The 72,089-nt window shown below is 40.5% G+C and overlaps 1 protein-coding gene and 1 long non-coding RNA gene across 5 annotated transcripts; both read right to left on the reverse strand.

The window, feature by feature from the left end:
• Positions 1-13,089: 13,089 nt before the first annotated feature.
• LOC147445062 (uncharacterized) lies at positions 13,090-14,314 on the reverse strand. The gene is made up of 3 exons (XR_015190136.1): positions 14,273-14,314; positions 14,034-14,156; positions 13,090-13,297 (listed from the first exon to the last, which is right to left on the reverse strand). It is a non-coding gene; the product is annotated as an uncharacterized LOC147445062 (long non-coding RNA).
• Positions 14,315-24,786: 10,472 nt separating this feature from the next.
• On the reverse strand, positions 24,787-44,966 carry LOC147445063 (synaptonemal complex protein 2-like). 4 transcript variants are annotated; one of them, XM_086527550.1, is made up of 22 exons: positions 44,375-44,751; positions 44,259-44,308; positions 43,980-44,187; positions 43,784-43,909; positions 43,579-43,677; positions 43,339-43,484; positions 42,960-43,269; positions 42,659-42,876; positions 42,248-42,496; positions 41,684-41,812; positions 41,549-41,617; positions 41,339-41,449; positions 41,178-41,264; positions 40,988-41,098; positions 40,687-40,794; positions 40,491-40,598; positions 40,300-40,392; positions 40,053-40,145; positions 39,918-39,974; positions 27,102-27,188; positions 26,941-27,006; positions 24,787-25,673 (listed from the first exon to the last, which is right to left on the reverse strand). In XM_086527550.1, exons 1-22 carry the CDS (start codon positions 44,526-44,528, stop codon positions 25,578-25,580), a joined length of 2,775 nt encoding a protein of 924 aa, XP_086383676.1. In that variant the 5' UTR covers positions 44,529-44,751; the 3' UTR covers positions 24,787-25,577. The 4 variants fall into 4 exon arrangements, with proteins under 4 accessions (XP_086383676.1, XP_086383677.1, XP_086383678.1 ...); XM_086527551.1 differs by lacking the exon at positions 40,491-40,598 and having other exon boundaries at positions 40,678-40,794; positions 44,375-44,750; XM_086527552.1 differs by lacking the exon at positions 40,491-40,598 and having other exon boundaries at positions 44,375-44,741.
• Positions 44,967-72,089: the final 27,123 nt, after the last annotated feature.

A 72,089-nucleotide genomic window follows, 5' to 3' on the forward strand; every position in this document is an offset into this window, starting at 1 on the left:
GAAGAAAAACAAAACCTTTTATACGTGTATTAACGATAGGGCTCTAAACAAGATCACCATTAAGAATAGGTTTCCTATTCCAAGAGTGGATGCTCTACTCGACAAACTGAAAGGGGAAAACATTTTTAGAAAAATTGACCTTAACTCAGGTACCACCAAGTCAAATGTTTGAGGAAGATGTTTACAAAGGTGCATTCAGAACACAAACATGGCACTATGAATTTATTGTCATGCCCATTGATTTGACAAATGCACTAACTACCTTCACTCATATGATGAACCAAATTGTCATTGACCATCAAGACTTTGGCATTGTATTTTCTGATGATATTCTTGTGTTCAATAAATCCAAGCAAGAACATAAGAAACATTTAATACGTGTCTTTAACCTTCTCTCACAAAACCACCTATACCTGAATCCTAAAAAAAGTTCATTTTTCTAATCTCAAATTGAGTATTTGGGACACTTCGTATTGGGAAAGGAAATACATATAGATCCCAAGAAAATTGAATCTATTCAATCATGGCCTAAACCCACAAACCTATATGAGCTACATTCTTTCATTGGTCTATGTAGTTATTCCAAGAAATTTGCTCGTAATTTGCTTATAAATCTCATTATTTGACTCTCCTATTAAAGAAAAGCACTCCATATATATGGGCTAATTTATAAGAAAGCTCATTCGCTGCACTCAAGAATGCTTTGACTAATGCACTTATGTCACAATTGCCTGATTTTAATCGACCATTCTTTGTTGTAGTCACTGATGCTAGTGAAAAAGGTATTGGTGCAATTCTTATGCAAGCTAACCATCCACTCACATGCATTCCATCTCGAGTCTAATGGTCAAACACAAGTCACTAATCACACTACCATTGATTTATTGAAACCTTACGTGTCTTCTCAATCAAATAAATGGAATGATTACCTACATATTTTATAGTTTGCTTATATCAATATCACTCACTTTGCTATAGGTAAATCTCCATTTGAGATTGTGTATGATCACTCTCTTCCTACTCTTGCTTCACGTCTTTCTAACATTGTTCATGTTGTCGATACTTTCACTACAAATTTTCTTGACATTTTTTAAATTGTTCACTCTGCTATAAGCATTCACAAGAACTTTACACTAAGCATGCTAATAAGCACCACAAAGCACATGAATTTAAGGAAGGAGATTATGTTATGCTTTGATTTGGAAAGAGAAGAATTAAAAGTGTTGATACAAATGTTCTTGTCTCCTCTTTTTTATAGTCCATTCAAGATTTTTGTTGTATAAATTGATTTTTCATTTCGCTTAGAATTACCTTCACACTAGCACATTCACAATGCATTTTCACATTAATCTATTACGACCCTTTCAAGGATCCCTACCTACACATCACATATATGAGGATCCACCCACACTTGTAGATCAATAATAGAAACTCATCCCTGACCAAATAGTTGATCATGAGAACCACTACACGCACTTACACGGTCACCCAGAGCTCAAACACGGCAATGGAAGACACTAGCCCGATGACCACCACCTCCAACATAAAGGCCATAAAACCCCATGGAAGACCCTTTTCCTCTACCATGACCAGAACCTAAACCAACTATAGGTTTATACACAACGTGAAGAAGAGAAAGAAGCAGCAACCTCCAAAGGATCAACGACATCTGAGAATGGAGTGGCGTTCAACAAGGGGGCGTCATTCGCTGACAAGTTCACAAAGACACAAATGTATAGCAAAGCTATAGAAAAATTGTTAAGGGTTGAAGCTGGAAGAAACGAGCTAAAGGGGACAAGGAAAGTCCAAATATGACCACCATTTTTGCACTATTTTTTTCACATAGCACTATGTGGTTTTAGCTAGTCAAGCCCATTTGTTCAAACCCATGTAATTTTGGATATGTAAAATCACAATTTTTGGTGTAGAAAGACTTAAGCATTGATGAGGAAGTTTTCTTGTCATTACTGTGATGCTCACAAAGCTTAAAACTAGGTTCTAGGACTATAATTATAGTTACTTGAGGTACACTCTAGGAACTAAAGATAGATTCAAGTAGTTTCTTAAGTATGTAGTAGTTCTTTGTGCCATAAATAGCTACTTCTAGTAGTTGATTAAGTATCATGTAGTACTTCTATGTGTCTTTAATAGGTACTTCTAAGCCAATTATGTAAGGCACAACCATGCTCAAAGTATGCTTGGGCTATTCATGCCTTTGTTCAAAGCACTCTAGAAGTGCTAAAGTACATTCATATAGCGCTCTCACAAAAGCCCATGACCTTTCTTCACTCCTTTTTTTTGTTGTCCTTAGAACTTGGATGAAAAGGGCATCACCATGATCATTGATCTCCAAGGGCAATGTTGAACGGTTGATTTGTCTCCCTACCAAATCCATTGGCTTTTGTACTTGAAGAAAGGAAACCAAGAGTTAAAGCATAGTTCCTGTAGCCAAGCTTTCCAAAAGATGACATTCAAGAGCACACAACAAAGAAGCACACCTGGAAGGACTTGAGGCACCCTAAAATTTCTCTCCCACTGGAGTTGCACAGGCAACACTTTAATTTTTTCTATTCGAAGAGATTCAACGACCTTGAAGTGCAACTCGCCAATGAAAATACATTGCTCAACACCTAGGATTGAAGGCCTCTTACGTTTGATATGGGGCACACATTATGCTTGGATACCCAACGAGAAGCATATATCATTGTTGTCATGGGAAAAGCAAAGGGAAAAAGAAATCTTACTTGGGAGCGATTCTTGCACCTAACCACATAGTCTACACTACATTAGATGAAGAAGAGAGTCCACCACAAACTCTGGTGCCTTTCTAACAGCCACATATTGCATTGAGGCCAACCACAGGAAGGCCAACGACCACTATCAAATTTTTTAACTTCTAAAGTATCACACTCTGGGAGATCCAAGGTCTCTAAAGACATAGTTTTTGAAGGAGCAAAGAGTGGGACAACAATCAATCAACACAGCCATGAAGACTTGCATCACGAGCTGCCATGAAGGAGTACACAAGAGAAAAGATATTGATTGGATCCGTCTGATGAGGAAAGTGAAGTGATTCTTCCTTTAGTCTTTCTAAGTCCATCCCCAAGATCAAGAGGTGCTGCAAACATAATCTCAAGATGAGCCAATGGAAGCAAAGGCTAAGCCCACAATTGTATTAGGCACTGAAGGCCATATGGAAAAGGAAACTACTGAGGAAAATGTGAAGTCTGACCATCAAATTTTGGATGATGAGTCGTACTTAAGCTTAATTTACTACCTAAATTTTGAAATACTACTCACCAAAAATAAAATCATGACTTCTTACTATATTGGTGGGTAAACCATAAAACTTGTAAAGGTTCTCCATGAGAGCTCTCCTGATTATGGATTTATAACTTAATAGAGCTCACTCTTCCGACGAAGCTATAGATTGCACACCAAATACTAAAAAAGAGGGCAACATATGCGTTCTGGTTAAGGGTCATAGTGAAATTTAGAATTAAACAATAATGGATTTGTAACTTACCTACATTTTGGAGAAAAATATCCAATTCTAGACTCTCATATAGACCTAGTTTTAGGGTTGCAACTTGGACAAGGCATTGTAGAGGGATGTGGGTTCAAAGAACAAAATCCAGTGTGCATCTTTTGGTTATTTTTGCAACTTTAGCTCCTCAATTTAATCTTACACTACTACACATTTAGATTCATTGAGAGTGTGTGTTGAAAACTTTCCAAAAAGCTCATAAACTTTGCATTTTGAGCTCAAGAACACATTACTCCACCATTGCTAAATTCTTTCTATTTTTGGTTATGTGTGTGAGCTCTTGTGTGTGAGCCACTGTAAAGCACTAAATGATTGTATTATACGTTGGGAGTCTTCCCATAACTTAAGCATGCGAGCCACTTGGTCTAAAGCACCATTTGAATGTATTGGGCCCCCCAAGGGGCATGAGTTCAAGGTTCCACACCTTTCACCATCTCTTCCAAAACCCAAGTACACACAGTGGACTAGGACACCATTTGAATGTATTGGGCCCCCCAAGGGGCATGAGTTCAAGGTCCCACACCTCTCACCATCTCTCCCAAAACCCAAGTACACACACTAGACTAGGACACCACACACACACACACACACACACACACACACACACACACAAAATAGACTTGATAGTGAAAGATTGTAAGAAGGAGATGCAAACATGATTTGTGAATACTTAGCATAGCATAAGAGTGGAGAGAGAAGAATCTTTCACATGAATGGCGTAAAGATTGTAGCCCCAAACTCCACGGCACCTCTTGTGGAGTTTGGTATTTAATTTTTATTATTGTTTATTGGTGCCAAAAATGGGAGGCCGCTCTTTACACTCAGTTCCACCTTAGTCTATGAGTGGTGGCTATATCACTTATTTCACGACCCTCTATAGGGTGAGTTCTCACTAACTATTTACAAGGGAGCCATAATGGCTTATTGGCAAATTTAACTATAACACTATGCAAATGAGAATAGCCAAGAGAATTATTTATTGGCGGCGCTTTCTCCTCAACTCCTAGAGTCCCAATGTACACAACATCAACTCACTATTAGCAAACATAAAAAGACAACACAATAATTTACCATTACACACTAGCTATCCCAATTGTGGTTGACCACATACAACAAGAGGGTGCCCAAACTCAAAACATCCCTCCCACTAGGGATAACAACTATCTTTAATTGCTCAATAGAGAATCAACTGGACCGTGAGTGATGGAAAGTATGGAGAAGATCTGGGGGAAGTTTCATTTTTTTTCAGGCATCCATTTGGCATCTTGTTTAGGGTGGCCTTTGAAAGTCAAAAGATAGAGATTGTAAACCATGCCAATGCTGCATGTTGTGGTGGTCTCATGGTCAACTATTTGTGCAGGAATGAGTTGTTCTTCTTGATCTACAAGTGAAGGTAGATCCTCATAAATGTGATGTGTAGGTAAGGGTTGTAAGAGACTAATGTGAAATGCATCATGAATGTGCCGGTGAGAAGAAAAGTTTAACTATTAAAATACATTACAAGGTTAGGTATCATGTTTGGGCATTACACCATGACCCAAAAGATAGTGACTATCCAAGCATGAGCTAAGGTCACGGAGAATGGAAAAAATTTTAACATTCTTCTTGCCCAACATTTTCTTCATTAAAATCTATAGAAGTGGGTAGAGTGGGCGCAAGTCTGAATATCTAAAAAGAGAAACCTCACAAAAAATTGAGTATCTCATAGGGCTAATATGCCCGAGGTAGCGATGTAAACATTTACAAGATAGGCAGTACCATATCCACATGTTAATTGCACTTGCCAATAATTAGATGTTACTATGGAGCAATGGGTGTATTGGATTATACATATATGTTTATATCCTTGAATTACCTTAGTACATGGGTAGTAAATAAATGAACAATGCAAGTTTATCAACAATTCAATAACTTGGCATTTGGATTTTCCACCATTAACCATTGCAAATTGGATACTTATCTTTAGTCAAATTTGAATTGAAAAAAGATTGCCTTTGTGATCCTGTTTAGGTGGGTTAGCCCTTGCCTTGGGTAGCAAAAGTTGGCATGAATTTTTGACATACTCGCTTACAATTGGTATCAAACCTAGAAATATAATAAATGTAATAAAGTTCAAAACATAGATGATAGGAGCTCTTTGTTAAGGTTATTAGTGAAAACTAAATGAAATTTGACAATGCATAAATGGTTTGCTTGATTAAAAGTTAGGAGTCTACATCTAGAAACTATGCTAAATAAACATAGATAACAATTATGAACATTTTAATAGCAATAGAAAATACTTATCGGTTATATGGATTTTTTGGTAGGTCAAGTTGTACTTTGGTAATTTTGAAGCACCTAATTTTGGTTTGAATTTCCATATACAAACTTTTACCTGACCTGTCAACTCGGTGGCCATGTTCAAACGAGAAGAACAAAGTTGCTCGGGGTGAGCTTCAATTGTGAAGGCAGTTGGTGTATGACATTAGATTCCAAATTACATCTGAACATACACTTTTTGCCTTGATTAGGAGCATCAAGACTGGAAACATATCAAATGGAATTTTCAATATTGATAAATCTTTAAACAAGATAAGATATAATTTTCATTAATACAATACAATTGCATTAATAGTACTCAAGCAAGAAGACTACTCATGAGTGACCACAAGTAATGGTGAACCCAAATAATAGGTTAGAATATGATAGCTCAAACTTCTATCTATATGACTGAATGACCACTTTTGGTTGCAAATTTAAACAAGGCAAGCATAATGAGCATTCATTCCATAATATATGTGCCCCTAACCATACTATCCAATGATTGTAATTGTCCTTTTTTAAATGGATCTATTCCTTTATGTGCAAAGAGACCCTTTGAAGAATACTAAAACATAGCTCTGATTTGATTACCATATTGTATTGTGGATTAAAATTATGATATATAATTATATATTAGAATTTTCTTATTTTCATGAGAATAAGTTTGACATTATTTGTTTACTTTATGCAATTCACTAGGGAGGATAAGACAAGTGCATAGGCACTTGGCAATCAACTTCAACAAGTGGATAGTCAAATATTTTTCTTCGTCAATAATTTTGATATTATTTTGGGACGTCTGTTCATACAACAACTCAAGATGGTTCTAGATTGGGGATACAACCACATCTTCCTAAGGAATGACAAAATGACCACCATAGTAAATATTAAAGATTCCTCCTGTAGAGATGCCACAAAGACACCATTTAAGAAATTCGACTCAAGTACCAATTTTTTTTGTATGGATACACTCAAAGAAATCCATTTGGATATGTGGTGCATTTGAGTGTGGAGACCTGCAACAAAGAGAAGACTGTACATTTGGAGAGGATGGTAGAGAAAGTGTATGTTCCAAAATCTTTCTTAAACATCTCTTTGAACCTTTTGGATGGGATCAAATACTTGCCACCCTGGACATGTGTATAAACAAAGTGCCCCCTACCAAGTCTTGCAATGAAGATGGATATGACATAGCATCCCTATGAATGGTTCAACTAGTGTAAGGATATATGAGCAAGCCAACAAAAAATAAAACATTCTATGCATACAAGAGGGATAAAGTCTCCATCAGAGATCTCTTTTGAAATAAAGGAAACCTTATATGATCCCAATGAACATCCACTCTTATAGGAGGATGTGAGATGACAAGTGCATCTAAAATTGAAAACATGCTTTTGGAAACAAGAGAAAGATTCTATGATTTTTCCAACCAGAAATCCAAGTGCCAAGCACAGTACAAAGAAAAAAAAACCAAATGCAAAGAAAGAATCAACCAGAGATCAATGTCGAAAGTAAAAAAGAAAACTCATTCCAGATGCTTGAAGGAGCAATGGATTGTGTGAAGAACAAAATCACCAAGAGCTATGAAAGCTCCTTGGAAAAAGGGAAGAAAACAACGTAAAAAAGGAAACTACATCCAAACAAAAATCACCAAAAGGGAACAAGATCAAAATGAGCAATGCCAAGTGCAAAAAGAAATACCATGAACTGAAACAAACATTAAAGTAAGTTTGGACAATAAAAAAGGAGAGTGATAAAGAAACTCAAACACATCACAATAGTGTTCTATCCCATTACAAAAAGTACAAGACTTATACTAGGTAAATTGTTATCCAACAACCCATGTGAGAGGTGAAAGAACCAAGAAAATCATCCAATGGGCCCTAAAAAGGCATGAGAATCGACCTAGCAAAACGTAGGGAAGAGCTTAAACTAGCATACATTACAACTGACCTAACCACTTGAGCAAGAAGAGATCCTTATTATAATGCTTAAGGAGTACAAAGATGTGTTCGCCTGCTTTTACAAATATTTTAAGGGAGTGGATCTCAACATTTGTCATCCCTCTTAAGAGCAATGCCAAGCCAAACAAAGAACATCTATATGCGTATAACAAAATGTTTATAGGAAAAATCAAGGAAAAAAGAAACAAGTTAAAGGAGGTAGAGTTTATTTGTGAAATTGAGCATATGGACTGGGTGTCATCTATTGTTGTGGTGCCCAAGAAAAACGAAAGCCTCAAAGTGTGTAAAAATATCAAAAAGGTCAATGTTACCAACATTAGAGACACTTATCTTCTTCTTATTAGAGATCATTTATTGGAGAGAATGGCAAGAAAAAAAAGTCTACAATTTTTTAAACGGATTGTTGGGTTATAACCAATTGGCTATTAAACTCAAAGACCGATATAAGATGACCTTTGCCATGGAATGGAGCATATATGCTTATCGAGGTATGCCGATTGGCCTAACTAATGCTTCACCCATCTTTCAATGATTGATGAGTCACACATTCCAAGAGTATCTACAAATATTCTTATATGGATGAATTGTGTGTTCAGTCATTGCTATGTGAGGATCACTTGAGTACTTAGAGAAAGTATCCTAGACATGCAGAAATCTATAGAATTTGCTTAAACTCGGAGAAAGTGTTTTCATGGTACAAAAAGGCAAAATCCTTGGCTATATTGTCTCAAAAAATTAAAAGGTATTCCTAATTCAAAGATTTTTTCAAAAAGCAACAAAGACGATGTGTTAGTCTATAGCACGTTGCAACGGGCAATGACGAAGCACGCAGATTTGCAACAATATTAGCTGGGAAGGATGGATACAACATTGAGAGAGAGAGAGAGAGAGAGAGAGAGAGAGAGAGAGAGAGAGAGAGAGAGAGTGCAAGGACACTTAAAGAGAAGAAAACACTAAAGAAAAAATAAAGGAGAAGAAAAACACCTATTTGTATGGACACAAAAGGTCTTTTGACTTTCCACCTTCATCTGTCTTTTCATTTCCTGAACTCACCCTTCACTTATGCACTTAATATGTTTTAAAAGATTTTTTATTTTTTTGAGATTGGGGAGACCTAATTGTGTCAAAAAATGGTATATCTACAAATCTCAAAAAGATTCATGTGATAGTGAATTTGCCTAGACCAACTATGGTAAGGGAGGTACAAGCCTTTATGAGCCATCGTGGATATTATTGTAGATTTATCTACATGTATGTAATTGTTGCACATTCCCTTTACCAATTGATTACAAACTTTGATTGGATCGATGAGTGTGAAACAACTTTTCAAAAGAAAAAGAACTACCTCATTTTTGCTTCAATCTTAAAAACCTCCAATTGGGAGAATATTTTTTATGTCCATATTGATGCACCAACTTATGCTATAAGATGCATATTGGCTCAACTAGGTGAGGGTAACATGGATTTTCCCATTTGCTATGCCAATAGATGACAACTAAATAGTGCCGAGAAGAACTATACGACCATTGACAAAGAATGATTTTTATAGTAAAGAAGTTTTTACACTATTTTTTGGTTAATCATCTCACATGTTTTGTAGATCACTGGGCTCAAGTATACCTAGTGTATAAACTTTGCAATAAAAAACATACTGTTTAATCCTTTATTATATTGCTAGAGTTTGACTTTATCATTGTAGTAAAAAAGGGTGTTACCCATCAAAGGGCCAACATTTATCAAGGATATTTCATGGTGAAGCACCTGAAGGCATAGATGATGACCTACCTAACTTCTATCTATTCAACATTGAAATGGTGCCAAAATGAAGTAAGTGATTGATTCCTCTTTTAGCTCAAGGCAATGAACTTACGAAGTATGACCCACAAGAGATTGAGAAAAGCAGATCTCTCTTTTGATTAGTAGGGTATCTCTATAAACAAGGCATTGACCAAATCTTGCACTTATGCACTGAACCAGGGGAACAATAAGCTTACCTAACTCAAACACATGTTTAAAAGCATAAAATTTCACAATGAATCTAAACAAAAATACCAATGCTTGATGAAACTAGGAGTGTACTAGCCCTATATGTGTAGAACTATTTATGAATATGTCAAGATCTGTGAAACCTCTTGTACTCCAAAGGCACATGACTTTGTACCCATGTTTTGAGTTATAGCAGCACCTGCATGAAGGAAATACATTGTCCATTACTTGGAAACTCAAACATTCCCCGAAGGAGTTAGTAAATTATACAAAAATACATTGAGACAGAAGCTTGAGAGTTTGAGATCATCTAAAATCATTTCTACATATGCGAGAGAGATGGGTATCTCAAGATGTGCACCACAAAAAGTGAGTTTTACCCCATCCTTGTGCAAGCACATCGACAGTGCAAGCACATTGGACAAGCAAGAGGTCATTTCTTTGTTGAAACCACGACCAAAACAATCATAGCTATAGGGCTTTGGTAGCTTACACTGCACATGGATATCGAAGCCTATGTCAAACGGTGTGATGAATGTCAAAATAAACTAAAATACGAATTAAAAAAGATGAGATGTTACTAGGACCAATGATGGGAGTAAGAGCTTTTGCTAAGTGGGGAATTGATTTTGTAGGACCCATAGCCCCACTAGCATATTGTACACTTCCCAAGTACATCATTGTGGCAATTGATTATCTAACAAAATCGGTAGAAGCCAAGGCTACACAAAAAAATGATACACATAGGACCCATAGACCCGCTAGCATACCGTACACTTCCCGAGTTTATCATTGTGGGTATTGGTTATCTAACAAAATGGGTAGAAGTCAAGACTACACAAAAAAATGATACACAAATGACATCGTAATTCTTGTATAAAAATATATTTACAAGATATGGCTTGCTAATAATAAACATAGTTAGTGATCAAGGGATACACTTTTTGAAATGATCAAATGTCTCTTGAATGAATTTCTAGCAATTCATAAAAAATTGACACCATATGACCCTTGGTAAAATAGATAGAGCATCAACAAAATCTTGTGCACCATACTCACCAAGATTGTCAGTGACACATACAAATTGGAATCAAAAATTACATTTTTCCATATGGGCTATCGAGTGGAAATCAAAACTTCCATAGGGACAACACCGTTTAACATGCTCTTTGGATTGAGTGCTACTATACCTTTGGAGTTTTTAATCCCCACTCAATGAATAGCCAAACAACTTGAGTGGACTCGACATGAGATTTTTAAATGTCTTGATCAACTTGAAACCCTTGATGAGACAAGAGTACAGACAGTTGCAATATATATGCAAAAAAACAATGCATGAAAGAATTTCATGACCAAAATATAAAAAGCAAAGAGTTTTTAGTGGGTGACTACGTCCTCGTAAACACACTGAAACAACATGCTCATAAATTGAAGAAGCGGGACAATGGACCATTTTTGATTCGAGAAATATCATCAAGTGGTGCCATTAAACTTGCTACTACACTAGTCGAGGAAGAAATGTCTAATTGGATTAGTAGATGAAGTACCACTTACCTCTCACCCAAGCAATGTTGACACAAGCACATGGAGCCCGTCAACAAAAGATGGATAGATTGCTACAAATTTGAGAAGCGAAAGAGAAAGCAAGGCTCAAAAACCTCAAAAGGAAGGTTCGGGTACATGACGAAATCACACAAGAGCTACTACCACCACCAATTCAAGTGATTCAATCATCAATAGAATGGCTGGGCGACACCGATGTACAAATGAACGTGCCACTTCTAGATAAAATCATTGAACGCACATTAATTGACACAAGGGCAAGAGCGAACATGATAAATTACACCATCTATCACAAGAGGACCACTCCACCCCCTCGCCGAACAACACCTCATTCTCAAAGCTACAAACAAACGCATAATGTCAAGTATAGGATGCGCCAATGTCAAAATTACTATTGGAGGTCATCAATGCCCACATCAATTCCACATCAAGGTAGACAAAGACATCAATGAAACCATAGTTCTTGTAGTACCTTGCACGAAAACCTACAAAGCTACACCGATGTGGTCCACGTGTTCCCTCCAGTTTATCAGTAATGGTCGAACAAAAGAAGTTATGGCAACCATAGACTAAGAATGGCCAATACTTCAAGACAAAATATCTTACTCAACTCCATGACAACCATAGCCAACAACTTCAAGTATGCAAGGAATTAGACATATTTGGGTTCCCATAAACAAACTACAACCAATCCCTACCACAAAACCTTGTTGTATTCAACATTGTAACAACCCACCTTGCAACTCTTGGCATGATACCACCCTTGTGAGAACAACCATAGGCTCGGAGAGTCAAACAAATATGGAGAGCCAACCTTGATGCCACACTAAATTGCCAAATCATTTCACCATCAAACAACATAATATCCACTGAAGATATTGCTTTTTAAATAGGACCCCAATAAAGAAGCTTGGCCAACAAACACATCTGAGCTCATCACTCAAATTTGACCATCAAACAACACAATATCCGCTGGAGATATTCCTTTTTAAATAGGACCCCAATAAAGAAGCTTGGCCAACAAAAACATCTGAGCTCATTGCTCAAGACGCAGGGCTTCTTGCACTGCATAGTGTTACCTTGTGCATTGACTTCATTCACATAATAGGGCCAAATAAAGCTAAATCTCTATCCCCAAAAAAACATCAAGAGTTAGATTAATTAGGAAGCGAGAGCATAATTTTGGCTAATTTTTGGGCCAATAATAATAAATTTCAAGTTGATTTTCTATTTTTGTGTCTAGTGATAATAAATAATCAACAAATATCACCAAAAATCCCAAAATAAAAAGTGGAAATCAAATGACAAATTTACGAAGCAAGCATTCCAAACATGAACAATATGGAAGTAATTGGAGGATGGCAAAATTTGAGCTCAACCAAATCTGGCACGGAACAGTCAAAATGATGATATGCAATCATCATCGATCACCAAAATTGTGAACTGTCTAAGTCGTAGGTGAGGTAGTAAATGAGGAAAGAAAGCCAACAAACTGGAAAGCACAAATTAAGTTCCGAGTAAGTGGTATAGATATAGGCAAAAAGGGGCCTGACCAAGCTCATTTGCATTCTCATTGGCGAGAGAGAGAGAGAGAGAGAGAGAGAGAGAGAGAGAGAGAGAGAGAGAGAGAGAGAGAGAGAGAGAGAGAGAGAGAGAGAGAGAGAGAGAGAGAGAGAGAGAGAGAGAGAGAGAGAGAGCTTTTGTGCTAGTGTAAGTTGCATTTTTTCTACTACTTTCTACGGAGTACACAGGACATCATCAACCACCAGATTATACATGAATGGTCCTTATATATTACATACACAAGCAGTATGGTCTAGGTCCATCACAAGATGGATACAAACCACAAGGGAAATTCCAGCATGATAGGGTTAGGAACATCCAAGTTTGGCTCATGTAGCATCAGTAGAAAGCCCATGACAATGCCCCTAAACTGCGAAAAACAGATTTCAAAACCTTGTAAGTACATAAATTTTCATCCATGTACCTCAACATAATGAAAATATCAATACACAAACAACAAGAAGAAAGTCTTTTAAAGGTAAATCATTGATGTGACCCAAGGAAAAACCACCTCAAGAGTTCTAAAATTTAAAACACTAAGAAAATAACTGGGAATTTGGGCGCAATCGTAGACTCAACTCCCTAAAACTAGGATCACACTAGTGAGAACTAATCTCCAAGGCCCAAGAATCACATGGTATAAGTCTTTGAAGATTTGGTAAACGAACATGAATTGCGATTCATGTACCTAGACATCACTCAAAGGAAAATTTCTTTTTGGTCCAAGTAGGGTACAACCAGTCAAGAAAGCCACCAAGTCATAAAACAAACCCTTAATAACACTAATAATTGCTAGAATTGCTGGAAAAACCACTAAATTTTTGACATCCTATCAACCCATTGAGGAGCCCAATTGCTGAGCTAAAAACTGGTACAGGTGGAACTCTAACACACCTACATAAGGGTATCAAGGAAACTCAGCTTTGGAAAAAGTAAAGTGGTCCAATCATGGGCAAAAGGAGAGCAACAAATGAAGTTAATGCAAAAAACGTAGAAGTATGGCTTGAAACACAGAAATGGGACTAAGTTTTTTTTTTGGTTCAAAGTTGCACTTGACTTCTCTAATAGGGTTAAGATGATGCTAGAAGCAAGTGCACGAGTCTTACCACTTTGGCCAAAAAATTTGAATCGTGATCCATTTTCCACCCCAAACCAGAAACGGATGATTTGATCTAGAGAATGATTACATGCAAATTCCATCATCTCTCCAAAGTCCAAAAGTCAAAACCCTAGTCAAAGCCAAAATTTCTATCCAAATCACTAAAAATTGCAAAAGAAAGAACTTGAACTCCTAATCGATGATCCAAATCATACACAAAAGTTGAATCGTGATCCATGGGTATACCTTTTTCTCATTTTGACATAATGGATCCTTGCAAGCGTGGACACAGCTGCCAAAACCAATGTGCTCATTGTTAAGTTCCAAGATAAAAATGCAAAGAGGTCAAAGACATTATATTATCTTAAGATTTATGGCAACTACACTGCCAAAAAGAAGTGCTCAAAGCAGCCAAGTCTATTTAGCTCGACTTGTACTTCAAGTTACCACCATATAGGATGGACTTCAAGAGAGCACATGATCTCATGAGCACAATTCAATACAACAAAGAAGCTACCTTGATCGACAAGGATAGAGCCCAAATTTTGGTAATGATTACAACAAAAACATTACAAAGGCACTACACATACTTATAGAAAGATACAACCTACTTACAAATACCATGAAGGGTGATAGTGATAGAGAATTTGTAAGGTTGAAGGGACAAGAATTCATCTACAAAGATTTATTGTTCCTTGAGACAGATGATACTATGGCTCATATCTTAGTATTTCCATATCTCAAAGCCAACTAGGTACATTCTATTGCTCAAACACATTGCTGTGGTTATGGCCATTGGATTCTCTGAACACCGAGTGATTTGTTGCAATTTTGTCAGCTATCTACATGGTCCAATCATAGAAGGTAACTTAAAGGCCAGTAAGAAGTACCAATCCTACATGAATTAGGACCTATGATTACAAGACTAGCTATGAGGAATTGTGAGATCCAAATTTCAAGCATCATGCCAAAAAAATGAAAGGGTTGGACACCACCCCTACCAAGAAAGTCACCTAAGGATCAAGCTCTCAAGCTCCAGTAGATGATGACAAAGAGCCCACCTCTAATGAAGATTCCAAGGAGAGGCCTCTAGATGTTCATAACTGTAGAATCTCTAGAGAGCACAGGTGAGGGCACCAAGTCAATGGAGGAAGAGAAGTTGCTTGAGAAATAATAGTATCACAAACAGAAGCCACGAAACGAATGAAAGCTACACTAAAGAGAGCTGAAAAAAGAAAATTTGTCATGGCATAGAAGAAGTCCAAGAAGAAGCAAACTGATGAAGATGACAACCTTGATTTCGTGGGACTTGTCGCAAGATATAGGAAAGAATAAGAACAAAGAAAAAGGCAATTTCAAGAGGAGATTGATCAAATGAATGCACAAAGAGAGAAAATCAAGAGGGATTTGAAGAGGAGAGTGGAATCAATGGATAAAATTACCAAGCAAAAGGTAGATAAGGAAGGCATCCTTAACAACCCAACCCTTTCATCGATCTATAAAAACATTACTCCCTAGGGCCTACAAGAATCAAGGAAACAACTACATCTCATAATGCAGGACCCTCCACCACCTTTACTCAAGAGAAAATGGATACTACCTTTATTCAAGAGAAAATGGATGATTTAGAGAGAGGACTATTTGAGAAGGAGCTAAAAAAGAGTTCAACCTAGAAGAAACAATGCAACAATTGCAATATCAATTTGTATACCATCACAGTGTAATCAACACAAGTGAAAGGGAACTCAAAGCTTATAGAACAACTTATAAAGGTAAGGTAGTAGAGAAAGACTCCGTGAAAAACCAAGTAATAGAATTAGAGAGAGTGAACACGATGCTTTGCACAAGGAGAAGGATAAACTAGAAAGGACCTCCAAGAGGTATATGAGGACATCAAAAAGCTCAATGAGAAAGACAATGAAAACCAAGTCGAACTTCAAAGACTAGAGGAATTCAAACTAGAACAGTGCAGAGCCTATGAGAAGCTTGTAGCTTCGTATGATACAATAACGATGAATTTTACAACTTCGTTCATGAATTGAGTGGAAGATTCTGCCATGGTGGGCACCTCAAAATCAGAACAGAACGAGGAAGTTGCCGAACTCAAGAGCTAGAATAAGAAAGGATGCACATATAAATGTTTGTTAGTGGTCTCATGGCCATTACTTCTCAGAATGACGCAAGGACTTGAGAAATGAGGGAATAGGTAACAAAGCTAAAGTGGAGATGTCAAGGAACTCTCATAAAGGGCTTGACTTGTATACACTTTGAGTTAGTTTTTCCAGTTGTTTTGCCGAATCAAGTCTAGGTCCTCTTTTGTTTCAAGTCTACCGCATCCATCGTGTATTTCTCTGATTATGAATGCTACTCTCATTACCTTTTCCAATTCTAACAAATTGTGGAATATCTTGAGGAAAAAAATAAAAGCTAAAGTTTCTACTTTGTGCCATCTCTTTTGTGTCTATTGATTATTTCTCTAGTCATCAATATGCAGAACTAAAAAAGTATTGCATGCAAACATAGCTATTTCTTTGGCAATGTATGGCTTTATATCTATTATATTTAAGGTGACATTTTGTGTGAGTATAAGGAATCTAGATACTAACATTAGAATAATTCTTAAGTGTTAAGAATGCTGTAAGATATAATAAGAGAGAAGGGCAAGAGTAGTTCAAGTTCAAGAAGAAATTTTTAAGATTATCTCTTCATTTTGGACATCTTACCTTTTCATTTTGCTAATTTGAGGTGTATTTTAATCCCCCTTATGGTGTACACAAATAGATCTCTTCATGTAGAGGTTGTGGTGGCATCTACAACTAGTTTAACTTATGTACACCATAAGTGAAGCCCAAATTCAAAAGGAGGAATTTTGGGCTATGTATCCATTCTAGAAATATTATCTTTTGCTTTTACGTCCAATAAAATTAGCAAGCATGCCTTGAGTGTAGAAAACTTAAGCTCATTGAAAATTGTTTTGCAACCAAAATCATGGATAATAGTAGTAGTGGTAGCGATAAAACATCAACACAAGAAGAGCAACAAAGACAAAATAGTCGAATGCATAGACATTAGCGCTTTGTATTTCCTATTTTTTTTCTTACAGTCAAGTCATGTTCCAATTAGCCTAAAGTAGCTTGGTCTCAATATTTCTTCCATTGTTTGAGAGGAAGCATTTCTATTCATTTATCTGGTAGATTAGAGATACTTGTCTCTTCAATTAGATATATTCTCAAAAATTAAAATTTTGCAACATTTTTTGTTGGATTGAGGATGCCATCTTTGGTTATGAATAGGTTATATCCAATTATCAAACTTTCCAAGCTTAGAGGACTACTAAAAGCAATAAACTGCTTGAAAAACATATATATGCCTATTAAGTTTTATGTTTTACGCACCCCTCAAGTATTGACAAATAGTATGCAACATATTATTATTGGTGAATATAGCTAGTTCTCTACCACCCAAGTGTGGTAGATTGGTTATGCCATTTTCCTCTTGAATAACAGGTCTTGAGTTCAACTCTCCTCGTCGGCTAGATCTTTAAGGTCTCTTGAGATGGTTTCCTACGACGTTAAAATAATCAGCTTCTTCTTCTTCTACATCCTTGAACATGAATAAGGTCATTTGTAAAGCATGTAGCTAACACACTCAAATGCAAGCATCAAGTAGTGTATCTAAAGGTGCAAGACAAAAAATAATAGCAATGAGTCCAAACAAAGCCTGTTTCTTTTTAATAAGAAGATACATGCTACAAACAAAATCTTTACATGATTCTATGTAGTCGAGTCTTCTTTTAACGAATAGTTCTTTTAGTGTAATCCATAGAGGCCTCTTTTGTGAAAATTTAAATCTTGAAAAAAACGTGATCCAATGGATGATCTAGATTTTGTCTTTTAAAGAACATATATTTATTGGACTGGAGCTTTTTCCTTTGTGGGTCACTTACAATAATCCTATGCTAATTAAGTAAGAGCCATGGTGTCCAAACGGGTCCAAAAGGCCTGTAAAAGGGCCCTCCTACTTCTTGCAATACATGTTCGTGTGCATGGTTGAAAGGGCCTTCTATGGGTCACATATAGCAGATTGGAGGGAGGCGTAGTAGGCATAGGTGGGAACACATGTGGCTCGCACAACAAGGCAAGGGAAAGGGGCTGGGGGGATTTGCTTTGGAGTTTACAAATTTCAAGTTTGGAATCAAAAGGACTAATTGATTGGGTTTTGGAATTCTACACCCAAATAGAGTAGAATGTAGTCGATAAAAGGTAGACGTGCTTGAACTTATCATTAAATCTTGCTTTGTGTTTCAAACCTAATCTAAATTTGAAAAGAGCTATTCAATTTTACAAAAAGGATCTATGAAATTCAATGCTTTTATTGACATCAATGTAGCTAGTAGGTTGGTTCAATTTTTCTTTTGTGGTTGATTATGCCTGAATCTTGCTCTAGATGCTGTGGGGTTGAAAAGGCAAAGGTAGCTCACGCACAATGATAGGAAGCACCTTGCAGGAGGGGACGAGAGCCGAGGAATCGACCCAAGGGACAGACGATGTCAACGTGTGGAGGGGCAGACAACTGCAAAGGTGGGGAGATGCTAGAAGAACATTTTCTTTTATTGCAGGGTTTGATAAGAGAACAAGGATGCCATGTAGATGCGATCGTTAGCATAGATTGATCTTGATATATAGCTCTAGCTAGGCAAGAGTTCAAGATGCAAACCATGAGTGAGAGTTTTTACAATGATACATCAAATGGAGGACTCTACCCATTCCCATGTTTTGGGGATTCTTGTATGTTGTGAATTGAGGGAGATTCTAAAAGTTTTATTTGGGCTATAGATGTGTGCTCAATGCCCTTACGAGGGCGGTTTCCATCAATTAACTATGCCTTTAATGTTTTTCTTTAATGTACTCTACCCATTCCCATGTTTTGGGGATTCCTCTATGTTGTGAATTGAGGGAGACTCTAAAAGTTTTATTTGGGCTATAGTAGATGTGAGCTCAATGCCCTTACGAGGGTGATTTCCATCAATTAACTATGCCTTTAATGTTTTGCTTAGGAAATTTCTAATCATTATGAAAAGGATGGTGGTGGGTCTTTTTGAACAAAAGATACCAACTAAAACCATATTTTATTAAAAGATATAGCTGGTCGCTCTTCTCTTTGTCGTGAGACATCCTTACGGTTAAGAGCTCATGGTTTTAGCTTAAAAATGAAAATATAATTATTAACCTTGAATAAACAAATGGAGAAGCAGAAATGACAAATCAAAGGCTTTTATGTTAAGAATGGTCATCTCTACTTCAACAATCATCTTTGAATCTCTTATAGTGAAGATATCAAGCTTCAAATTCTGCAAGAGTCCCATGGCATCCCTATTGTAGATCATTCAACTTACAATAAAACTTATGCTACTTTGAAGAAGAGTTTCTTTTGGCCAAAGATCAAACATGATGCGTTATGTCACCAAATGCTTAATATCTCAACCCATTAAAGAAAAATGAGGTCGCTAATATAATATGCTTCACCTGATAGTTATGGTTAGAATACAGCCTGTTGTTTTTTGCAATTGGCCAAATTTTTGGGTGATAACCTCATTTGAGAGTTACCATATGTAGGTTACCAGATTTGAGAGTTACCCTACTTAGCCAAATCAATACCTTGATTATACATGCTGATAAATGTATTCAAACCATCGTTCATGATAAGAGTGTGAATTATTAATTAGTTTTGATACAAGATTGCATATATGTATATGTGTGCTACCAAGGAGGGGTGCCATATGGGGTTGTGGATTTGATGTGAAGTTTATGTTAGGGTTGTGGAGTTTGTAGCACCTCACCCCCATAGGAAAATCCTCTAGTCTAGAAGTCATGTGGAACATGTGTGTGCCTTTATAAAGGCAAGGGGTGTGTGTCACCGATAAGCTTCTATGTATGAGAGCATGTATAGAAGGCAAGACCCATGTGGCAAACTTGTATAAAAGCAAATATTTGTGCTCTCACTTTAGTGTGCAATAATCAAGCCTATTTTGCATCTGTTATCGTGTATTGGTGTCCCTTATTAAGCTCTTCCTTAATCTCTCACTAATCATGCTATTAACATGAATAACACACTAATACATCCTCCATAATCACTTGTCCTTATAAGTGTTATCAAAGCTAATCACTAGATTAGCACATCCTTATCTAATTAGGTCCTAGTCATAAACCCTCTATGTTAGATTGCATTGGCACTGTCTCTTAGCCAATTTGCAAAGCAAGCTCTTTGCATTTTTCATTTAGTTCAGTGCCAAATAACCCTTGCTTTTGGGCATGTTTGTGGCTTAATGCCTAGAGTCACTACCCTTGCTTGAGTTATTGTGATAGATTACATGCCTAATTAGTAGTATCATAGCCTAATTTCACTCTAGTACACTCTTTCGTTGCTTGAATTGAGCCCTTAGCGGTCCAATTTTTGCTAATTATTCAGTAGCTATAGTAAATTTTGGCTCGATTTTCCTCATAATATAAAACCTCATTGAATTGCATTGGAATGCGTACACAAATTCTCTAATTTTAGCTTCCATTAGAATCCTCAAGTACCCAATTTGGTGAAGATTAGAGCCACTAATTATCTCCTTAATCTTGTGTGTATATGTATGTCTATGAGGACAAAAGAAGGTGGGAGCCAACTCTTAGATAAGTTAATTGGTCTCTAACTAGCCCAGATTCAGTCAAGTTTGGGAGCAACCAAATGGACTTCAAACCATTTCAATTGATTAAAAAAAAAAATCTCGTCGGGTCTAATCGGATAGACCGGACGAAACTGAGCGACTTCAAGCACTGACGGTTGATCGTCATTCGACAACTTCCCACTCAACCATTTTTTACCAATCTTGAGCATCGCCAACTCGCTAGCCAACCCCGTTCGGTGAGTGGCCGCGCTTGCCCGTCTGCCTGCCCCCGCTACCTTGCCTCTTCTGTCCGCTACCTAGGAGCTACTTGAGAGCCAAACCTTGCAAGCTACCTTTTCCATGCTTATAGTGACACCCATTGAACACACTAAAGCTTCTCCTCACCACATCACCTTGAGCCTCTACCCACTCCCTTGGGAACAACCTTCTCACGTCGCATTCAATCCAAAGGGCTCAAGGTTTTGATATCATAACAACTCTAAAGGTTCCCAACTCTCATGCTTAAAAGACCAATGTCCCAACCACAAGTGTGTTACTTCCTTGTGACAATTTTCTTTTTAGCACACATTAACTATGTATGCGAGCATCACATACGATGATGCTTTGATGTAAATTTTCAAGACTAGACATTGTTCAATTTTTAGGTAAGAACTTCCTCTCACCGCACAAAGGGGGGACACCAAGGGGGGAGAGAAGAACATTAAAAAATTTAGTGGCCAAGGTTTTCACACTTGGCAGACGAAACTAAAGGGTTGTTTCATAAGAAAAACCTTTGGTCTATTGTCAAACCATTGGATCAACGTGAGAGAATGGAGACAAGAGCATCAATACACTAGGAATGAACAAGCACTTGACATTCCACTTACATTTGCAATTACGTGCACTTCCTAGATTCTTGCACCACTGCAATTGATGTCTGGTACGTTCTAGAATTTTTTTATTGGAACCAAAGCAAAACACTAAAAAATTTCTCCAAAAATGGATCTCTATAGTCTAACCATGGAACCCAATGAAGACACAGCATCATTAGTCAACAAACTTAAGAGCATATGCACACAACTTACTTACATCCAATGTGTTGTAAATCAATGCTTCTCAAAGCACTCCCAAATGAAGTGTATAGACAAATTGTGATTGTACTCAAAGAGAAGGATCCCATACCCTCTCTTGAGGATGTTATAAACTCTCTATAGGCTTTTGAGAAGAAAATGAAAGGCATCAATAGCAACACAAATGGAGGAGCATATGTTGTAGGTTCTTCAAAGGAAGGTGTATCAAAAAAGAACCTCAAGTGTATACATTGTGGCGGCAGAGACAACCACCGCTCTAAAGATTGCTTTTCTATCAACCCTTCTAAGAATTAATAACAAACCAACCACTCAAAAAAAGTTGTAGGTATCCAACCAAACCACCAAGAACTTTAAGTAGCAATAATCACTACAACAAAGTCAAGGAAAAAGGCAAAATCAATAATCGATAAGACTTCTTATGATGACTTTGATGACTCCAACGAAGACGAAAACATCATAAAAAACAAAGATTCACTTATTGTTAAAGCACTCATTTGTGTTGTAGGGTAGGATTTGTGTGACCTCACCATTTTTTTGGAGATTCTTGTGTTCCAAACTCTACTTATTCAAGGAGAAGATTTATATGCCTACGCTCTATGTTTAGGGGAGGAAATTGTACATCTCAGTCTTGTGTGTTTTGAGGGGAGGATGTCCTGTGTAAGCACTACACTACATTGGGGTTGTGGATTTTGTTGCAAATCACACCCATAGGAAAGTCCCCCTAGTAGTGTAGAAGTCATGTGGAACATGTGTGTGTTTATGACGGCAAGAGGTGTGTGTGTCACCAAAGAGCTTGTGTATATGAGAAGCATGTACATGTAGAAGGCAAGGCCAATGTAACAAGCTTGTATACAAGTTTGTACTCTTTGTTCAGTGTGCAATAATCAAGCCTATTTTGCATCTATTATTGTGTATTGGTGTCCCTTATGAAGCTCTCCACTAATCTCCCACTAATCATTCCATTTACATGAATGACACACTAATACATCCTCCATAATCACTTGTCATCACAATTTGCATATGATTTACGGATTGTTTCAATGAGGTGATTCCACTTGCTTGATGTCCATAAACTCGTGTATTGATGTATGGTTATATCTTGGAGCCGTATGCTCAATTTTGCATAAAACGGATTTCTCTTTACATCATAGTTATTAGCATAAGTCTCACATCAGTGAAGAAATGTGGTTAGGTGATATGTTATAAAGTTGAGCCTGATGCATTGATACAAGGTCAAACACTCCACCTTGTGTGTCATGTGTGCATCCGAAAATAAGAAAGATTTATTTTACACATAAGTGTGAAGTTATGGCATATAATTAATCGAAGTGATGGGATTGTTTTGTGATTATGGTTATGTGGTGATATTATAGTGCATGGAACCACATGTGTAGATGCTTAATATGCATGTGTGTATTGCTTTTTACCCTTTTATGTAAAAAAATAGCTCTATGTACAAGGGGGAGGAGGTACAATTGTGATGTGTGATTTATATATGGTTAGAAGCTTTTAAATTGATGATTTTAAATTATATTTACTCGTTGATCAAATTCTTTTTATGCATAAAAATTCTAGAATCGTGTGTATTGGATGCCAACAGTGATCGAAGCTGTTTTGACAGCGGTTCACATTATAAACAGATCACTTAGTATGCCATCGACTTACCGAATTCCAAAGGAATAATGGTCTAGCACAAAAGCACACTATGATCATTTACATGTTTTTGATTGTGGAGCATATGTATGTGTGCCAAAAGAGCTTTACGAAAGCTTGAACCAAAATCACACAAATATACCTTCATTGATTATGGTGTAAATAGAGAGATGAGCTATCATCTTTGACACCCCAAATCTCTTGAGATCATTAAAAGTTCGCATGTCATATTAATTAGATGCATAAGAAGCCTATCAAAGAGGTAAGAGTACAAGAGAGTCACATTCAAAGATGTTGCTTTAGATTCGATCAAAATTCACAAGTCTAGTGAGAAGCCTTCCACTAGCAACGCTCCAAAGAGAGTTGAGAGCAATATTCAAGGATTGAGACGCTCTACTTGGCCCCCAAATCCACAAGCATTTCTAGCCAAGTGTAGGTTATTCATGCTGATTGACTACAGAGAACCCTTTTTTTCCCCCAAGAAGCCATGCAAATGGATGATAACAACAAAACGATGCAATCAAAACACAATTCAAAAATCAATAAAGAAACTTGGGAATTGGTTAGATCCTTGCAAGCAAAACAACAGTACTATGCAAATGGGTTTACAAAAAAAAGTATGTCAAGAGATCCAAAGCTCAAGTACAAGGCTAAACTCGTAGCTAAAGGTTTCAAGCAACCATAAGGTGTAGATTTAAATCTTTTTGCATGTGGTCAAGATGACTACTTTGTGTATGGTACTTATACTAATTGCTATAAAGGACTTGGAATTAGTCCAAATGGATGTGAAAATTCAAGATCTTAAAAAAACTATGTACATGAACCAACTTGAAGGGTTTTGTTAAGCCAAAGAACTTGTATGTAAGCTCAAGAAAGCATGGTACAACTTAAATTAAGTTTTCAAGAAAGGGTATTAAAAATTTGATACTTTCATACAAATCTCATAAATTTAAGCGGAATCACACGGTTCACTACTTACACACGAGGAACCTCAATGATAGATCATTTATTCTTCTTGTGTTATATATCGATGACATACTAATTGGCAAAAAGAACACTCATGAGGTTGTAAATCTGAAGCAAATGTTGAGTCAGAATTTTGCCATGAAGGACAAGTCAAAGGGTATTCTTGAGTTTTCTCAAGAGTCACACCTTCAAAAGGTCTTGCAGCGTTTCAACGTGCAGGAGGGGAAGACATCGAGTACCCCCATGCCAACATATTTGAAACTTAGCACGACTGATTCTTTCAAGTCCAATGCTAAGAAGGCCGAGATGACTAAAATTGCAAGTCTCATGTATGCTATGGTGGCAAAGAGGCCAAAACGAAACACAAAGAGATGAGTTATCACTTCATACAAGATGTGTTAGCAAATAAACAGATCGAGCTCTGGTTAAGGTTTATGTAGATGACAACCCTACGGATGCTCTTACAAAGATCTTTCCGTGGAACGATTTGCACATTGCATAGAGCTGATAGGTATGGGATAAAGCCAATGTAATGCTTTACAATTATGAATATTTTTGTACATAGTTTTGTTATACTCGCACTTAAACCACATTGATTGTTAAGCGTGAGGTTATTGGAATACCACCAATATGGCTCACCAGACACACCCATACTAACTCACAACTAACATATCGAATATGAGTGAAGAACTAGTGAGCGTCATCTCACTACCAACTCCACCCTGCATTGTGTACTCTTCCTCACCGCATGCACACATCCGCACTCACACTCCTTCATGTAGAAGGAGATAGTGCTGCCATCAAACGCCAACACCATAGGGACCACACTCCAATGGGCTCACCCGGCCCCCCACACATTTCTTGTGCATAGTTACTTACTTAGGCGGTTTATCATTGACTTCACTGTAAAGTAGTATTGATATTGTGGCACCATAGAAGCTGGAGACAACATGGCGTCCATTGCTTCCCAAGAGACAAGAAGAAGGCCAGCAAGGAGGGTGTGTGTGTGTGTGTGTGGTGCCAGCTGTAACATATCTTAACTAAGCCAAATGACACAAGTGATTTATGAGCCATCAACTGTGTTTTTTAATCAGGCTACCACTCTCTTCATTTCGCTTGAAAAGTAAAACCAAAAAGCTCTTTTACCAAGAAAGGCCAACAAGCCCAGTAAAATTGTCTGTGTCTGGTTTCAATTGAACGCATATGGATCATCAGAGTATGGGTCCAAAGACTTGCCTCCAAACAAGTCACCCATAGTTGTTGCGTAGACTCTTGAAGGCTTGGCCTGTTAAATACAAAAGCAATGCACGAGTATGGAATGTGTAAAAAAAGAGAATCGATCAATTTGTGATCTCTCTCTCTCTCTCTCTCTCTCTCTCTCTCTCTCTATAGCTGTTCATACCTTACAAAACACGTATATATGAGCTGTGTTGATCAAGAAGTATGGTATGTGTGCAACGTAGCAAGCCCATTTGAGTCCATAGTCCCAATTAGTTTCAAAAATGGAGAAACGGAGCGTTTTCATTTGGAATGTAAGCTTCGGCCACAAAATTGAACGCAGAAACAGAGTTTTGGTTTTAAAGTCTTAGAATAGGTGCAAGCCTTTAGGTGGACGCGATTTGCGTACTCTCTGAATAGCAAAAAACAGCCAAGGTATTGGGGGAGAAAAAATTTGGAGGTTTTACTCTCAAGGGGGACCCTTCCCCCCTTTCCTTTGTTGCAAGAAACTTCACCCCAGGGCTAGGAACTTCATTTCCCTGATTCTTTAGACCGTCACGTTCTCAAACTAGGAAACGTCACGAAACACCTAGATTTTAAAGGCAGGGCACTTCAGGAAGTTCTTTTACAAGGACCCTTATTTCCTAGCACGAAGAAGATATACCTCCCATATAAATAGATTGTGACTTACACATTCATTTATTGGCAAAATTCAGCACTCTGGACCTATCCTTGCCATATAGTCCACTTGCAACTTGTGCGATCACTAAGGTTTGTAACCTTCAACCCCCACAATCTTCTTTAGATGAGTTATCGACTGCCTAAAACTCAGTATATATCTGTCACAATTTTCCTACAAATGTCCTTCTTTCTACCCGTGGCATCCCTATCAATGTGGTTACATGTTTCCTTGCATTTCGTTAGACATGTCATTTCCATCTCATGCAACCTAGCCTGTTTCTGTAACATTTCTGGATACCCCAAATGTTAACGGCAAATTTTAAAGACTCATAGCCATCATGAGAAATGTATTCCATTATCCATATGGTAGGAGAGAGAGTTGGTTGCAAATATTTGATGGATAAGATATATACTACATTATAAGTGCCACCTCCTTTGCACATTACCATAACTCTACTTCAAACCTTCCATTTTTCAAATCCAATGAGCTTCAGCACGTCAGTCTTGTACTGCAGCTCATATGTAAACCCTATTAAGTAAAATTTTGTGCAGCAGGATAACTGATTCTTGAACACAATCTTGATTCAAATTTGAGTTGATCCTTTGAGATGGAAAGCACAAGACACTCAAAAACAAAATCAACAAAAAAATACCTTTCTGTGCTGAGATGAAATCCTTGTACTCTTCCTCTTTCCCATTCTCTTCACATCCAGTGGAGACTAATCACCGTCCAAAAACTCAGTGTGAGAGAGAGAGAGAGAGAGAGAGAGAGAGAGAGAGAGAGAAGCAAAACTACAAAGATATAGACATTCACCTCAAACATTACTGTGCTTTTTGTTCGCTTGCGTGTGATGGTCTTCCTTCCATCACTGGTTGCAACCTCATATTCATGATGAGTAACCTGCATTACACATCATTCACTTGCTTTGGGATTTTTACTAGCCCTCTTTTTATCAAATGGCAGTGGCTGTGCACCAATTCCTCACGGCTCCAGCACTCTGGTTTTACTCAAGCTACCAGTCTAAGCTCATTCACTGCACCAATTAACAGCGGGCCATTATCTGATTACTAGCCTCCTGGCTGCCAGTACAATCATGCCTAACAAGAGCAGTGCCTAAATCCACAATCCTTGAGATGCCAAAGGGATGCATTAACCTTTAAACCCAAATAAGAAATAGTTGACAAAGCATAAGATAGCAGGACTGAACCGACAAACCTCAGCCAATCATGTGAACCTTCATCACTGTCACAAATGAGCGCGCCTCTCGGATTTCCACAAATTGCGCTAGCTGCTTTTCCTGACAGATTTTTGACAAGTTGCTTTTGGGGCTAATTGCTTTTGAGTTTAGAAGCTTTTGGGGTTCTGCTTTTGGGGCATCCCTTGTAAGAATAAATAAGCCCTTGGGGCCTCACTCTGCAGGGCATCTCGACATAGAGTCTGAGAGCAGAGGTCCCTCGGGAGTTTTACTTTTTGCGATGATTAATGAAAAAGAATACCAAAAGGGGCGCCAGACTTTGGGGCCAATATCTCTAGGCACAGAACTACGCCGGGCCGTGTCGACTCTCTCTCTTTCAATTAAAGTTCAGTGATTATGAAGTTTCTGTTCGCGTGTTGCTATTGATTTCTCGCTTGGAGTGTCCAAGCTTGTTACAATGGTATCAAAGCTTGGAAAGATTCTTCTTCTACGGAGGATCCGATCCTTTTTGCAGCACATGCACGTTTTTGTGAAAGAATCTTCGTGTCCCGACCTCGGACTTATTAGCGACTCCCACCCTTCGTAAATCGCGAATAGGGCGCGCGCCGCTCCCGTCTTCATCGCTCTGTCTTACACGGCATAAGCCATAAAGAACTCCAGATTATACATGGGTTCTCGCGGAGAATCTGACAGAGATAACACTTCTCAGTGGGGAGGCAAAGAAAAGTCGAAATCTGGCGCGGTAAGTGAAGAAAAGAATGAAGATTTGGGCAAATTTTTCGGCGGAGAAGTTTGCCAAAGCGGAGTACAACCGTCAATTGCAGGTTGACACGTGTGAAAAGATTGATCAAGTACTCCAAAAACCCAAGATTTGCGAAACACCTGAAGAATTACCCGATTGATGAGATCTTCTTGAGATGGCAAGAAGCCATTGATTCTCCTCTCAGATTGGGAGAGAGCTAAAAGGACAAATGAGTGCAGACAAGCGGAACCTGTACTCGCAGAAAGAGCTAGACAGAACTCTTGAAAAGGAGATGAACCAGAGGGCCACCAAAGATAAGCAAGAGAGTTACAAAGCAACAGCTGAGCGCGGGAGAAAAGAAAAGACGAAAGCAGGACTCGTACCAGATTTTGTGGAGACTATCGACCTTGATCAGATGAACGGGAATACCGAACTTTGCACAGCATGGGGCAAAGTGCGAGACCAAGAAACCCTTATCTTCTTTGATGGAGAAGCCAAGGCCAACTTCAACCGAATTGGCGGCTAGATTTTGAATTATGCCCAAGGAAATGGGGCCACAAGCCGAGGCTGTTCTAGCGGAACCAAGACGGGATGTTGCCATTACACCGGTCATTGGCAAACCACGTTTGCAGTGTTAGGGGTATTTAGGGCGCAAGGACTTTTACATCATGCCTTGGAAGGGTGTGACATCCTCCGAGGAATCCCTTGGTTCCTCAAGAACAGTGCCGTGGTCGGTTTCAGGGAAGGGAAAGCTATCTGGAAGAATAAGAAGGGCAAAGAGATTGTACTTGATGGAAAACTGAAAGACCTCAAAAAAGGAACGACAAGATTTTCTGCAAGCTCAGGCTGACTGTTTCTCTAAGGGCTTACCTGCGAGTTGCCTCCTTCACGCCTTGAAGATCACACGATTGATTTGATTCCCGATAGTACACCACCGAACTGGCCATTTTACCGACTTAGCCGAGCCCAAAATGAAGAAATACCGACTTAGCCGAGCCCAAAATGAAGAAATAATGAACCAGAACAGATTTTTCCCATTCCGAGGATCGATGATATACTCGATAGACTTCAGAGTTCTACTTGCCAAATTAATCTGAAGAGTGCTTATCATCAAATCCGAATTGCTCCTGGAGATGTCTAAAGACAACTTTCAGGACAACTTTTGTGGATAGGATTTTCAGAAAGTACCAATCATTTGCGGGCACTTTCTTTGACAACATTATCTTCTTCTCCAAGAATGAAGCAAAACACAGACAACACATGTTCAGGCATTGCAAAAGCATAAGTTGGTTATGAATGCGAAAAAGAGCAAGACGGGGGTACAGATGGACCCAGCCAAAAATTCAGACTATTCGTTATTGGCATGATTTGAAGAATGTTCATGAAGTTCGAAGCTTTCTAGGCTTGTGCCCATATTATCGGCGGTTCACTCGGGAATTTGCAAAGATAGCTTCTCCTTTCCATGTGTTGATTCAGAAAGGGGTTCCTTCTACTTGGGGACAATCAGAGATTGCAACCTTTTAGACTCTCAAGGAAAAGTTGACAACCGAAACACTATTGACTTCACCAGACTTGCAAAAGCCCTTTGACGTTAACTGTGATGCATGTGGTCGCAGTTTGGGAGCAGTCTTGATGTAAGAAGGTCATGTCATAGCTTATGAGAGTAGGATGTTTTTACGTCCTCAGTTGGTTGCACAGATTTATGAAAAAGAGCTTTTGGACAGTTATCTATGCTCTGGCGACACTATTTACTCAGAGCTGATTTTATACTCTTTACGGGTCATTAAAGTTTACGCTACTTGTCACTGAAGCAGCTTTCAGAAAAAGCAGATGCGATGGGCTAACATCCTGCACGGTCTCGTTTCCAGATTGTCCATGTTCAAGGACACATGAATTCAGTGGCAGATGCATTGTCTTGGAAGCCCTTGGTTCTGGCTATTTCCGCGATACATCACAAAAGCTTCGAGGTATGGTTGATCAGTACGCCACCGATCCTGACTTTGCTTATATTTTTACCGAGATTTAGGATGGGGAGACATTTTTAGGTATTCCGTACGGGATGGCTATTTGACGCGGAAAACGATGTTGTGTTCTACACAGCCTTTTAGAGAAAAGGTTTTGACAGAGTGCCATTGTCCACCTTTTTCTGGCCATCGCGGCATAGATACGGTAAAGAAGACGGTAAAGCCCGATCATTTGGCAAAACTATTTGTCTCACAGATTTTCCGACTATATGGCATGCCTCAGTCCTTTGTTTCAGACACAGACCCCCGGTTTACTAGAGTGTTTTGCAGGGCAATCTAGGAGAACATTAGCACACGGCTGCAGTTCTCGTCCTCGCAGACAGATGGGCAATTTGAGATAGCCAATTCAATGGTTTTGGATTTGTTGAACTCCTATCAAAAGACTAAATGGGAAAAGTATTTTCCCTTGGTGGAGTTTGCCTACAACAACACAGGGGGAAGGCGCCATTTGAAGTATTTGAGGATGCTAAGAAAATTCCTAAATTTCTAAGCACCTACGACAAGATTCTTTTGAAGTAGATTTCTGAAAAAAGTCTAGAAGGCATGGAAGGCCATCTAGCCGTTCAGAGGAGGAGAGCTCGTCCTCTTTTGACAGTGACCAGATCAACAAGAAAACCAAGGAGTTCAAGGAAGGGAGTCAAGCGTTAGGTTTGAGACGTTTTCAAGCTACCAAGACACCCATCGAGCCCTTGAGTTTGTACAACAGTTTGACGTCGCCTTCTCTGGAGGACGGTTCTCATACCATTTCAGGAAGCGAAAGGCGGCATCTTACTTGAAAGGAACTGAACAGACATGGTGGTCTACTCTGATATTACGCAGAGAAGCACCTACGACGTGATTAAAATTCAAGACAATTTTCACGCCAACTTGGATATCAAATGAATATGCACGAGATGTCATCACGGCTTGGCATCACTATATTGGATGACTAATGCCATAGGTTTTGGGATACTTATTTGCCAGTGTCTTCGTTTCGGAAGATTACTGTGAAAGACCAGATTGAGCGGTTTTGTTGTGGTTTGCTAAAAGAGATTCGAGACTGTTGTCTAACCCAGAAGTCTGACTCTATTCAAAGACTTATGTAACATGCTAAGGGACGATTTGGAACACATGCTGGCTCATTGACTTATCCTACGAGTAGGATAGTATCCACCTCAACAGGGCAAGAGTCTCTCAGTGAACAGAATGAATCAAGGGAACCAAATGATAGCTCATCACTGGATTCTGGAAAATCAGATGGTAGCACATCCGAAGGTTCCAACGAACTAAGGGAACAGATGCAAGTTCATCAAAGGATTCCAGAGAAAAGGGATCAGGTGATAGTGCTTCTTAGGGTCCCGATGATTGAGACTAATGTGCCCATGAACAGGGGAAGCCAAAGAAGCTACCCACAAGTCCCTCGGCCCAAGGAAAGAAAGGAAAAAGGGAATCAGCTGGTAGATCAGAGAATTCCCCATATCCGGGATAAGATTTTTTTTTGAAGCAGATCAGTATGATCTAGATCTGGATACTGCTTTTGCCAAGGTGAATGAGGCTCTTGAGAGGTCTTAAGCACGGTATAAGAAGGCAGCCGATAAGATTCGACACGACTTGCAACTGAAGGAAGATGATTGGTAAGCACGGCATAAGAAGGTAGCCGATAAGATTCGGCACGGCTTGCAACTGAAGGAAGATGATTGGGTGCTCTTACGATTTGAGCTAAGAATGCGATACTATGGCCCTTTCCCGATTCAAGAGAAGATAGATGATGTATCCTAAAGTTGCCAGACACTTGGAAGATTCACAATGCTTTTCATGTGAGTCTCTTGAAAAATTTCAAGGGTGAGGTGCCAATCGACAGGAAGCCTGAGGGGCAACCTATAGTGGAAGAGAGCGAGGAGTTACTCCTTCTGGAACAAAAGGAAAGGAAAGAGAAAGGTAAAGCGAACGGCAATTCTTAGTCAAGAACTATCCGGCATTGGATGCGAAGTGGATGGACGAGGGCCTAGCAGATACTCCTCAGATTTGGAACTTTACCTTGACGCTTTTGGTCTAGCTTTGGCTATTCCAAGAGTTTCGGAGATCAATGGGATTGCACAAGAGAGGAGTTACTCCGTTCCTTTGTCTAGATGGAATAAAGTCACTGATTTCCCTTTGGACTTCAGCGATACTGATGTGCTCACAGTATTCTGTTGGATGACTTTATGAAAGAAGTACTTGAAAATGGGAATTCCCGAAAATGAATCTGATTTTTGTGCTCACTCATGTGATTGTGTTGAGTACAGGTTTGCAAGACAGAATGGCTGCAGCATTTCGGTCTTGTGAGACTATGGACATGATCACAATAAGGATTGGTTAACTCGACATCAGTGAGGTCCTTTGTGGATCTAGATGCGATTGCTAAATACGTTGCAAGGAATCATAGTCTTAAAGAATCTATAGACATGATCGCAATAACGATTAGTTGAATCCGACATCAGTGAGGTCCTATGTGGATCTAGATGCAATTGCTAAATACATTGCATTGAATCATGGTCTTAGATTTGGAATCAATTTTTATGTGATTGATTTGATGTGAATGTGCACTGACTGTGTCGTCTTGCAAGTGCTAGATGTGTGTTGTGTAGTGCATCGGTACTTTAGAGTCAATGTCTACTGAACTGGTTTATGGCCTCTGTCTGTTCTGCAGGCGTAATCGAGGGCGATTATCATTTTTTCAAGAGGGAGGTATGTCACAAAATGATGACGTGGCATGACCACCCGCGGACAAACATGCTGACATGGCAAACAATACGCCTGCTAACGTGGCAGACAGTACGGACCCCCGCGATTTGCGTTGACAGGTGCTGACGTGGCAGCCTGTACGAATTTTCACAAATTGCGCTAGCTGCTTTTTCGGCAGATTTTTGACCAATTGCTTTTGAGTTTATAAACTTTTGGGGCTCTGCTTTTGGGGCATCCCTTGTAAGAATACATAAGCCCTTGGGGCCTCACTGTGCAGGGCATCTGGACGCAGAGTCTTGAGAGCAGAGGTCCCTCAGGAGTTTTACTTTTGCAATGATTAATGGAAAAGAAATACTAAAAGGGACGCCAGACTTTGGGGCCGATACTTCTAGGCACGTAACTACCCCGGGCCGTGTCTCTCTCTCTCTCTCTCTCTCTCTCTCTCTCTCTCTCAATTAAAGTTCAGTAATTATGAAGTTTCTGTTCGCATGTTGCTATTGATTTCTCGCTTGTAGTGCCCAAGTTTGTTACAGACGTCACCACGGCAAGAATACTTTGCACCAAAAATCCAAGAGAGAGAGAGAGAGAGACTCTAGCCATCCCTCGCAATGATCAACAGGGCTATGACATTCTGCAACTTGCAGGCGAGACAGGAGCTGCCCAACACACCCACGAACCCTCGGCCGGTGCTCTTCAAGTTGGATAGGGTGAAAGACCTTAAACCCTTTTGTTTACGTCCCTCGGCCACACTTTCTGGGTTACGTTCTTCTTGTCCTCTCAGTTCTTTCCAGTTGGGCCACAGCATCACTTGGTAATCACCCTCGATTACGCCTACAAAACACCTTAAGAACAAAAACTTTCTTCAGTAGACACTGACTCTATGTACTCATGCACCAAACTCTACAAATCCAGCACTTTTACAAAGACATCAGTCACTGATCAAATCACATTTTTGTCGAGGGTTTGAGATACAAATCATGATCATTTGTAACATACTTAGCAATCACATCCAAACCACGCTGACCTTTTCACGGATGTCTTGATCTACTAAATCTCGTTGTTACTATCACATTACATCCTTTCTTTTATTTTTCAAGCAGACCATGCCCATGACTATCCCCACAAGACAGTACCATCACTGCACATGCAGTTCACACATCGCACACTTAGTTCACGTTGAACATTGTGTTTCAATCATTCAATCTAGCCATCTCATCCCGTTGAGAACTCTTAATGCACTTACAATAGTATCTAGTCATCTCGTTTAGACATATATTTTGATGCACTAGAATCACATTTAGTTCTCATTCACTCAGACCTCGTTGATTTGTAGATGCACTAAGTTCAAATCATTTATCAAATAAAATGTTGCAGACATTTCATCTTTTAAACTGCGATCAAGTGATCCCTATGCTTCTCTTCAAACTTTTGAGTAGGCAATCATGTCATCAAAGAATGTACCCACGAAATTTCTATGTGGTCTAAATATTATGTCCATCATTCTATTGACTGTGGCAGGAGCATTTGTGAGACCGAATGGCATGACAAGACACTCATAGAAAGCAGGAGCATTTGTGAGACCGAATGGCATGACAAGACACTCATAGAAACCAAATGTTGTCCTAAAAGCAGTCTTGTGGACATCTTCTGGCCTAATGCGTATCTGGTGGTACTCGCATTTTAGGTCTATCCTGGTAAACTGTGACGCTCCCTTAAGCCGATCAAGAATGTCATCTATCCTCGGTATGGGGAACCTGTTCTTGATGGTATTCTTTTTATTCAAAGCGCGATAGTCAATGCACATGCGCCATGAACCATCCTTCTTCTGCACTAGGAGTACAGGCGAACAAAAAGGGGATGAACTGGGCTGAATCAGCCCCTTCTCTAAAAGCTCGTTGACCTGACTCATAATCTCTTTTTGTTGGGCTGCACTACCCTTGTGCGGTAGTCTATTCGGTGGACTAGAACCTGGCACAAGATCTACGGCATGATCCTCAAGTCTCTCAATAGGTAGCTCCCCTGGCAAAGACTCTGAAAAACAATCACTGAAACCACTCACAAAAGTTGACCTATCTAAGGTAGACAAATTAAATACAACTGCAAAGATCAACTGCGCAGAAAGATGATTCTTTATTACAGATGAAATATCAAAAGCAGAAACAACTGAAACAGACTCGCCTTTAAGCTTTACATCAAGGACACGAGTCTCTCCTCTATGTACAAGGGTAATCTTTTTGTTGCAAGTATCCACCATAGCATGCAACCTGTAACACCATGGGATACCCAATAACACATCATAGCCCTCAAGTGACATAATAAGAAATTCTTCCGCATCCACATAACTCTGAATGTGCAGACAAAGTTTCCCCAAAATGGGAGTAACAGGCTCTAAATGACCTGGGCATGCCAAACCTGTTTCACTTGTCATATCCATCTCATTTGCACGAATGCCCAACTTCGATGCCAATTTTGGTGATATAAAATTTGCACGGGCTCCTAGATCAAAGAAAACCAATACTATCTGGTCTCTAACTTTGCCCTAAGCTCTGCACAATTCTGTGGCATCTGTGTTTGGCTGGTCACCAACCAAATCTGGGACAAGTCCTGCACTTGGCTTCTTTCCTTTATGCTCTGACTTGTCATCCTTATCATGTGACTTCTTTTGTGGACATTCATTCGCAAAATGTCCCTCCTCTTCACAAATGTAGCATTTCTTGGCCTCTCTTAGAGCTTTCCTTTCTTCAAAAAAATTGCCAAAAAATGCCTTTTCTGTCCTTGTCTTCGCCCATAAGAAAATTTACACTAACATGTCAGTTTTATCAGTGGAGGGTTTCTTTGTGGGAGGCACAGAAGGCTTTGCTGCAGCATTGCCCTTGGCTGAAAACTCTTTGCCCTGGGACCCTCTCTTGTTGCTATTAAATCTATCAGAATCTCCCTTCGACAGATTGCTGGCCACTCTCGCATTCTCAATCAATTGCACCATATTCATGACAATAGTGTTTGTGCAGTAGTCCCTGATTTTCTTGGGCAATCCACAACAGTACTTCTTATATATCTTCATAAGTTCAAAATAGTCTAAACTCACAAATTATAAGAGGGAATAAAGCACTCATAAAACTATAAAATCAAGGGACACAAGAAAAAGAAGAAAAGAAAAAAGAAATCACTTTATTTGCTACGGAATAAAACTAGATAAAACAAAACATTATTAACTTAACAATGTTTTTAGAAAAGTCATGCGCAAAATAAGTTGACGCAGCTTACTTGGCTAAAACTTAAAACAAGTCATCAACTTTAAACAAAAAAGGATAAGACATCTTACAAACTTAATCCTCAAAATCAAACTTCACACAACAACTTCTAAAGAAACAAATTCTTAAGTTCTAACGTAAGCTAAATACGAAATTGAAAAATGAATCCTACTACAAACCTACGAAGAAGAGGCTACATATAACCAAAGAAGTACAAAGATCCAAACTTGACAATATGTGACCTCAACTTCGCTGCTTGTCCAAACAGGAAGAATAAGATTATCACCTTTATCATACATAGCTTGGACAAAAGCTATGACATCCCTACTCACGTCGTCAGTGCCCAAGAGTAGCAACGGTGCAACCCAAAACTGTCTATTGTACTCTTCAAGATTCGCATACTATTTAGCATTCAACTCATGCCATTCTGTGATCACATCCACTTCAAAAATGTTTGTAAGCCATGCAGGTGCAAAAAGCTGTTTGAACTGGACCCACGTCGTAGGAGCTTGACCTTGATTCAACAATGCGGTCCACCATTGAAGCGCGTTCCCTTCCAAGAAAGTGGCACCCTTGAGTATCTTCGAAGACTATGTAAAGTTTCCTCCAACATAAGCTGCATCAAACTGCTATATGAAGGTCAAAGCCTTTAGTTGACCCTCAGTTCCCTTGAAGCTTTCAAACTTCACTCCCTGTCCACCTTCCTTGTAATCGTTAGGCTGACTCAAAGGAGTCACATTGTCATAAACAGGTGACCGTGAAAGTGGTGCTCCAAGATTGTTCATTCTAGCACTCGCATCACCTATTTTGCCTGTCATATCTGCATTTTGGGCATATGGCTATGAAAAACCAGCCATACCAAATTGTGTTATAGGCATTCGAAATTGATCATAGGCACCCTGAAAACCTGGTTGGACACCCATGTTCCCATACATAGGACCATGCCTGTTTGCATTGTCCCAAACACATCCCCTAGCATATAACCTTTGGAAGGTCCCGCCATAGCTTGAAACACTGAACCACCTCCAAAATAACTAAGGTATGAAGTAGGTAACGGAAGGGTCTGACGCACAGCGTGCTCATTACTCCCTTGACCATTCACAAACGGTTGTGCATTAGAAATCTCCTTTTCTTGCAACACCTCAGTCATGCCTTGTGTCGGAGCCTGAAATTCCTGTGTAGGAGCATGTAAGAACTCTTGCATCCTTCGGTTGTTGGCCAACTGCTGAAACATTTCCATGAAGCTATGCAGTTGAGCTCTAAACAACCTCTCCTCTTCTTGAAGAGTTGAAAGAACTTTCTCTATGCCATGTGAGGAAGATCCCTCTTCAGGTACTTGGTCTCTCTTCTCTGCCATATTGACAAGCTCTGTGTTGCTTTCACCCACAACAATCCACGCTACACTTTTTGAAGAAAAAGTGACTGCGCACACAAAGACCGAAACCTTTAAGGCCCCAAAGACAGGTGCCCCTTTCGGTATTTCTTTATTCAATCAAGAACAGACGATCCGGACATGTGGATCAGAGTCTCACAAAGCTATCCAAACCTGGTTTTTGACCCAATTTCGGCAACATAACGACGCCAAAACCCCTGTAGGTCAACAGCACATGTCTAGGACAGATTCCCTCACAATTTAGAGCTTTTTGGTGAGGTGTAACAGAATTTCAGCGAGCTATAATTCCCTATTTTGCCACTGCCAGGTGCCCAAAGCCCTGTACAAGCATGCCAAGGCCTTCCCGAGGCTCCCCTGGTGTTCTCTTGCAGTTTAGGTACGAAACCCTAAACCTGTAGAAAAACACAGAAGGGTGTGTGCTAGCAATGTGGATTATGTTTTGGTCCCCCCACATCACTTATAACATGCATTCAAAACTTATCAGTCTCGCCTAGACTTGTTGGAGTGGTTGTAGATCATGCTCATATATCTTTTGCAGTAGATCTTACTTACGCTATTGGTGGCTTCCACCAAGCGGCACATTGCCATCCAAGAAACCACTTTTGCAGAGAGACAACAGGAGTGTGTGTAGCAGAGCTATATAGTCTTCTAGCACGGGAGAACCCCATAGACCCTTGTCAAAGCTCACCTAGATATTAACAGAGATGATATACACAGCGACAGCCACAGCTTTTCTTGATTCTCATCTTCCTAGGGAGAGCACGGTTTGGGAGCATCGAGAGACGAAAGCTCAGGTACGGAGAGAGATGGCTTTGGGAAACATCACACATGGGCAGTCACGTATACTCTTTCAACACCTTATATGAGAAAAGAATAAAGCTTTCTTAGCTCAATTTGAGAGAGAGTTATCAAATGCTCTTAAGCCAGTAATCTAGGGAGGCTTGACGACTCTCTAAAGAGCACTCACCCTCTCCAATCGTTACTTCTATAAAGACATAGACATAATATGCATCCTCTCAATACACAGTCGCAGAGCAATTACCATCATAGTAACGACAAGAAACACAAAAGGAAAAACCGGAGTTTCGACGAAGGCTAAACCAGTTAAGAAACAGAGTTTCTTTTGATTAAAAAAATTAATTAAATGTACAAACTATTATAGAACTCGAAGTCGTGATATATCATATATCCCATATACATAAATCACCACAAATCCAAAAAAAGTGGTTTATAATCATAATCTACTCGGAACAACACCAATACGCTCAAGGCTCAAGCACATGAGTCGTGAGAATCGTCCACCTCCTGATTGTCCTCACTAGATGCAAAGGACCTTCACATGCACCACCACCATTTGCCACCCATTTTAGGGGTCCCCAAAAATTGCAGGGAGGACGAAACTCTGTTTCTGCCTGTCCAAAACTTCTAGAAACTGCCTGTCCGTTTCTTTCTGATGACTATGGTTACCATTCTCGGACCAGCCAAAGCCCTGTCCTCCCACTTCTCCTTTCTTCACACCACAGATGGTGAGGCAAGCCATTGATAGACTACACACAGAGAGGGCACAGGATCATGATCGTATACTGGCAGAGCATTTCATACCTGCTAATTGATGGTTTGTTGGCCTTCATGTTCAATAGGCCATGTGTGAGGGGTTTCCTAAGACTTGGAGACAATTGTACCACTACTCAAATCTGGAGATCCGACCGTACCAACTAACTATCACACTATCAAGATTGGTCACTCCTTGGCCAAGCCATATGAGCATCAATCGAGCAAATGGCCACAGAGAGAGGGTGTACGAGCTTCAGGGTAAGCTGGATTCAGGAGGGGATTCTCTACACTTGATCATATCTTTACACTTAGAACGATCATTGAGGAGGGCAGAGCACATGGGAGGAGGATTTATTGTATCGTTGTGGATTCCCGCAGAGCCTTTGACACAATCCCAAGAGCCAGACTTACACGGAGACTACATTACTTGAGAGTCCCACGGGAGCTTGTATGGGTATCATGGCACTCTATGAGACAGTTATAGGGAGAGTACAGACATCAGTCTTTCAGAGCCTATTCACTCTACTATTGGGATGAAGCAAGGATGCCCACTTTCTCAGACTTTGTTTGGATTGTATATTGATGAGAGTTCTGAGTATATTGAGCCTGCAGGGATAGAGGCACAATCGTATATATAAGTATATATGTGTGTGTATTCTAGTGATTGAAACATTTTGAGAGGGCCACAGACCCCAAGTTACAAACTACAACAAAAATAGCGAATCCCATAATTTGCATAATTTAACCATATGCATGTTAATACTTACTGTTTTGCTGTGTGTAGGTAATATATGACTCTCACATTTTCCTTTTTCAACATGGCTCTGGGTTTTCAGACAAAAACCAAATCAGGTGAAGTTATACAGATTAACACAAGGCATCTTGTGTAGTTCCATGCTTACTTCCACTTTTTTCCCTTCGTTTAGACATGAAACTGCATGTGCGCCGTTGATAGCCGTAGAATAAGTTTGATCTGCAAGTAGATGCGGTTTTTCCTGTAGTACATTATGAACTATATCAGTTTTGGAGACCAGAGATTGGTGAGTGATAATTTTGGCACAATATGGGGACAACGGAGCATCTGAAAGGCGATTTGAGGACAACAGATAGACGAAATTCTCTTGAGTCCCTTGCAAAACTTTGAGGAACCTGAATGCTTTGATTCTTCATGAGGTTTAGTTTAGAATCATCTCTTTGCAAACTTTGGCATTTCTCCTCAGAAACTGCAAGCTTTTGTTTGGCCTGCACCAAAAGAATCAAATCTCAAAGCTCTACGCAAAAGGCACTATCAATCAACTTTTCAACGCTGCCTTGAAAGATGGCGAATTGAAAGATGGAACCTCTTCAAGTTCTTTCTTTAAAGCCACTTCAATATTCCGGGTTAATTGTTTGCAGTTCTCGTCATGCACTTTACGGTCTGCTTCATAAGTATGGACAGCCTCTTCATACTTTTGAAGTTCAAACCAGAAAGCACACAATATCATAAGAGGCTCACTTTTTGAGACAAAGCGATACTTCACAGCTTACTTGTATTACCTTCCTTGCTGCTGCCTGCAAATCCTCTTGCCGTATAAACTTCTCCTCCTTTAACTGCTCTTGTAAAACATTAAGCTGTTGTTCCAATCTCAGTGCTCTTTCATCAGCCTAGAAAGACAATCAGTCACTTATTCTGAGTGTTGGTGTCAGATAGTTTCCTGACTCTAGAAACCATTACTGATGTGACATCACTCTTGCTACCTGGGCTGCTATGCACAGCCCATACCAAGCCAAAAACTGTTCACCCAGTAAACCCGGGCTAGTACGTACAGCCTTGCAACAGGTTATCAATGTACTTTACCTTAGAACTATTGATTGAATTGTCAGTGCTAAGTTTCTTAATCTCTTCTGCGTGCTTCTTCTCCAACTCCTTTGTCTTTGTATCAAGCTCCGCCACCCATTTCCTTTTCTCCTAATTCAGCAGCCACACAGCATGACTTTGAAAACATAGCTACGCTGAGCAGGCTTTTGGTTTGGTGATAGATGCTTACTTCTTCCAGCTGCCGGTGTAGTTCTGCTTGATGCTCAGACACCAATAATCTTTTCTCTGCCTCATAATTTTGCATCATTTCTCTCACCTGAATGTTGCAAAATAAGACTTGCACTTGTCACACACTTAGCACCAGGTTGTTACAAGGACATGCTGTGATACCTGAGCTTGATGCTCTATCCCAAGAGTTTTCTGATTCAAAAAAGAAATCTCTTGAGCTTTACTTAGTCCCAGCTCATATTCTTCCCTCATTGCTGCAAGCAAGTTGGCCGCCTGAGATAAAATTTAAAAAAACAGTCCACATCAAAAAAGTGTCTCAAAGCCAAGTCAAAACAGGGAAACCAGACCGTTCAGTAATGTCCCAGAACATACCTTCTGTTCTTCTTTCCTTATAGCTTCTTTCATCTCACTTTCACATTTTCTCTTGATCTCTTTCATTTCCTGTAATAGAAACAGAAAATATAAATAAAAGAAAAGACTTTGCTTGAAATTGCAGAGAAAATTGACCTTGTCATTTCTCTCAGAAATCTCTTTGATGTGCTTGTTCAGCTCCATAAGCTTTGTCTCCAGCTGAGTCTCAGCCTGCCTTTGTATATCATGACTAAGCCTTTCCACTGAAATCTTCTGGTCTAACGCCTGCAGGAGTCATAGAGAGAACTTTTTACTCTACGTGAACAAATGAAATAAGTATGCACATGCACATTATACACCTTCGAAACTTTGAATATGTAAAATTAAATGCAAAATTTTTATATAAAAATAAATTTTGATTCACTTTCTTTCTATACACTACCTAAGATTATGGTTGTATTCATGTATGTAAACATACCTTACGCATAGTCGATAATTACACACACACACACACACATACATATATAAATCTGGTTTTCTGTGAAACTATGTATATACACTCACTCAAAGATATATACTTACAGGCATGCATACACATCTACACATAAATAGGAATATATGTACAGTACACACACATGCGTATGTACATGGGTCTTAAACTAATATTTCCATATTTGTATATGGTCCAAGGTATGAAGAACAGAGAGAAACCCAACTTGCCTCTAAATACTGACTTTTAAGCCGTTTCTGCTCATCAATTAGACCCCCAATTAATTGATCCTTTTCCAACAGACTTTGTTGCAAAAGGGAAGTCTTAGCCTCCTGTGCAGCAAGAGCCTCTTTATCCCTTGAGCTATTTCTGCTTAGATTCTCTATTTCACAAATCTTCTCTTCAATAACATGCTTCATGTTTTCATTTGCAACCTTAATTTCCAGTAGTAGCAAAGAGTTATCTGCCACTAATTGGTCCTGCTAACAAAGGCACATCAAAAGGTTGATCGATCAATGTACTAAGCATATACTACCTACATCAATTGCTAGGTAATTACAGCATTCAGGTGTAACAGCTGGATTATGAACCGAACACTTCGACTACAAATGAGCACAATATACGGCAATGGATGCACTTGCCCTTCTGTTCGTTAGGTCCTTTGCTGTCGCAGACAATTCAGCGAGCTTGAGTTCCAATTCTTGAGAAAGCTGCACCAATTTCAGTTTTTCTTCTGCCAGATCATTGACTTTTTGACGAGCAAGGTCAAGTTCTTGTTTTAATTCCTGCATCATCTTGACACTCCGCTTTTGACTTGTTTCATGTTCACCCTTTACCACCTGCAACTCCTCCTTCAGATCTAAACAGGACATCAGAAAACATCTACAAGTAAGCAACATAGAGATTAGATGATTTCTAGATTCACGCATTAGGAGAACTTGCCATTGACATGTTTTTCCGAAGCAGCTTTAGAGTTGACAATTTCTCCATACTCCAGTTCAAGTTTTTTCAGTTTTCCACACGTGTCCTCCTTAGCACGCCTTTCCTGTTCCGCCAATTCCTTGCAAGTTTCCATAGCTGCCGAAATTTCGTTGACATTTTCCTTAACTATAGAGTTAGCAACCTCTAGATCGTGACTTTTCGAGGCCATCTTTTCCAATTCTTGCTGGAGCTCGTTGTTTCTATTCCACACAGAAGTGAATCTAGCTTCGAGCGCCTCGTACTGAAGGTCCTTATTCTTCTTCATGGTAGCCTGCAAAAGAAAGTCAACGACGGCGCAATCGGGAACTATGACCGGAACCTCGAGAACGATGTAACTTACTAAGTCGGCATCCATTTTTTCTAACTCGGTAGATTTCATGTCAACTTCGTTTCGAAGCTGGTCGAGTTGCATCTCAGCAGACTCTACCCTTTTCTTTTCCTCACGAAGCAACTCTGTCGAAGTCCGCAGATGCGTTTCCATTTCGGCTGTAAGGTTACCCAAAAAGTACGTCCTCAGGGACAAAAGTTTAGCGCTGCGTAAAAATTGTAGAATACTCGACGCTCCAGCGCCCTTGCTTGCCTTTCTCGGCTTGAAGCTGCCGCAATTTACTTGTTTCCTCAGCTAGACTGTTTTCAAAATGCTTCTGCAACTTTTCAAGCTCCCCAAACTCCATCTCCCCTGAAAACTCTCTCTCTCTCTCTCTCTCTCTCTCTCTCTCTCTCTCTATGTATGTATGTATGTATGTAAGTAATATCATCCAATATAATTTTCTCTGATTACTTACAGTTCGCAGCTATCCTTTCCGAATTCTGTTTCTTCAACAACAAATCATCGACCTGCAATTTGATTTCTTGATGGAACCTCGACCTCTCTGCCAGCTTTTCTTCTAGTACCTGTTTGCCTTGCTCAGCTGCGCTGGATTTCCACATGAGAGAGAGCCACAAAAAGTCTTACGGGCCGAAAACTTCGGGCCTTCTTACCTTCATGTACTTGTAGAGAGAGCTGCTGCAGTGTTTCCATTAGTTGATTGCAGAAAGTTCTAGTGGAAGAGAACTTCGATTCCAAGCTTTCCCAAAGTTTAAGTGCCTCTTGTTGCTTCAATCTCAGTACGAAGTTATCGTTTTTTGTATCTTGAAGCCTCATCTCCAGCGACCGAACTTCCTGCTCAGACTTCTCAAGCTTGGTGTACTGCAAAGAAAACATTAATTCGTGATTATCCACGGCCATTAACCAGGTTCGCAAAGGGAGCTTCTTCTTACCGTGACTTGCAGGTCTGTTTTGACAGACGCCTGTTCCTGAATCATTTTCTCTGCAACAGAACGGACGCTTAAAACGAGAATGAATGCATGTCTCTGGGACGTCTGCCTTGACTCACCTGCCGTAAGTTTCAATTGTGACAAACTTTCGCTTGCTCGCAGATCAGATTTGTTCATGCGAGCTTCTGACCGCTGCAGACATCCTTTGAAGCTCGATGGACCAACAAGAGCCGTCCTGGCCATGAAGTGAGCTCGACTGTCTACCATCCTCATCAAGCGACACAAGCTTCGCTTGTCCTGAATGCCGATTCCGCGACCTTAACTGAGGAGGCTCTAGACGTACTCGCGCGCAACCAAACAGCGACCCTGACTGAGGAGACTGTAGAGATCCTCGGACCCCGTTATGTTAAGCGCAACTACCAAACGTCGACAAAGCATGCAACTCTCGTCACTAATGGACACACCGATTATATTTCACATATCTTCTATACTAATTTGGCTGGCCTCGTGATTTTTATCACTTGTTTGGGGGTTGCATTTTCATGTCACTAATTGACACCTTCTTATGGGAGGTGGGATCAAGGGCTCACAATCACCAATTGATCGTGATCATTGGATTGTCTAGGGAATGCAAAAGATTCCAACGTTTTCAGATCTCAAGCTTGAACCCGTTCTCACTCTTCCTCTTGGGATTAATTCTAACCGCTAAGCTATCGCATAATCGTTGGGAAATGTGTGTGTGTTAAGTTTATAGACAATGTGGGAACTAAGTGTGAGCTTGGGAGGGTATGTACACGACACCGAATTTGGTGTGAACTCGATGTAAACTAAGTGTGAACTAGCTGTGAACTTATCCGCGATGACATGATCTCATATCTATATACAAAGACTGAGTTGTTTTTGTGATACTCCTTGTCCCTTGTCTAAAACCAGTTGTCTTTTGAACTATTATGTTCTTTTGTGTATATGTATATTAATTTAAAACGGCAACGCATACGTGCACACTTGGGTCACTTCATTTGACGTTGACTGCTTCATCCAGCTACACACACACACACACACACACACGCATACTTGGTTACTTTACCTGACAGTGATTGATGCATCTAGCTACACAGACACTTATACTTAAACTATTGTTGTAGTAGATGATGGTTTTATTGTCTAGTGGGTGATTACCTTGGATATTTATTCTTCCTCAATGGGTGATTTTGGCTCATGGTATGCATAATGCAGCTGATAAATTTAATAGTCTCGTGGTGTTCACCATGAACCTTTACCATATAATCTCTCCTCTATGGATATAATAGTCGGGGATTATCATAAGTCTTTGTGCTTATACTAAATCTTGTTGATAATTATATTGACTTGTAGGGGTCCACCTTAACTTTATACCTTGTAATTACCGAATAGGGTAATTTTGAATGTATCCTAGATACTTGTTACTGCTTATGCTACTTTCCTGGTGAGCGAGGTTTAGTGTGATCACTCCTTTAACAATTTAACCTCTAAAGATTGCATGCAGAATTGCATGCAGGATGGGTGAATACCCCTTAGTAAAACTGTTACTGACTCCCATTATGCTTCCCTCTCGGCGAGAATCATGTGCTCTTTAATGTAGTGTTTAATGCACACCGTCCTCGTCGTGTTGGATATTTCCCCCTTTCACTAATTTGACATCACAGGACATGCATCTCCATCTGATGCCTGGTGTGAAGGCACGTGGATGGGCGCGTCATTTGGCTCATTCATTTCTTGGCCTTGTGCACCTGCAAAACTTCTCATGTTTCCCTCCAAGCTACTGACTGGTTGAGTGGACATTGCGAGGCCGATCCTTATGTTCGTTTGATCTTAAAGGCATGGCATATTGGTGCACAGTCGGAGAAGAGCTGGCCTCCTTTGCTCTTCTACCTTCCTTTGTTATAAACACGAGTGAGGGGCCCTGCTTCCCTCACTTAGACTTGGGTTTACTGGTTTTGATTTTACAATGCTCCATCTTGAACTATTGGTATTTTTATTCCTTCAAGAGCATGAATCAATGAGTATATATGATCTAAGGGGTGTTACTGTGTTGGTTACTGATTGTTGTGGGGCTCTCTAGAAGTTTGTGCATTTGGTTACACTGTAAAAGGTCATCTATAACATTTTACAAGTGTTTCATTTAAATAAAAAAAAATAGGTCTGGTTTACAGCTTCTTTGAAAGATTAACAATGGTTTAGTTAATAAACTTGATCACATTCGATGCATGACATTACTTGGGTTGCGTGGATTTCTAGCATGCTATGGTTTGGTTGAGTTGATTGTACCTCAAGACGATGAGGTTGTAGGGTAAACTTGCCAGATTTTCCTCCTCACTTAATGTCATAGTGCTTGATTTACTTTGTTAACTGATTACACTAATCTCTGGTTATCTTCAAAGTTACCTGTAAGAATGGTATGGGTTTTCAACTATTATTTAGGTTCCTTATGGTCAAAGCAAGGTTTAATTTGTTGAGCCCTTATGTCGTGTAACTAGTGGATTGGGTGTTATATCTGACAAAGAAGTATTGATCTAGCTTTTAGTAAAAAAATTAGGATTGTCTTAACACAGTACACTTTACAAAAAATTAAGGTTTGGTTGCACTAGATCATGACTTTCACTAAACTTTGTTGGTTCTCATGTCGGATCCTCAAAAGGCCAGGTCGATCCATTACTTACCTCTGTTGAGGTTGGGGTGTTTTTTCTCCTCATAATGATTTTGATCTTTTGTTTTCGCTCTTACTAATGTGCATTAGGACTCGAATCCATGCTGGCTAGTTTGATTAACCTAATTAGATTAGATAGTTGTGATTATGATTGTTGATTATAAATTGTTGGTTGATTGGTTGTTGGGCGATGTTTAGACAGGTTCACTTGGTAATCCTAAGGCTCACAAACTCTTTTTTAGACTTCATGTTACATTAATACCTAACAACATCAATTGCTTCTTATACAACTCCTAGGTTCTTGAGTCTTCTGATTTTCTAAACTTTCCCTGAATGGGAGGGATATGGCTTGATTAAACACATTACTTTTTACTCAAATTGGGTTACTATAGTTTTACAATCTTGCTAGTTTTTCGATCTACATTCTGGATTTGTGTGTCACAATCTGACTCTTCATTTAGGTTAGAATTTGGTTAACACTCGGGTACCTTGGATTGGCTCCAATTATGGGGCTGGCTACTGGATAGGTATTACTTCTAATGGTATAGATCTTGGCTTGGTTATTGCTTCCTATGCAGTTGGTTATGATGCTCTGATCATATTTACACCTCTATTGTTGGTTTTGATAATCTGATCCTTTTGACTTGTGATGTACGTCTAGATCCTAGTTACTTTGATAAATGTTAAAAACATTCTCATCTAATAACTATTGCAACTCTTTTTTACTGTATCAGATTGTATTAGCTTGGACATATGCTTGAAATATACACCAAGCCTACTATACTATTGATCTTGATTTATGCTTGGCTTTGGGAAGATTTGATGAGTTGATGGCTAGCTTCTTTCTACTGCGAGGCTGAATTTATCTATTGCTTCATAGGATAAGGTTTTGGGATTTTTTTACTACAACTCTTTGCCATTTGTTGGTGAAAATTGGCTTTCTGATAACTTATATAGGGCTGGCATGCTATGCTTGGTGTAATTTATGGTCTTAATGCTTCAATACTAACCCATGTTGTGTAGAAACATTTGGGTAATTTGGGAGTTCTAGGTGGTTTTGTACTGGCCATTGAATTCTACTATGGTTAGTTGGTTTTGGCAGAATTTCTGTTCCCTTTGGACTAAGGACATCAGGTTTTGACATGTTCGTATTAGGGACATTGATGTCTACTATGATTAGCTGGATCTGTAATACTTTTATTTTTTCTTTTTGGAATAGAGACATAAGGTTCGACAAGCTTGCATAACCTGGTAGTTGTTTTGGAATACTTCAGACCTAATGTTACACTGCACTTTGAAATTATGTATCAAGATGTGGATAGCTTAAGGATGATTATACTGAATTTGAACTTTTTAAGTAAAAGGGTAATGTAAAAGATTGTTTTCAAAATCATGTATGTACTACTTAGAATATGCAGTTTCGGCTGCTTGGATACTGCAACTTTGGAAGAAGTGGAAATTCCTAAAGTTTTGCTCATACTTTCAAATACTATTTAGGACAATAGCTAGTCTAATAATTTTTAAGTTTGACATGGATAACAACTGATAGGTTCTTTGAAGCCTGCCATACGTAGCCAAGTTTAACAGATCTCTTGCCTTGTCTATATGGATGCAGGTGAGAATTCTATCTTGATTTAAAAAGGTTTAGCATGTTGCACTCCAACTCTGGAGACCCCTGATGATTCAACCGGGATGACCTCAATAGCTCTACTAAAATCATTAGAATGATGCCTCATTCTCACTATGTTGTACTTAAATGAATCCAAGACTAAGTCATTTTTGTGACAAATCTTTGCCCAGTTATCTAAAGCCAGTTGTCTTTTGAACGTTATGTTATTTTGTGTATATGTATCTAGCCTAATACATCAACACACACACACCTACACATTTTTTTCACCAGATATGCTTTTAAGCATTAAATTATATGAGGAAAATTTTATAAAGTGGCTTCCAAAGGAGTGAGGGTATTGCAAGGGGGTACAACTTGGGGGATTCCACATTACTGCTTTCTCGCATTGATGATTGGAGTTAGGGAGAAAGCTGATAATGCCGAGGCACTTCCAACATCATCTAACCCGCATTCAACATCCTTGAAGCGATAGACATGGCCATGTAGAGGGCTATCGATGGTGATGAGCATGTAAGAAATGCGAAACACAATATGATCTTGTAGCAAGGAGAGTAGAGAGAGATACAATGCAAAGTAGATTAGTGGCAGTCAAAAAATTAGATTAGCACTATTACAAAGTGATGGCATCATCCACCCAGGCGCTCTCAAGATAGAGCTTAGATGGTGATTTAGACAACTAGAGCAAGTAGAAATACAAGGGGCTAGCTATCCTTTAATAAGGATGTGTGTACATAATGGCTCATAGAGAAGACCTACTTATAAAGATGTAAGGGAGCCTCTATGCGCCCATGTGTAGCCAAGTCCAAGTAGAATTCAACCATGCATCCATGTGTAGCCAAGTCCAAGTAGAACTCAGCCACACCAGCCATTGAAATCAAACCACCAACCATTGACTTATCAGCCATCGGCTAGCCGTTTTTTGATCACTTTTCGATCGTTGTTTGGCCAAGGTATCTTGATAAGAAGATATATTACGGTGAATCTTTCCTAAAATTTTGTCTAAGTCCCAAAGGTGGGCCCTGAACTTGCTATGTATCATCTACAATCACAAATAGAGGCATCATTAGCGTGCAAGTTAGAATCCACCAAACATATGTGCAATATTGGCTTCTCCTCATATGTTGGGGGGGGGGGGGGGGGGGGGGGGGGGCTTACAAACTGTGCAACATACATGGTGGTGAGCAAAATTGATAGGTGGGCATGTATACTAATAGAGCATGTGCTTGTGATAGTGGATGATGTAGGGATGTAGCTGCAAAAGGGGTTGTGCGCAAGGTGGACTTGATGCAGGAAAGACTATGCATAGCTAGAGAAGCTCGAGACTAAAATGGCCAGGCACTTCCAGCACCATCTCACTTGCATTCAACATCCCTTTGAATGATGGATATGCATGGCCATCTAGAGGGCTATTGATGGTGATGAGCAGGTGGCTAAAATGGTGGGAAATGTAGGGATGTGGTCGTAAAGGGGGTTGTACACAGGGTGGAACTAATGCAGGAAAGACCATTCGAGCCTGCAAAAAATGGTAAACAATAGAATGCAATCAATACATATTGGCAATGAAATTGCTAGGGACCAATGTGAAGGCTAATGTCAACAAGGCAACATTGTAATCACTTCCTTGACTCTCTCGCTCACCAACTAGGCTGTTAGTCTCTCTCTCTCTCCGCTCCCCCCCCCCCCCCCCACACACACACACACACACGGGGCACGAGAATGCATCATCTCCTTTCCATGATTCACTGGTGATTCTTTTATCTCCTCCCAGCCAATCAAAAACTTTACATTTCTTTATATAAAAAAACTTCCCTTTTTCATTAGCAAAAAGTGGAGGCATCACTAAGGCCTCACCCCTTGGGATAGGCAAAAAAACATGTAGACTATCTACTTAAGTGGAAGAATTGGATGCTCTTAGCTATAGAGTAAGAAGAAGAGATGAAAAGAAACAAGGGTATATGTAAGAAGAGACAAACAAAATAGAGGAGCTCCCTCTCTCCCATTGAAGCAAGTCATGAGATTTGCTGGGATGATGGGGATGGCATGTCTCGCTCTTCATGCACACACAACTTGGGAGGTCACTTCTCCTGCATTTTGGTTAAATAGAATCCCTTTTCCTAAGTATTTCCCTTCTCTTGCAGGCATCATTGATCAAGTAGATGCAAGAGCTCAAGCAACAAGTGCAAAGGAGATACGACGAGGTGCAAGGGTGAGGGGACAATTGACTAAAATTATGTTAGTTGAAAATCTTCCAAGTAATGCATTTTATTTTAATCAAGCCAAATAGGGAGCTAGTATGTGTCCACATTCTTTGGAATTTTTTTACTAGGGGGTGTCTCACAAGATGCCCCCTTTTTTATCGAAGACAAAAGATGTGGCGCAGGAGTCAATGTGAGCAGCTACACATTGTAGTCTTCTTGACCACGGGCAAGAAGATTTCATCAAAATCAACTCCCTTTTGCTGCTTGAATCTCTTAACAACAAATTGAGCCTTGTAATTAGGCATGGGATCATCCTATGTAAAATTCTTCTTGTAAACCCCATTTGCAAGGTAAGGCCTGCTTGCCTTCTAGCAATTCAACCAAGTCTCATGTCTCATTATTGACAATCAAGTTGTACTCAAATTGCATGATTTGATCCACTTAACCTTGTCATCCATTTGCATGGATTCTTTGTAATAAGATGGCTCATTGTACTCAGACAGCATGAAATATTCCAACCCTTGCTGAAACCACTCAGGTGGATGTGACGATCTAGTAGATTATCTCAAAGACTGACTACTACTCTCTATCTTGTCAATTGGAGCACTGCTAGTGGAAGGTACATCACTAGTCTTCTAAATTTTCACAGATTTTGAGGCAATGTCCTCAAATGTGACTTTTCTATACTCAACCTCTTTGATAGTTTGTTGTGCATCTTCAATTTTTTGAAGATAATACATGAATTACGAATTACTTTGTGAGATTTCAAGTGCCAAAGATAGTATCTTATCTCTCCATCTACACTATAACCAAGGAAAATGCACTTGTGTGACTTTGGGTCTAGCTTTCAAAGACATGTAAATGATCATAATGTGGTTTCTTTTTGGACCATAGCTCCTCTGGAATCTGGTAATTTAATGGCATACCAGGTGATCAATTATTGATGATATGTACAGTTGTCAGTACTGTCTCTGCCCAAAAGCCTTGAGTCAAATTTTCCATAGAAAGCATAGTTGTGACTCACTCTTGAATCGTACGATTCATCCTCTTTGCAACTCCATTTCAATTAGGTGTGTAAGGTACAATAAGCTGCCTCTTACTACCTCTCTTGTTGCCTCTTACTACTTCTCTTGCTACAAATTTTGAACTCCTTGGAGATGTATTCTCCACCATTGCCAGTCCTCAAGCTTTTGATCTTCTTGCTAGACTTATTTTCTATGAGTGCTAAGAATTTCTCAAAAGTAGAGAAGACACGATCCTTATGTCGCAAAGGATAAAGCCACGCTTTTCTAGTGGAATCATCTATGAAAGTCACAAAATAGCTAGCTCCACCTAGAGACTTGGTCGGCATAGGATTGCAAATGTCAGTATGAAAAATCTCTCGTGGCTGCAAATGCTTTCTATTCAATGGCAATGAAGTGGTCCTAGTTTCTTTACCATAAATTTAATGCTCACACATAGAAAAGTTGGAATAACTTAACACAGGAAAGTAAACCAAAATGAGGTAGTGTTTCATTCCCTTTTGGCTCATATGGTTTAGCCGGATATGCCCCAACTCAATAGTCGGCTATAAATATACAATCCTCTTTTACACACAAAACAAACATAGAGTACAGTGCTCCATGTTTTTAACCTCTAAGAATCACAAGGTTTCCTTCTTGATTGACCATGAACCATTCCCAAATATGGTAGTGTAACCCAAGTCATCAAACTGACCAGCAGATATCAAACTCTTCACTAACTTGGGAACATGTCTTGACATTCTTGACTATGAATTCCACGCCATTATGCAGGATTAGTTTAATGTGACCATCACCATGTATTGCAAGCTCATAGGCATCATCGAGCTTCAATTTTCCACGAGTATGTGCATACATAAAGAACCATTCTCTATGAGGTGTCACATGGAAACCGGCTCTAGAATCTATGACCCAATTCTGATAGAAACTAGCATCTTGTGCAACAAGAGCATCTAGACTAAGATCTAATGTAAAGACTAAAAAATTTGAGGAACTATGGACCTCAAGCACAACTGCAATCTTAAGAGACTCTATCACATTGAGCTCTACAATCTTAGATTTCCCCTTGTTATCATTGTCACACCTTTTGTTATCTAATCTCTCTGCCATGTACAACAATCTTTCTTCATGTGTCCTTTCTTATGGCATTGGTAGCACTCGACATTACGCAAAGAACCTCTAAGTTTGCTTTGAGAATTCTTGGGATCCTTCCTTTTGCCACGGTTATGAGTGCAACCTCTCTAACCTTTGCTACTAGCAACATATGCATCACCTTGCTTTACAGGCTCCATTGACTTCCTCTGTATCTCTTCATTGAGGAGACTAGAAACTACAACATCGTAGGCCAACTTACCTTCGTGTAGAGTTGCTAATCGATGTGCAAATATATCCCATGAAGAGGCTAAAGAGCACAATACAAAGATGGAATGCACTTCGTGTTGGGGTAAAGGCGTCTATGCCTTGCCCAGGCTATGGGCGCCTGCCCACTACTCACCTTAGTCTGGTACATATACCAAGACTAAGTAGTAGCTCATTTAGAGTATTGCTCCACCCACACAACAATCTACTCTCCCCCTCTTCCCTTATTGCACGTGTCATGCCAAGGGTAGGACTAGACGGGCACGGCCCAGGCAATGTGCCGGACACACATGCAGTAAAGGGGTCTATATATGGAAGAGGGCCAGGGGCCTATATATAGGATGGTTGGGAGGTTATTCGCATGTCTGTCTACCCATTGGTCTAACAGCACGTGCACACCGCATGGTGCACGCATGCATCCATATGGGCACATGCACTCTTCAAATGATATTAGAGCTTTGGCGCTTAACGATGGTAGATATGGCCCTGCAGTGAGCTCGCCAGTTATGGCAACGGCTATGGAAGCTTGACGCTCGTGATCAATTTCGGGATCATGAGTGGCTGGATCGGGAGCAAATGGTGTAGAGTTTGGATCTTGGAGCCTCGACAAAGATTGACGGACGTGCGATGGCTTCTCGACGATCAGCTCAAAAGTGATGGAGCTCACCGGCCATGGTGGAGCTTGGAGCTCAAACTCGAGCTTAGTGGCAATAGATCTGATGCGACAAAATCGGATCAGATGAGATCCGGACGGATCATGGATCTTGGAGCACATGGTGTGTGCAGCCCCTCTTGGGATTTGGGGAATCTTTGAGAGAACATTGGCATCTCTGTAGAAATGGAGCTCTGTTGTAATAAGCAGGAGAAGCGACATAGAGAAATTTTGAAGGCAAAAGAGCAGGTCGAGGGAATGTAGCAAGGTTTGCAAGGGCCAAGCATTTCAGAGAATTGAAAACAGGGAATTATTCAACATCAACAACGAGTATCAAGCGAGGCACATTGTGTGGTTCTCGATAGATCTCAGCACAAAGGCTTGAGAGAGCAAGACAAACAGGTCTTGAGCACAACTTGGAGCTTGGCAAGCAAGCTATTGAGCAACATAATTTTCTTGGAGAGCAGTGGAGCAACAAGGCATCGAAGGCAAAACTAGCAAGGGATAGCGTTGATAGTGCTATAGAAGTCCAAAAAATTATAAAACACTAAATCTCATAATGCGACAAGCAGGGCAAAGAAATCAAAGCCAAGGGAATTGTGAGCAGCTTGGTATTGTGAGTAGAACTAGAGAAATTTTCTTGTTGGGCATTCAATGCTTGGCAAAAGCAAATCGAGCAGCAAATTGAGCTTGCAGGCTTGGAAGAAAACGAGTTGTAGCACTGGTAAAATTGTAGCTCTCGAGCAAATCAATTTTGTGGTTCTGTGTTGCGCGCGCGCACACACACACACACACACACACACACACACACACACACACACAGCTAGTTTTGGCATGATTGCAATTTCCTTAATATATATTTTGCTGGGACTATTGGCCGGGGGTGCCCTCGGTGTATTACTGGCTTGGATTAAATATTTTTTTAGGGACCTTATGGTATCTAAACCTTGGTGTTAAAATTGGGTGGACCTTTTGCCCTGCTAGGATAAGCTTTGAACATTGGGGAAATAACGGCTTAAATTCACTAAAGGTGGGACCTACAGGCACCTAAACTTGTAGTTAATAGAGGTTATGTGAGTGTGGCGGGATTCATGGCTATGCATTACTTGTCATTCTCCGCTTTAACCCATAGTGGCTCCCTCCTGGAAGGTCTGTGCTACTATCTCATCCCCCTTCCTCTCTCGCTCTCTCGCTCTTCTCTGTACAAGGCGGTGCTACTGCTCCAGTCTCCTAATGAGGCCGGGCCCGCTTTACAACCATGAAGAGGGTGCTACTTGCTCCAAACCCTATAAAAGGTGAGATTTTTTAGCTCACTTAGCATTGGTAGTGTATGTGTGTGTACTTGGTGGTGTATTAGTCTGCATATTAGGACAGTATACTACCTTTCCTACTAAGAGGTAGAGTTAAGTATTAGATCTATGGCAAAGGGCAAGGAGAAGTAGGCCATTGTGGAGCTGGCCGTCCGACTCAATCTCAGGTGAATTTTGGCATTAAAATGGACTCCTGTCTGTCCGTATGATGGGTTGTTATTCTTTGATTGGTTTTCTCGTGCATATGCCAATAGAGGTAATTGTATGGCAACTTCTGCTAAATCTTTTTAGTATTCATTGTTGTCCGAATGGTAAGGTTTGATTCACTTAAAGATATGGTGTTATTCCTCATACTTAAATTGTAATGTCACTTATACTGAGCCTTTTCTGTGTATGGCTTGGTTGGTTTATGCTCCTTTAGGAAAGCCTTCATTTTAATGTTGAAACATTAAGGTACAAAAGGTGTATCCGCGGCCTTGGTTGCGTTTCCCTTTCATAAGTGCAGGGTTTCTGTCAATACACATATTTGGTCCTATCTTTGGCTTGGGTGGTTTTAACATAGGAGGGGGACTGCAACGTGTAATGCTGGGTGTTTGGCGCCCTATAAAAGCTTAAAAATAGGAGTGAAGGTCTTCTTGACACTTGGTGAAGGAACCTATATGGTAATGTGGACCTATTTGTTTGGTGAGTAACTTCGGCGTGGCATAGTTATGCACCAGTCAAGCATGGTTTTGTTAATAAGGTATCCTCTTGCAATACCGAAGGTTTTTACCTTAGGCCTTTATTTAAATTAAAATATGAGGAGTGATGTCATTTAGACTTAGGGAAGGAAACTACTTGATGAGGTTGACCCTCTGGTGGGTTGAAAATCATTACCTGTTTGTTTGTGTGTTTTGAATAAAATGCCACAACAGGTATTCCGTTATTGATAGATTTTTGGGTTTTGGATGCCGTGCTCACTATGCTTGCTCTAATATAGTCAATGCCGTCCGAGTATGGTGGTCTCTTGAAAAACTACTCAACTTGGCCACTCTTGGTTCGAGCTTCGTGGTTGGTTATGAGCTTACTATTCTTGCTCTATTAGGACTTTGATGTCTGAGGACTGTGTTCCCTTGGAAAGCTGCTCAATTTGGCCGTATATAGTTTGAACTACTGGGCCTTGAGCGTCCCCTTCTTGCTCAATTTAGGTCGAGGCTGGCTTAGGTTTGTAATCCCGTGTATTACTGCTCTACTTGGACATACATGGTTAAATATTTGGTTGGGGAGTGGGTTTTATTAACTATAGCCAAATATGGATGAGAGTATGGTTGTATAAAGGTATGGATTATGGTAGATATTGGCAATCAGCTACCCATGGAACTATAAGTGGTTGCTCACTACATCAAGGGTATGGGTCATGGTGACTAGTTTCCTAGTTGTGGATGATATTTTGGTACCTTCGAATATTCGTATTATATGTTGCTTGGGTTTAGGATAGTATATCTTGTACCTACTACCGTATAAGTGCTGCAAATCTGTCTAGGAAAGTGTAATAGAACTTACTAACATCTTGTTTTGTAATAGGTGACTCCAAATATAGATTGACTGCACGTATGAGTACTATCACTGACCCTGAAAAAATACCAACAATTAATGTCAAACTCTGTAAAGTCATGAAACAGGGATATGTGCACACTTCGGGGCTAAATTGCCTCATAAAACTTGTCTCCGTCCTTATCATATGAGAGTTTGTAAAGTAAAAGGAGCTCCAAATGGGTTTATCCTTGTAAATGATATTATCTCTAAATAATTGAGTAGCTTCACATTTTTTTAAAAATTATCTTTGAAAGCATTTAGTTGAGTGACATCTATAACATGTGGGATACCCATGCATCACCTACATACGGTGCCAATGCTAACTGAAAGTTGTGTTGTTCCCATGGGTGCAGGTGAGGGTTAACTTCTCGACTATGGTTTTCAAAGTTCCCTGGCTTGAAGATGACGGACTTATGTTTCTTCAAGCTCTTAATTCTCTTAGATTTGTGTATAAAGTCTATTTTGTACTATGAATGGGAGTTATACCACCTTTCATTGACATAATTTCTAGCGTTTTTTGTAATTTGAAAGAATTCTTTGGTGTTTATGTTATAATGGTTACTGGAACACACACATACACACACACACACACACACACACACACACACACACACACACACACACACACACACACACACAGAGGAGCTTGGGGAAAATTGTAGAGAATCGAACAGGCTTCAACAAAGAGCCAATTTTTAAAAAAAGATTGTGTGTAAGGGCATGTTCTCATTCATACACGCTTCTTGGTGGCGAGAGCACAAGAAAGAGAAAAAACTGGCATAAAGTAGCTCAAAAAGAGAGATCTTTGAAACTCTCTTTGTCGTGGTGAAACGAGCAACGACATGTGTGCTCTTGATGCGCACACGGTGAGTAAGTTTGGGCACCCCCGACATCGCATCCTCCCCAAGGGCACAGCAGTCATGCCTTGACACATCGAAGACACATTTTTTTGACGAGGGTTTCTTCTCAGCTCTGAGCATCAACGACTCAGCATCGAGTATCGATTCTTTGGCCTTTTGCAACTCAACATCGTCTCGGTAGCGGTTTCGACTTCGATTTTGGCGAGTACAATTTTGACGATCGCTTTCGTACAACGGTGCAAGGCGGCATCGACCATGTTTTTTTTTCTTGACTTCGACATAGTGAGAGTAAAAGAGAGCGGTTTCACTCTCCTCTGGTGTAGCTTCACCATAGACTACCCTGCCATGCACCCATTCAAGAGCGGATTAGCTTCGATGGACATCCCTCGGCATCCCGCCCTCGATCTAGCATTTTGGCTTTGACGACCCCCATTTCCAGCTTCAGTGGCACATATCGACGCATATGGCTCCGACATCCCATTTTGGGTGCAATTTTTTTGCAAGCACGCGTGGCTCTTGTACGGTGATTTTAATTATAGACCGTTAGTCATCCTTTGCGCTTGCTTTTTGATCGACGTGCTTTTTTTGATCGATGAGGTAGTGTGCCAGATTCCAAGTAGTTTTGCGCACATTTTGCGTTTTCATGCAGTGCAGATCATGTATGATTGTGTGGGGCATTCCAGAGAGCAGTTTTTTAGCACAATTTTGTGTAGTTTTTATGCATGTGCGGATACAACTTGAGCTAACTATAGCTCGTAAGTAGAAAGTTCACAAGTTTTGGGATTTTTGGACAGGTATAGGTCCATAGAACTGCTCGTTCAAGAGTGTGCTTGTTTGCCAAAGTTTTGGCATTTTATGTATACCATTTGTGAATCTATTTGTTGACACTGAATGCCTGTTTTCATGCGGTTTTGTTGAGATTTTGTGAGTTTTCATTCAGTTTTCAGGGGAAACTCTGCTGGATTTTTCCCAGTTTCTCACCATGTTTTATGTGTATCTGCAATTTTACTCTCTGATGGTTTAGTGGCCAAGTTTGATTCGCACTTTGACAAGTTTTGTCAGTTTGGACACATTTTTGTGTTCTTCTACCCACTCTCTCAGGAGTGAGGATTGCGCATGCTTGTGTGGCTACAGACAGACATTCATAGGTCTCATAGGTTTTTTGCAGATTTTTGCAAGCAGTTTCTCTTGTGGGATGCATTTTGAGCTAGTTAACTCACTATTTGCATATATGGTTATGTGCTTAATGCTTAGTTGGGATGTTTGTCATGTGCTTACAAATAGCAGATTTTGGAGCTAGCTTTATGCATATGTGAGCATCGGTTTTGATGCATTTGATCATGGGTTCCATGATTGTGTAGTGGTCGAGTTATCTCCCACTTTGTTACCAATTTGGCATGGTTTATTTTAAAGATTGTACTTGAGATTTTTCTCAGTTTATAGGGAAGACTCTGCCAGATTTCTCCCAAGTTTTCTCGCCATAGTTTGGTTTCTTGACATTCACTTATGGTTGTAGACATGCGTGACAATTTAGAGTCTATAGTGATGACTCGTGAGAGACGACAGTCTCATAATTGCTGATACATGTGATGTTGGCATTGTGGTCACACAAGGCACATTAGGCACCATTGTTTCAAATGTATGAGGCAGCAAACGGAGATCTATGCGTCGTGCAAATGAGGTTTTGACACATGCTAGAGCGATGGCTTCATATTTTAGTGATGGTGATGTCAAGTTTGCCTTTAGCGTTCCTCTTGATTATATGTCGTTGAGAGGTGACACTTCTCCACGTTGGTTGCTAGATGAGGATGTAGTCTTCCACATCACACCACATTGTGACTACTTTAGCACCTTCTCTAGTGGGAGCTTTGGTTGTGTGCACTTAGTTGATGGTTCGGCGTTTGACATTGCAAGTGTAGGAGATGTTTGCTTGTAATTGTCTCGTGGTGCATCATATACGCTATGACATGTGCACTATGTTCCTTAGCGGAGACAAAGTTTGATATCAGTGAGACAGTCATCAGATTTTGGGTGTCAAAGATTACTTAGAGAGCAGTCTTTCCAGATGCATTGCGGTTCATTAGTGATTACCAGAGGAGCCCGCAGCGGCTTGCTATATCCTATGCATGTGTCTAAGGTTCAAGATGACATGGTCTCAGTTTTGTTTCTGGCATGCTTTGAGCAAGAGATGAGATGTGTCTCCTTCATGATTGAGCTCCACCATGCTCACAAGACAGAGCATTTAGCTGTGGAGGAGATGCCAGTGGACTCTATAGAGATAGAGATAGAGCGGCAATGCTCTAGTAAGACACATCAGGTGTTGTTAGAGTCTGTGTAGGTAGAGGTAGAGCGGGTATGCTCCCTAGAGACATAAGCAGAGATGATAGACATGGAGTTCTTTAATATGCTCATGCTAGAGGCTGATGAGTTGGTGCTAGGGTGCATAGATCCGCCTATGGGGGTGAGGGACGTAGCCGTCCCAGTGTCAACATTGATACATCTATACACGATGAGTATTCTTGATGATGCAGTAAATGCAGATAGCGTAGGGGAGCCTAGGACAACTAGGTTTGTGTAGATTTTGTCAGCGTTCGGGCATCTCATGTATGACCTACTTGTATTGGGGCTCGAGTTTCAGTGGGAGAATTTGCAGCAGGGATTGTCAGTCGTACGATGACTGACACTAGCATGAAGCATAGTGGACTTTTGCAGACCATACAATGTTGTCATCGAGATTTACATGCAGGTTCTAGCGTGCATACGCATGCTCACCTATCACTAGAGCCAATATGGTTGCATGGAGATCGATTGAGCGAGTCAGTGGGTGTAGGTTGAGAGAGTCTCTCACCTATTTTCTTGTACATACTAGTAATTTAGCTAGTAGGACCCACTTATCGGCACATTCACCTTTAAGTGGGAGATTGATGGGGTAAAGGTGTCTATGCTTTGCCCGAATACCCAGGCTATGGGCGCCTGCCCATTACTCACACATATGAAGAGGAGCACGACGTTAAATGAGTTAACTAAGGAGGCTCTTACCTTGTAGACAATTGTGCGGTCTAAAAGGAGGGTGAATTCAAGGATCTTGATGACAATTCGTCCTCACAACAAAGTGGAAGCAAGTCCGCTAAGACAACACCGAAAGGAGAAGTAGCTGTAAGCCAAGAGCAGCTTGTGGAGGAAGTGCTAAAAAATAATAATATGTATGCCAAGCCTCAGGCTAAGCAGCCGAAGTGGTGTGCTATTGAACAAAAATGGACAAACCATATGACGGAGGAATGTTATTATAACAAGGGATATGTGAGAGAGCAACCTTATGCTCCCCAAGCTCAGGTAGCATCTCCTCAACTTCCACCGATGTCTAGGTATCAAGCCGGCAACCTACCAAGACCTATAGGTGTTGAAAGACCACAACCGGTATTGGGGCAACAACCACCCCTACCAGGATTACGACCGGTCGGCATAAGATACACACCAACGATAAACGAACCAGAAGAGAAGGCTTTGGTACCTATGCATGCATATTACGAAGATTCCAATGGATATGCAACAAATCCTATCTATTATCCACCAGAAGAACCCCCAACGCCAGAACCTTGGAGCATGATTGGAAGTACAGACCACCAACAGCTGCACAGGCAGCAGGAGAAGGAAGATACAGCTTGGATGAACAAACACTGTTATTCATAGCCAACGGAGGCATGGGCGGGCAGAGGCATGCATACCAACAAAGAGGAGCCCAAGGAGCACCTAAACAGCCTAAGGGACCCTGCTACAAGTGTGGCGGAGATCATTGGCTAAGGGATTGTCCTCACGATGAAATCATTAGAGTCAACGCGTATTGCACCGAGTGTGGAATTACTCACTTGATTCCTGATTGCCCTAAGAACCCGAGCAAAGGAGCAAAAACTACTTTGAACATGCTGGAAGCAGTGCCTTCTAATGGAGGGTTAGAAAACGAGACAGTAATACCTATTCAAGCAGTGACACGAGCACAAGCTCAAGGAATGACAAACTAACCCATAATTGAAGAGCCAAGACCAATGCCCCAAGTGCAGAAATGAAAAATTAGAGAAGCACTTGGAAAGCTAGAAAGGCACGTATGAAAGCCAGGAGAGAACGAGAGCAAACTGCTCTATCCGAGGAGTTAAAACACACAAAGGATAGATTGGAGCGGTTAGAGGATCTAAGTAGTTTAAGCTCACACAATGCGGCAACAATAGGGCCCAAGGAAGTCAAGGAACCCCGAAGTGCAGGATCAAGAGGATCAGTGCTGGTAGAAAAAGTAAATGAGCGGTTGGACGCACTTTTAAAAGCATACGAAGCCAGACTAAAAAACAACCAAACCCAAGAGCAAAGATGGATGACTTATCCATATGCACAAATAGAAAAATAGAGGTTGGAAATGTGTCGAAAGATGATTGAAAAAGCCCAATCCTTGATAGAAAATCCGCTCGGTAAACCTGCAAGTTGGCACGAGGTACCAACTCCAACCCCTATCAAACCAACTCTAGAGAAACAAGTAGACACGAAGGAGAGACTCAGGACTGCCTCTGAGTCTAGGAAAGAACCTACCATAGTACCAAATACAACAGATGAGAGAATTGATGGTTTCCAGCCTAAAACATTGGTAGAAATGGATAAGGATTATAACAGTCTAGATGACGTGTGGAAGCAAATCCGGGAAGCAAATGAAGCGAACAGGTGAACCACCAAATAAATAGCACGAGAAAGGAGAAAAATGAGATCTTACCTCCCATTGAAGAGTTCGAGGCAAGATCACAAACGAACTTTGATATGCATTCACAAGGGGGAGACCAAGGTTCAATTAGTTCGGGGCACAGCCAACCAAACTCGCTAAAAACTCTACCCTCTTACATAGGGGAGTATGAAGCTAAGTCTGAGGTGAGAGCAATCCCATCTCAAAGACTTTCTTCCAACAGAGTGATGGATTCACAAGGGTTGATTGAGTTATGTGAACATGAGGCCAGCCAGGACGAAGTTATAGAGCTGAAAGATCAAATAAAAGTGAAAGATCAGACAATCTAGAGGCTAAGGGCATCTCCGGGCAGAGTCAGAGCCGCTACCTCAACTAGCACTGCTTCAGAGAAGGATATATATGAAGAACAAATGAAGGAACTCCAAAAGAAGTTGACACTAGAGAAGAGACAAAGATTGATGCTGGCCGAGGGCTCCCTAATGATGCAAAGCCGTTTGGAGGATGAGAACAAGGCCATGAAAGATGAGCTAGCAGCCTTGAAAAAGAAGAAGCAGCTTTGGTGGTCGGAATCGAGTGTGGAGAAGTGTAGCGTGTTGGTTTTTGGCAGGCTTCTAAATCGTGTACTTAGAAGGCGTGTACGAGAGAGAGTGAGAGTTTTATCTTGACGCTACGCACACACTGGTGGTCGGAATTGAGTGTGGGGAAGTGCAGCGTGTTGCCACCGAAGAGAGCTACGCGCAAACACCTACATTGCAGGTGTACGGCCCGGCTTTGCGAGATCGACCCACAAGCTATATATGGTGATTCGATGAGCATACGTTGTCCGTTTTTGCATTCCAGCATATCCACACGTTCGGAATGAGTAGAGCTATACATTAGGCACTTTAGTTTTCAGAATTGTCGACCTGTAAATTTCGACCAGACATCCTACGTGATTTTGCACCGGGTGTTTAGGGTTGGAGTTTTGGTTCATGGACCTTAGGGAGAGCGACCTATTGGTGTTAATAGGATTTCCCTCAAGTTCCGTAGCATTTCAAGAACGTTTGATGGGTATTTGGCTCTTGAAAGCATTGTAGGAAATCTCCTCTTGTGTACTCTTGAAGGCTGTAACTTAGACATTGGGTAGAGACCTCTATAGGAAGTAGTCAATAGTCGGTTGAGTGTAGGTTGACACCCTATGCTTGCTTCCACGCGCCTGTGGGTCGAGCTTCGTCCTTAGCTGAAAAATCTTGTTAGGTGAGTTCTCACTGTGCTGACGTCTGTCGCGGCGTATCCGCCAACACAATGCAATCAATGCATGAGCCTGCGCATCCTTTACATCCCAACGAGCTTGTTCTGCCGTAGGCAAAACAACACTAATAGCAGCAATCCTTGCAGCAAGACCTGCAACATCCTCAACATCGCCTACATCCTCAGAACCAAGACATACATCAATGCCCTGCACAATATTCCATACGCCCTTTAACACAAGAACATGTTGCATCATATAAGCCCACATAGGGTAATTGTCCCCATCCAACCTGTCCTCAACAACAAACATCTTGAACACATCTTTGTTGTTGTCAGCCATGGTAAATGCTGCATCTAATGTGAAAACTGCATCTTGAACACATCTCTGTTGTTGTCAGCCATGGTAAATGCTGCATCTGATGTGAAAACTGCCCGAAAAGAGGAGAAATGAAGCGGGAACAATACGTGCTATATAGCACAAACCGTAGAAGACTGTAAGGCACCCGCTGTGCAGAAAACGGCACTGACAAAAATTCTGCACAAAATGACAAAATTGCCTATGCAGACCTGCCTGTAGTGAGAACGGAGGCCGAAATGAGCCCGAATAAAAAATCTAAGCAGACTAAGCTCTACGAGCTTACCCAAAATTTTTGTCGACCTGCGAACACTCGCCAAAGCTCACAGAAATTGGAGAAAATGAGCAGGCGTGTGCTGGAGCTGCTGAGACTAAGCCCAGGAGGATGCAGCCTGCTCTGATACCAATTGTTGGAATTAGGGTTGCAGAGAAATGCACATAGCTTGGAGAAGATGAAGGAAGCTCAAGGCACACAATAGAGAGTGTGTTACTTAGTGTGCAATGAAAAGATGGATAGCCCTAGAGTGATGGGCATATATATAATGCACGGGGGGAAAAACCTCCTAAAGAGGGAAAAAATGCCCCAGCGGTCCTAGTGTGTTCACACACATCACTACCACACGTAGATGGTAACAAAGATTTTAGTAGAACCTCCTTTTTAACAAGGGCAAAATCTCAAGTCAAAGTAGTGCTCAAAGCCTCATAAAATGCATAGATAGACTTGCAAAAAAAAAGCATAGATAGACTCATGAAAAAATTTGACAGAGTCTCCTTTGTTTGGGGGAGTGAAAACTCAACCCAGATGATGCATAAAATGAATAAAATCAAATCAAAAGAGTGAATTGGACATAAGTTGTCAATTGTCACTGACAAATGATTTCCATATGCGGCGTCAAGCAAAACATCCCATTAGAGATATAACCTATGGTGAGGATATCATAATGGGAACTCCAACAACATGTATCACCGAAGGTTTCTCAACATTCAAGAATACCCTAGCTCATAAAGCCTCATGCAAGACCCTCCAAAAGGTAAACATACACAAAGACTAGTCACAATCTCAGAAAGGGCTCTTCTCGTCTGAGTCTCAGCAAATAGTCAGGAAACTGGCAAAAAATGCCAAGAAATGGCTCCACACGGTGTACAATGGGCAGAGTCGACAACTCAATGTACATAAGTAAGAGACCATGCATAAACATGCGTGAGAAATTGATGCAAATAGTATACAAAATCCCTACGAGGATACTTGCTCTCAAAAAAGCTCAATGGCAATGTGTGTACTAAAAATATGTGAATCTATCAATATATATATATATATATATATATATATATATATATATATATATATATGAGAGAGAGAGAGAGAGAGAGAGAGAGAGAGAGAGAGAGAGAGAGAGGCTTTCATTTCTCTCCAATGCCCCCCCTTGTGTGTGTGTGTGTGTGTGAACCACACCCTAAAGAAATGCTTAATTTTCAGATTCTGCTGAAAAATTTCCAAGCTTGGGTAAATCTCTATGCTCTTGCTATGGATTTTGAGCTCTACACATCAAGAAAAACTTCCTAATTGTCATTGGCAACATTGCCCGACATATCTATGTGCGTGTGGGTTGTCTCAATTTAGCATTGTGAACCTCCAAAGGCCTTCAAAGTTTTCTTGGTCAATTATTCTTGCTAATATCAATGTTGCATTGTAGGTGTGTGTGTGTGTGTGTGTGTGTGTGTGTACAACCACAACGCTCCCAATTTTTTGGAGACACTTGCTCGATTTAGATCCAGAATCTCCTCCAATGCCTGCTTGACTTTGCTTTGCTACCTGACTCTTTCTTCAAAATTCCATGAAAATGCTCTACTGTGCAACATTATTGCTCATTGTTATGAGCTACTGCAAGATTTCAATGCCCAATTTTGCTCTTCATTCCCCACACTGCTTGATTCTCTGCTCTCAAATCTTGATTTTTGCACTGCTCAATGCTCTCTACATATCTGACTCCTTGCAGAGATTCCTTCTCGAGTTGGGAGGCTTGCACACATGGGGGTGGGAAGGGGATGGGCTTGGCTTGGGGTCGAGCACACAAGCTCTAATACCAATTGTGGGGATTGCTATGCACGTGCTCACATGTAGGGAAGAGGGCTCTAGAGCAACACAACTTTGGGGAAACACCACTTTGTAGAAGGAGAGAGTGAGTGAGCTTCTTTCTTTTTTTGTATGTATCAAGAACAAAGGGTTAGTAAATGAGTTAGTGAGGGTAGGGAGAAGAAAGGGTCCAGGGCGACCATGGGCCTTTACCCCAAGAGTGAACACAATGTGTAATAACTTTGCCCGCCCCCCCCCCCCCCCCCCCCCCCCCTCTCTCTCTCTCTCTCTCTCTCTCTCTCTCTCTCTCTCTCTCTCTCTCACACACACACACACACACACATTGTGTAATAAATTTGTTGAAAGAGTGCATGTGCATGGATGCGTGTGTGCACGATGCAGTGCGGGAGAGGGAAGAGGAGAGAAGAGTGTGTCGTGTGTGGGTGGAGCCAACCTCCAAGAAGTGGGTAGTTACTTATTCATATGTATATACAAGAACAAGTGTAGGTTTAAGGGCAGTGGGCGGCCGAACATCAAACATTTGGCCTCAGCCAAAAGCCAAAGGCAGAATGCCTTTACCCTAACAACCTTCCACTTAAAGGAAAATGTGCCAATAAGTGGGTCCTACTAGCTAAACTACTAGTATGTACAAGGAAACACCTGAGAGACCCACTAGCTTGTCAAACAATCTACATGCAGCCATCGGCTCTAGTGATCGGTGCGAGTGTGCATCCATACTAGAGCCTGCATGTAAATCCCCGACAGACAACTTTGTATGGTTTGCATAGCTCCACAATGTGTCATGCTAGTGTCAGTCATCTTACGATTGACAACCCTTGTTGCAACTACTGGGTCGGGCCTTGACACTCGTAGGTCGTACTTGAGATGCCCAAATGCTGACAAAATTTGTGCAAACTTTGGTGTCCTAGCCTCCTCAGTGATATCTGCATGCACTGCATCAAGAGGACTATTCATCACGTATGGATGTGTCATCGTTGACATTGGCATGGCTACATCTCTCTCATACATAGGCAAAACTATGCATCTTGGCATCAACTCATTAGCCTCTATCAAGAGCATATTAAAGAAATCCATGTCTGTCAAGTCTGCCTGTGTCTCTAGGGAGCATCCCTACTCTACCTCTGTCTGCACAGACTTTGACAACACTTGTTGTGTCTCACTAGAGCACTATCACTCTACCTTTGTCTCTATAGAATCTACTATCAAATCTTGCAAAGCTATATGCTCTGTTTCGTGAGCATAGTGAAGCTCACCTACAAAGGAGACATGTCTCGTCTCTCGCTCAACACATGCCAACAACAAAATCGAGACCATGATGTCTTGTACCTTATATACATGCATAGAATATACCTATAAATCACTAGTGATCTGCAATGCATTTGGAAAGATTGCTCTCTAAGTAGTGTCTGACACCCACAATCTAATAACTACCTCACTGGGATCAAGGCCTCTCTTGACTTATGTCAAATGTCGAACCATCAACCAAATGCAGACAACCAAAGCTCCCACTAGAGAAAGTACTGAGCCACTTACAACGTGGTGTGACATGAAAAATTGCATTCTCATCTAGCAACCAACGAGGAGAAGTACGGCCTCTCAAAGACATGTAAGCAAAAGGAATGCTAAAGGTAAACATGACATCATTGCCACTGGCATATGAAGCTACCACTCTAGCATGTGTCAAAACCGTCTCAACATCTCGCATGCATCATTGCCGCTGCCTCATACGTCTAAATCAATGATGTCTAATGTGCGGGGTATGACCACAATGCCAACATTGCATATACCAACAACTACGAGACTGACGTCTCTCATGAGTCATCACTATCGACTATGAACTATCACACATGTTTTCCATATGGATGCTAAGAAACCAAACTATGGAGAGAAATCTTGGGAGAAATTTGGTAGAGTCTCCCCTATAAGTTGAGTAAAAATCCAAACAAAATCTCAATTATAAACCTTTCCAAAATGGCAACAGTGGGAAATCCCTCAACCATTACACAATCATGAAAACCATGACCAATTACATCAAAAGCAATGCTTGCATATGCATAAACCAGCTCTACAATTTGTGAGCGTAAACAACATAACTAAACCAAGTGAGCCAATCAGGGATAAACAACTCAACCGAGCATAAAGCACATAATCATGTATGCAAGTAATCAGCAAACATGGTCAAAATGAATCCCACAAGAAAACTAGCAAAGACTTATAAAACGTGTGATTGCCTGTAATTGTAGCCACTTGAGCATATGCAATTGACAAAACCTGTCAAAGTGGGAGTCATACTTGACCACTAAACCATTAAGAGTAATTGTAGATATGCACAAAACATAGCAAGAATCTTGGAAAAATATGGTAGAGTTTCCCCTGAAAATTGAGTAAAAACTCAAAAATCTCACCAGAACTACATAAAGCATAAGCAGATAGTGCCAGAAGACATATCCACATTTGATATACATAAACCACCAAAAAACTAGAAACTCTCTGGAATGACCCACACAATCATACATGAGCACTACCAAGTGTGTCACATAATCTGCAACCAAACTGCCATGCAATCTGTGAGAAAAAAACATGGAATTTGGCATACTACCTCACCGATTGGAAAACTTATCGACCAAAAACCAAATGCATTGAACAACCAGCCACCTGTGGTTGTAAACGTTGTCCAAAAGTTGTGCTCTCTTGTGGGAAATTTGCTCTGAAACGGTTCCTTGTAGCCACCACTGTGATCTTCGTCATGGCTCTGATACTAGTTGAAAGAGTGTGTGTGCACATATGCATGGAGGAATCCCAATCCTCGAGTGGGTATTTCCGAGTGAACAAGTAACCGAGCGAGTACATAAAATAAAAAAGCCAAGATCAAGACCTCAATAGTTACTCTATAGAGGATAGTGTAGCAAAGTAAATGCAAAACCAAACATAACCCTCCACAAACCTCCATGGGGTTCAACCTGGATGCGATGTATTTTTTGCAACCCCAAAAACATGGTGCGACAACCCCGTGCTTAATATCATATAAGCCATCATTAATGAATCGCATACATCTGCTTGTTTGATTATGTAGAATCCCAAAACATGTCATCTTACATTGACTTTGCAAACCCATTTTTGTCATCGACTTTGTAAACACATTTTTGCCATCGATGAAAGGGTGAGACTGACCAAACTTCTAGCATCCAAGGCAAAAAATGATTGCTTTAATAATCTCCAAGCAAGGACTTCCATACCATGGGCATTGCTCGTCTTTGTCCCTTTAAGATAGACATTGCACTTAACACTCGGAAGCATGGCCATTGCCATGTCTGCCATAGCAGATTCATATAAATAAGCTTGTGGCCATGCTCTGGTCCATAAATGGTTATGTTCCTAATCATTCTTGACTACAGGCTCGCTCAAGATGGGTTGTTGGGGTTCTAAATAGTAGAGCAAAAGGGTGGAGAACTCACCAAAGCTGCCAAGTACACACAAAGAATGAGAGAATTAATTTGAGCTTGAGAGTGGAGCATTTGGGTGCAGTGGGCTAGAAGGGGCTAATCACACCACAAGAGAGTTGATGTCGACGAGATTGTAAAAAAGGCGGAGCGAGGAAACCATATTATGGATGGAACCAAGGGCGGTGCTCGGTGCAGGGAAAGGCGAGTAGAACTCTGTCTTCTTCACAAACGAGAAGGCCTCAATAATTAAGGTCTCCGGCGGATAAGGGGTAGCAAATCTATGAGAGGAGGGTGGAGGAGTTGATGTTGAGGTGGATGAGGAGGCCAAGCTGGAGGATGCAAACGACGGCCATACCAAACGCAGAGTGTTGCATTTTCTTGTGGAGATTTAACTTCACCACATCTACCCGTCCAATTCCTTTACTCCTCTGTCCTTGCAGTGACCACCCTGATATGCTCTTCCTAATGATATTATGATACAAATTTTGATGGTTTAGAAGCCGTACTGACCATGCCCACGATAAACTATTGTTTCAATCCTTTAAGGGCACACATTTAGATGCATCCATAACCCTGTTATCACTAGCTGTTGTATTCTTATAAGGAGTCCAATCCATCTTTAAGAACATAGAATGTAAATTTAAAACCACACGACACACTCAACATACTGCATTTTGTCAATGAAACCGCTGCTTTGGACACCTCTTCTTCACATTTCATAAATTTTCCGACATACTTGTGCATTGAGCATAATAATTTTCATATTAATGTATGATAATCAACATACTCTCTCTCTCTCTCTCTCTCTCTCTCTCTCTCTCTCTCTCTCTCTCTAGTCAAATTTAAAGAGGCAAGAGAAAAAATGGCTCTTCGGACATGTGTGGTTTTCACAAAATTTCCTTGAAAGAAAGATGGGTAACGTAAGTCAAGGTGAGTCATAAGTCAAGGTGAGTTAGTATACATTTCTCTTTGTATGTGGGTGTGAGCTGGAAGGTGAAGGCAATACACGAGAGGATGAACTATGTATCATATCGAGCTCAAAAGGCCATCGCACTCTCTCCACTCTAACGTACACCCGAAGTGGTCCACACCAAATTTTGTGTTGCATCAAATTGTTTAGCACTCTCGCCACTCTGACTTATGCTCGAAGTGGTCCACACCAGATTTTGTGTTGCATCAAATTGTTTAGCTGTCATGTAATGGGCTTGTAGTCTCTCCATTGTTATCACTCACAAGCCTCAAATCAAAAGATGCTGTGGTATTGCTAGTAAGAAGTTGCTGATGCAAAAATGCTGAGAGTCGCAGGAAGCGCGCCATGTTCTCATCCACGTACAAGAGCCCAAACTACACCTTCAATCGCGAGAAGAACTCAAATCCATCTATTATAGGGCCTCCACACGGTGAGTTTTGAAACTCACCCTCACCAAAAGAAGCTAGGTGGAGGGAATATAGGTGGTCGTCGTTCCTTTTGCAAAGCTTTTCCAAAACCACAAAAGTTTGAGTAGTTTGGGATAGTTTGGACGTGATGGGTGGTTGGAAATAGAAATGATACACTTAAATTGGCTTTCCCTTCCTATAAATGGGAGTTCCTTTTGATGCGTGGGATTGCAAAACTCAAAAGGAACGTTCCTTTTTGAAACTCTCCGTATAAGTGACCACGCAAAGACGCCTCGCACATTTCCTCCATTTCTGCTTTTCAAACAACCAACCAGTGCTTCATTAAGTATAATGAGTCATCGTTCGGAGCATTTTGGGTATACTCGGGATGCCCGCAAGGAAGGATTGGAGGTGGGGTGGGGCTTGTAGTTGCTGCAGGTAGAGATGTTGTTGGGACTTTTGAGCAGAGATGCGTATCTTTGCCATACCAAACGCATAGTGAAATTTGTGTATTATTCTATTGGGGGGTGAGCACAGGAGAAGAAGGAGACTGAGGCGAGGTAGCCACCTTCCAAGAGCAGCAAGTAGAATTTGTGTGCATGGGACCTGACGGCTTCTTTATAGATGTTAACCACCGTCCCAGCTAGCTGCCCGAAGGACCGCGCACCGGCGCGCGGTCCTTGCTACAATTATTTCCATCGAAAAAATGTCTCTCAGCTTAATATTGATCTAGTGCATAGTGGTTCCTAAGCTCCTCCAACAACACTTAATGTATATGTCTGCTCTCTCTCTCCTACCTTCTCTTCTCTTCTTCTTCTCCCTCTGTGCGCCCTACCCACCGACACCCCCAACACCCCCTCTCCGCTTGTGCACCCTCCGCGCATCCTCCTTTGCACACCTGTTTGTCCCCTCAGCTCCCCCCTGCTTCTCTACGTCACCGTGCCCCCCCTCCCCCCTGCCCCTTCCTCTGCTTTCCTGCATCACAAACCGCACGAAGCACCAAAGAAACTCACAGCAGTCTCGCTCGAGCTTCCTTCCCAAGCTCCCCATTATCTCTATCTCGCGCCTTCTTGTTGGCTCTTGCTTGCCAAGTCTTTTGCTCAAGATGTCCGAAAGGATTGCGTAGGTGTTGGGTCTTTCCATGCTCTTCTTGGACCAAGCTGCCTCAACTTCATCCAAAGCAGACAGCACAGAACCATGCGCGCGCGAGTGCCAGAGAGAGACACAGAGACGGTGACAGATTCTAATAAAGCAACCCCCCCCAAAAAAAAACCGGATAAAAATATTTGAAAGTATCCAATGATGTGTCAAGTGTCCCCATACAC

The sequence above is a fragment of the Adiantum capillus-veneris genome, chromosome 13 (genome assembly GCF_014529385.1).
Source record: "Adiantum capillus-veneris isolate H3 chromosome 13, ASM1452938v2, whole genome shotgun sequence".
Classification (NCBI taxonomy): domain Eukaryota; kingdom Viridiplantae; phylum Streptophyta; class Polypodiopsida; order Polypodiales; family Pteridaceae; genus Adiantum; species Adiantum capillus-veneris.

Bases quoted from the DNA above. Each gene is read 5' to 3' on its own strand.
- LOC147445063 (XM_086527550.1), bottom strand. From the start codon at position 44,528: ATGAGGATGGTAGACAGTCGAGCTCACTTCATGGCCAGGACGGCTCTT. The intron at 43,910-43,979 runs GTAAGAAGGCCC...AATCCAGCGCAG, and splicing joins CTCTCTACAAGTACATGAAG to CTGAGCAAGGCAAACAGGTA. The intron at 41,265-41,338 runs GTATCACAGCAT...TGCAACATTCAG, and splicing joins GGATAGAGCATCAAGCTCAG to GTGAGAGAAATGATGCAAAA.